The sequence below is a fragment of the Lycium ferocissimum genome, chromosome 12, assembly GCF_029784015.1.
Source record: "Lycium ferocissimum isolate CSIRO_LF1 chromosome 12, AGI_CSIRO_Lferr_CH_V1, whole genome shotgun sequence".
Taxonomy (NCBI): domain Eukaryota; kingdom Viridiplantae; phylum Streptophyta; class Magnoliopsida; order Solanales; family Solanaceae; genus Lycium; species Lycium ferocissimum.
Window position 1 is genome coordinate 22,028,659 of NC_081353.1, and position 72,089 is coordinate 22,100,747.

The window sequence follows — 72,089 nt, forward strand, 5'->3', positions numbered from 1 at the left end:
TGAATTCCTAGGCTGTCTAATCCTCACTCCATCTCTTTGATTATTGATTTCACTTGAGGTTTGAATTTGAAGACTTGTTGATCTACATTAGTGGGACTAGGAGGACCTATGATTATATTTGAACACTGGGATTTGTCTTCATGATTTGTGCTCTTTTAATTGGTTCTTGGTCACAGTTTTGGATATCATGTACATTGTAAATCCCATAGAGGTTGAGCATAGGAAAGCCTATACAAAGACTAAAAGATGTATTCTAAAAGACAAAGTGTGGAGTCTGTTTCTTGCTTGTTTGCCTTCCACTTGATTAATTCTGTGGTCCAAATACATGCTCTCTATATTCTGATCATGCCCTATCATATCTTGATGTAACATTCTGAATCTAAATTGAATATCATGCACCTCATAGCCTTCAACAGGATTTGATACCAAGTATTCAACCTTAAACCCCCTTTGTTGTGACTCATATGACCACATTGATCAATATTTTGGACCCGGGAAATTATCATGTGCCTTGTATACCCTGTTCACCCCTTGGCTTGGCATTTTTTTCTGGTGTGTCACCCCTGCTTGTCCATGCTATTTTTGAACTGCTGTCCTGCTCTGGTTTGGTGTTTGTTTCAGCCTTACTTGACACTTATAGTACCTAGTTCTGCTTGCCTATGCCTGACTGGACATCAACTTAACTTTACTCTGCTTACTCTTGCACTGCTTGGTATCTCTTTAGACCCTGTTTGCTTCTTTTAGTTAAACTTTTAGTTTGAAGCTAAATACAATCCTATATGATTTACTTTGACTAGTTATTTGATTAATACCCTAGATCTAGGACTTGCATAAGATGTTAAAATTGAGTAGAAATCCCAGCTTTTGGTTTGAGAAGTTAAGTGAGACCTTGGTTATTCTTGATTTGTTTTTCTGGGAATTTCTGGGCAAGTTATAACTGGTATATGATCAGAATATAATGTTTTAAATTTAAGGTTGATGGAATATTTAGTGTGTACCAGGTATATGTGAAGGGTATTCCCCCCCTCGCCCCCTCCCCCCCCCCCCCCCCCCCCCTTGAAAGGTTTTGATCTTCACATCTAATGGTATATTAGTGTATATCATGTATATCTTAGTCCTGATACTTAGAGAAATTGGGGGAAGTCAGCTGGTATATTTGTGGTATACTATGTATACCACCACTTGACACTTAGAATTTTTTTTTATAAAAGAGAATGGCTTGGGCCTATTATCTGCGTCCCCAGATTTGACTTATTATCCTTACTGTTTTGGGTCTATTTCATATTTGGACCATTTTGGATATCTGATGTCGTTATTGTTAACGGGCTAGGCCCAATAAGTTTTAATTTTATTTTTTGGCTATGTAATAGTTGTAGACTTTGATTGTTCAAGTTTAATTTGTGGATGTATTCTAATATTGTGTATACCCGTTTGTATCCTTGTCCACCCAAATCCGTTGGTGGGCCCCAATGGGGTCCACTAACGTATCTAGATCGAGTCAACCCCAAACTTGAAGAAAAATAGAGCATACATTGGGAATTAAGACGAACTCGAGTGTATAAACATTTTCTTTTGGGCTTGGTCGGCCCAAATTCTCTATCTCTTTTAAATTAGGCATTTTAGTTATTATTTGTAGTTATTGTGTCAATTGGGACCCTTATGAGATTGTCGTATTTTAAAGTCGCCAAAATAAGTTTACTACAAAATTAAGACTAATTTTGAGACCTCAACATAAGTTGGGACTGATTGGATTAAGAGGACTAAAAATTGCCGAGTTTTGTGGAATTTGGGACTAAAACGAACATTTACGAGACTTATGGACTTATGACATATGGACTGATTTGAACCAATACTCAACACTGATAGGAGTAATTGTGATTATTTAGACTTAGGCCTAAAAATAAAAATTGACTAAAACTTAGAAAAGGATAGAAATAAAATGGACTATATATGTAGAATATTATGGACTATAATAGTATACCTAACCTATTTTCCTAAAACTACTTTCCTATACTCTAACTATTGTTTCAAAACTGTTTTTTGGGTGGACTTACGTAGGGTCCTACTTAGGCTAAGAGCCTTCGGGTATTTATTAGCCTAAGTGTTCTAGTCCGACACCCTAAACGCCCAATTTTGGACAAAATTCTACCACTTTTGATTCTTGAAACGCGGTATTTTTGCATAAATGGCTAATTTCTATTTGCGGAAATATAAAAAAAAAAACTCTTTTTATTACAACCAATTTATATCTATATTGACATATTATTAGAACCTGTAGGTAAACCGCAATTGAGTGGATCTTTAATACCGGGGTGCCTAACACCTTCCCCGGGGGATCACCAGAACCCTTACCTAGACTCTGTGTAGATTAGGTTTCTTTTAAAATAATCATAAAATAATTGTTTTAAATGAACCCTTTTCGACTTGCTTTTTCCTAATTTCCTAAAAATTAGTTGGCGACTCTAAAAATAAGTCCATTTAGAGTATCATTACATAGAAGCATATTTGTTCCTTTTTCCCGGTACGATTGACCACCGTACTTCCCCGAGACACTTTGCTTTTTAAACGAGGCAAGTGCAAATGTGAATCGAAAAAAATAGAACCGCTACAGTCGGACTTGGGGACAAAATTATGTCAGAATTCCACTATTCCCGGTACTCTATGCATCCTGGCTCCACAAAGACGTATCATGACCTCAAGGATTTTTATTGGTGGAACGATATGAAGAAAGATATTGTGAGCTTTGTAGCTCAATACCCCACTTGCCCGCAGGTGAAGATCGAATACCAGAAACCTAGAGGCTTAATACAGGAAATGGAGATCCCGGCTTGGAAATGGGAAGTCATTAATATGGATTTCATTATGGGATTGCCTCTTTCTTATCGCAAGTTTGATTCTATTTGGGTGATAATAGATAGGTTGACCATATCGGCCCATTTCTTTCCAGTCAAGACCACCTACACTGCAGAAGATTATGCTAAGTTGTACATTAAGGAGATTGTGCGTCTTCATGGAATTCCTATGTCTATTTTCTAACAGAGGCGCTCAGTTTACGGTAAATTTCTGGAAATATTTTTAGAAAAGTCATGGCACTTAAGTAAATCTTAGCACAGCCTTCCATCCGCAGACAGACGAACAAGCTGAGTCAACTATTCAGACTTTGAAAAATATGTTAGGGCCTGTGTACTGGATTTCCAAGGAAGCTGGGATGATCATGTTACACCTCAGAAATTTTCGCGTCGTTTGCACTGTGAGTCAACTAATGTAAGCTCGGAGAGGTCATGGAGTCCTTATTAGATTAAGGAATACTTTTAATAAGTGCTAACCAAGGGTCTAAAGCTTCAGGGATCAAGCGAATCGAAGAAGTTAAGTTTGTCAAAATTTTGGAAAGCTTAACAGAATTTTGGACTGGAAATTCTGGTCCAACTTGAGGGAGGTGTATCTCCTAGAATATGAGGAGTTATGGAATTCATAAAAATTGTAAATTGAGGTTTATTAAGTCTAGTTTCCAATGAAACAAACCGTTTGTCGATACGACATCAGAGTAGAAAGTTATGAGCGTTTCGAGATGGGTTGCCAGAGGCCTCGCGTTCGCGAAAGCCAATCTTAGAGTCGGTGGAACCGACTTTAAAGGGGTATAAATACCCCCATCAACCCTATTTTTTCATCATTCAACACTTCCAAGAGCTCTAGAAACCTCCAAACACATCCCCTAAACACTTATAGCCCATTAGATCAAGAATTCAACAAGAATACGCTAAACTAGTCTGTAGAAAGTGATTGTTCTTGCTTCTACTTGATGTTGTGGTGAGTTTGGTCTTGAAGCAAGTTGTGTATATGTTCTTCATCTTGACATTGATATTGAGTTATTTTTGGAGGACTTTAATGGTTTGAAGTAAAGGAAACCATGGCATAAAGGTCGTAATTTGATATGTTGATGTTGTTGGCTTATGGACTGATTTTCGAAGGAAGTTTCGGACGGATTTGTATATGTTTGTCATGTAGTATCATGATTTTGTTATTTTTGATGTTGTTAATGATGTTTGGGAGTTGTTTTGGAATTTGGAGGAAGTAAATAATATAGGGGAAATGCTATCCGATTTTCGTTGGCTCATTTATTTGTCTAGTTTGATTTTATGAGAGTTTCAATGGCTTGTCCTTGGTATGAATTATCTTGAATGTAGATTTACAAGTTCGGGAAGATAAGCGTTAAGTAGTTAAGGAGACGACAAGGTGTGTTAAGGCTGTCCTTTTCTTTCTTAAGGCATGATTACATTGTTTTGAGCTTACACAAAGGATGTCCATGACGATTCCTATCTTAGAAATATTAGAAGCATATGTTCTTGATGTTCTTATGATATTGTTGATCCTTATCTCATGATGATTGGTTATTGATCTCATATTATGGTTATTGATGGTATTATTGATATTTATCTCATATTATGATTATTGTTCCTACAAGGTGAGATATGTCCATGATAATAGTCTCATAATGATAATCGGAGATTTACCGACCTTACCTCACTCCGATAGAGTTATAGCTTTTCTTTGGGCTCTCATGCATGCTTTACATATATGTATGTATTTTCTCACACTGAGTCGCGCTATAGTCGGCCGGGTACAATACCTAGTATGCACACTACTGCAGTGGGTATGTTATGATGTTACCCCAGACGCGGGATGATTATGATATGATGATGACACCGAGTCCCAACAGGGCCGGGTACGGTATTATATATATATGTATAAATATTTTTTTTTAAAAGCTAAGTATGCGGGACATCCGCCTTAAGAGGCATTCAGAGGTACAAGTTGATCTTTCTTATCTTATGTTATCTCCATATTTTCATTATGCCATTATTCATGCCTTACATACTCATTATATTATTCGTACTGATGTCCTTTTGTTTGGGGACGCTGCGTGCATGCCCGTAGGTAGACAGGGAGACGGTTCAGACTCATAGGCTTCCTTCTCAGCGGATGTACTGCGGTACTCCACTTGTTCCGGAGTGGCAGTCCAGTTGGTATGATCCTTTTGTATACAGATCGGTACGGCGGGGTCCTGTCCCATCCTTATTATGCTATGCACTCCAATAAAGGCTCGTAGACAGATATGCACAGTTAGATGTCCTACGGTCATTTCGATTTTTATCTCTGTCGTATAATTACTATGGATAGCCTTACCGGCATATGTACTTGGGATTAGCTTGATGACGTATGTATATTATCTTTTGGGCTTGTCTCCCATACAGTTATGATATTTATGAGTTACCATAATGGCCCACTCAGGTATGGATATAAGACGCATGTATGTACATGTTGTGGTGCTCGGTAGGTTAGCTCCGGGTGCCCATCATGGCCCTCGGGTTGGGTCGGGACAGATCATTTGCCTCTTATAGATTTTTCCTATAATAATAGCTATAACACCAGCATCAAATTGGCTCCGTATGAGGCTTTGTATGGTAAGAAGTGCAGATCTCCTGCTGGTTGGTTTGAAGTAGGAGAAGCAAGTTTGTTTCGACCAGATCTTGTTCATCAGGCTATTGAAAAGATAAAGCTTATTCAAAAATAGTTACGTGCAGCTCAGAGTCACCAGAAATCTTATGCAGATGTAGGACGACGAGAATTGGAATTTCAGGTAGGTGATTGGGTGTTTCTGAAAATATCACCTATGAAGGGCGTAATGACGTTTGGTAAGAAAGGGAAACTTAGTCCCCGATACATCGGACCTTATAAGATCGTCCGTCGAGTAGGCCAAGTAGCTTATGAACTGGAGTTGCCATCAACACTACAAGCAGTCCATCCAGTCTTTCATGTACCATATTGAGGAAATGTATCGGAGACCGCTCTAGAATTGTACCTGTCATGGATATACAAGTTACGAAGAATCTATCCTACGAAGAAGAACCTATTGCCATCCTCGACAGACAGGTCCGCAGACGTAGAACCAAGGATGTGGCTTTGGTAAAGGTTCTGTTGAGAAGCAGGGATAAGGAAAAGATGACATGGGAAGCTGAGGCGGAAATGAAATCCAAATTTCCTCACTTGTTCCCAGTTAAAGGTACTCATAAATAAACATTCCTTCATCCCCCTCAATGACGTTACCTGAAACAAGTATGCTCATATCTAAATGTAACTTTTGCTCTATAATGTACATGATACTATCCTAGAAGGAATTTTACAGGATTCCGTCTTATTAACAAATGACTTGCAAGGTAAAAGTTACGTTTAAAATTTTCAAGGGGCAATGTAAAGGGGAAATATTATTATATTATGATATGATTATGCGTTGTCGAATATAGTATCTTGTATGGCATATGGATTGGGTTTACTGTATGCAGGCGTTAGTGGTACCCAATTTTCAGAGGAAACTATACCGAAATTTCCATAGAAATGTGCATAAATAAGTTTACCTCATGTTCTCTAAAACATTCGAGGACGAATGTTCTTAGTAGGGGGGGGGGAGAATGTTACATCTCGCCTTCCGAAAAGCTAGCATGTCTCGTACCTTGTATTATATACTCGTAAAATAATGGTATCTTTGAATTACAGGAGGTGCAAGCTATGACGAACTCTTGTCAAGGGATTAAAACTATTGTTTGAGATGTTATTTCATGTATACAAAGGTCTAAGTTCACGGACAACATAATCTAAGTATTAAAAAGGACTAGAGGTCAAGTGAATCAACGACGGAAAAAGGCACCGGGCAGTGCAATTCAATTCGACGAGCTAGTCGACGAACCGTTGACTGATCGACAGACCGTCGATCTTCACCGTCGAGCTGCCTTCAGAGAATCAGAGACTGTCGTCACTCGACGGTTACAAGTCGATGGACCATCGAACAATAACAGTACCATTGAGCTTGCCGTCGATTGTGAGGTAGTGGAAAATTATTTACGTACTATAAATAGAAGGGGCCACGACTTGGAGCCATATTTTTCATCCAATACCATATATTTCTAGACCTTTCAAGTTCTCTCGACCCTTCCAAATTCTCCATAAACATCTTAAACTATTTAAGTAAAGATCAAACTTAGAAATCGTTAACAAGTCTATGGAAGGAGCTTGTTCTTACTTCTAGTTGAAGTCGTGGTCAATAAGTTTTAGAGTGAATTGTGTGAAGTGAAGTTCTTCAAGATACAAGGTATGGTTCTCACTTTATTTCTTATGTTGAGTTGATAAAAACACCTATCAAGACCCAAATGTGAAAATAGTTGTGAAAGAAAGATATTAAAGTATGGTTTGATAGTTGTTGGCTATGAATGGAATTCGAAAAGAAGTTTGTGTAAAATGGAGTCCAATTTAAATTTAATCTCTTGATTATGCTATTGTTGAAATTATTATCGGAAGTTGGGAGTTGTTTGGAAGATTAGCGGAAGTAGAAGACGTAGAGGAAATACTGCCGGAATTCCCTTAACGCCAAGTAGTCTCAAAGATACATTATATATATTGTAGCGGTTCTATTTTTTCCGATTCGTATTTGCACTTGCCTCATTTAAAAAGGAAAGCGTCCCGGGGAAGTACGGTAGTCAATCGTACCGGGAAAAAGAAAAAAATATACTTCTACGTGGATGGTGCTCTAAATGGACTTTATTTTAGAGTCGCCACCTAATTTTTAGAAAACTAAGAAAACTAGTTCGAAAAGGGTTTATTCAAAACGGTTAAATTTTTAAAGAATCATAATCTAACTAAAGTTCGGGTAAGGGTTCTGGTGATCCCCCGGGGAAGGTTTTAGGCACCCCGGTATTAAGGATCCATAGAATACGATTGACCTACGGGTTCTAATAGTATGTTACACCTCGAAGATTCTGAATTATTGCCTTGTGAGTAGACTAATGTGAGCTTAAGGTGAATATGAAACCCTTACGAGATTAAGGAGAGTATTAGATAGCTTAAAGTGCGTACCATAAGATTTCGAAGTCACATGAACATGTGAGACTAAGTTTGTTGAAGTAAGTGAAATGTAAGTCATGTTTGGAAGAATTTTCGCGATAGTTTATTCGATACGTATGTAGTGATGTCTTGAGGGGCTGCTATAGGACCTCTTAGATGATTAATGAAGTTGTACATAAGTACCAAGAAGGTTCGACAAGGATTGGAAGTCAAACGAATCGACGAGGATGAGTTTCGGGAGTTTACAGTTTGTACGGCCCGTAGAATGCATCCAGAGAACGGTGACTTTCTTGTAGAATTACACGGTCCAATTGTACGGACCGTATAATTTATACGGCCCATACAATTGGCCGTATAATCGGGTCGGGTCAAATTTTTCTTTTTATATACAAGGACGACCCTTGCTCCTTTTTCATTTCCCACACTTCCTCCAAGCTCTCCAAAGCTTCAAAACCCTTCTCTAAGCATATTACACCCAAATCCAAGAGAAAACAAAGATCTTGTAGCAAGAATTAAGTTGTCCATGTGTTGGAAGGCTCACTAGGGGTAGTAGACTCCAAGAACAACTTGGGTATTGAAGCTAGGGTTTTCATACAAGTTGATAACTTGCTCCAAAGCTCATTATTATGAGATAAAAGGTTAGTTTTCATGATTATTTCATGTTATCAAGAATGCTTAGTTGGTGAACAACTTGGGTAGAAGGAGAAAGTAGAATATGAGGTCTAAATATAGTTTTCATGATGTTTTTGAGTAGTAAGCCAACTTGAATCATGATTCTTAGTATGATATGGATATAATATTGTTATAAAAGGTAATAATAATGATGAGGAAGCATTGTATGAAAATGTGCTAAGGGTTGGTGTGAAGTTGTTAGTATAAGTTGAATATGAGAATGAATTTTGAAGACTTAATGGAACGTGATTACTTGATTATGATGTTGTGGATGTTATTATGGTTGTTTGGGAGTTGTTTTATAATATGGTGGAAGTCGATGAAATAGAGGAAATGCTGCCCAATTTTCGTTAACTCATAAATTACTCTTGTTTGAATTTAAGAGTATCTTTAAGGCTTAACCAAGGTATGAATCCTTCTAAATGTAGATTTCTCAAGCTTCGACGGTGAACGTTAAGTAATTAAGAAGACAAAGAGGTATGTAAGGATAACCCTTCTTTCATTAAGGCATGATCCCTTCACTATATACCTTTAAATGAGTTCCATAACGTCTTCCAAAATGACTTCATCCCTAGAATTACTAAAGCTCATGATTCTTGGTATTCTCACAATACCATTACCTTCATTATATGATAGTTGATCCTCTAAGAAAGAATATAGTGAAAAAAATTATGATGATGATGTTGATAATTATGTATTACTGTTATGTAACACCGAGCTTATGTGGCCGGGTATGACATCTACCGCGCGCGCACCACTGCAGTTGAGTACGGATAACACTGAGCCTTGGTACGGCCAGGTATGTATAACACCGACTACTGCGCGCGCACCACTGCAGTTGGGTATGGATAACACTGAGCCTTGGTAGGGCCAGGTATGTATAACACCGAACCTCTATGGTCGGGTATGGTACTATTATACAAGTAAACATTAGAAATAGAAGGTTCCTATTAGAAAAAGAGTAAGGAAACATGATGATTGTCGCTAGAGGTATAAATGGCCCTATCCTCCGATGATTCTTCTATGTTATTTCTCATGCTTCCATTATGCTATTGATTATGCTTTACATACTCAGTACATTATTCGTACTGACATCCTTTTGTTTGTGGACGCTGCGTCATGCCCGCAGGTGGACAGGGAGATAGACTTGATCCTTAGGCTGCATATCCAGTGATTGCTTAGAGGAGCTCCATTTGATCCGGAGCTGCAGCTGTGGGTACTATTCTTTTGTGTATATATGGGCATGGCGGGGCCCTGTCCCGTCTTTATGATGATGTTCCATACTCTTCTTAGAGGCTCGTAGACAGTCATGTATAGTAGATGTCTTTTACCTTGTCGGCTCATACTTTTGGTATATTATTTTTTTTAAGCCTCGTCGGCTTGTGTATATGCATATGGGCATAGTTTTTGATGTTGATATAAAAGTGTTTTAGCCGTTGAAAGTGGTAATATTGAGGCATAGAGTTTGTTGATAAGCCATGTGGCTCACGTAGATACGAATGTGTTTGTACGATGAGAGGTGCCCGGTGGGTTAGCCCCGGGTGCCCGTCATGGCCCTCCAGTTGGGTCGTGACATAGTATGCCTTTGTAGATATAAATTGTTTGTGACAAAAAACTGCTTTTGTTTATATTTTCGCAGATCAAGGTGTGTCATTTATGCAAAAATACTCACTTTTCAAGAAATGAAAATGGTAGTGTTTTGTAAAAAATTGGGCATTTTGGGTTTCCAACTAGAACAACTAGGTTAAAACCTGAAGGCGTTAACCTAAGTGGAACATTAGTAAGCCCACCCGAGTTTAGAAAAAGGTTTTTTAGTTTTAAGTTTTATAAAAAAAAAATCATTTTTTGGCATACTATTATTATCCATATTTTATATTTTTTAGGTTTTTATCCTTTTAGTCCATGTTAATCCAAAAAATAGTTTAAGTCCAATTTTGTCCAAAATGTCCATATGCACGGTCCACAATAATTTTTTGCCTCTAGTTCCGCAAAATTAATGAAGTCTATTATTTTGTCCCAAAAATCATTTTTATATGCTAATAATTGTAAAAATCAGTTTTATATTTAGAAAACGATTTTTTGGCAACTCTAATACATGACAATTTTAAGGGTTCTAATAAATCACATTTAATCAATTTTCACAAATAAATAATAAAGAGATAGGGAGTTGGGCCGACCAAACCCAACAGAAAAATGCATAAGTAAATATTTCCGCTCCAAATTATGCTCCAAGCCTTAGTCCTTCCATGATAGGGCTTGACTCGGTCTAGAAATGTTAGTGGACCTCGAAAGACCCACCAACAAATTTGGGAGGTCACAAAAGATAGGTGTACAAAACATTAGTAATAGGCCGAGGTCAATTATCTAATTTACAAAGTCAAAATGAATTACAATGCTTTTAAGCCAAGCCCATAATTAGCATACTTATAAATAAAAGGATAATTTATGCAAAAGGCTCAATAGTTGCTATGAATTAGTAACAAACTCACAAGAACTAATTTTTTTTTTTTTTTTTTTTGAGTAGGTTTCATAACTAAAAATGTTAAATTTGACATTACATAATTTTAGCACAAAATTAAACATATTAGTTTTAGCCAAATAATATCCGACCCCCCTCCCCCCCGCACCCAAAAATGTAACCCGTGTCTTGGCAGAATTAATGTAACTTAACAATTTAAGGATTTATTCCATACTTAAAACAACTTATTACATTCCATTTACTAAGGACATCAATTAATAATCCCTATAAATAAGCAAAAAGGCAAAAGCAGAGAGGATAGCTTCCTTATATAGTTCATCAAAAAAACTTCATATATATACGCACACACACACACACACACAAGTATACAAACAATCTATGTTCAGAAAAAGAATGTACACATATTTTAAAAAAAATATATAAAAAAATAAATATTAGATGTATGTTAAATTAGTAACCGTGTATTTTATGTTTATATATCTAGAAAATATATGACATGTTTTTTTATATCCCAAGTATATATTGCTGTAATTAAATTTTAAGCGGTGAGTATATCACAAATATGTTATATATGAGCATATAATTTTTTTTAAGCTTTTCATAATTATGATATATTTTCTGGTATAAATGTTCAATATCATAAACATACCAGGAATATACCATAAATTTTGTCAATAATTTTGTGTATTAATTAAGCATAATCATGCATATTCTCAAAGATCTTACTTATATTGTACTTATACCATCAAAATAAAATCAAAACATGCATTTTATGATGGTTTATCATCCAACCCCTAATTTAGTGGTATTAGCATTTGTGGAAAATAGGGAAGAGAGAGAGAAAATATTATTCTAGCATTTAATCCGAATTTTGTTTGGAAAGAGAGAAAAGAGGAAAAAAAAACTTCCAGCATTCAATTCCTAATTTAGTGAAAGAAAGAGAGTAAAATTCATCCCTTCATTTAGGACATTACTCATGTTTAATTATTGGCTAAATCTGTTATATAATATGTTATTTTTGAAATATTTAAAAGGTTCTAATATTAATGCAAATAACTTTTATAAAATGAATTGCAACGTAAAATTCTCTCTCTCCTTTTTTTTTTTTTTTTGTATATCAAAAGCTAACAATATTAAATAAATCATACTAAACCTACCAACACAATGTCAAAATTCTAACTTAAGCTACTCTTTTTCTTATTTTTTTTTATCAATTTAACTAACCTAAAATCACTTAACATTGTCTAAATCAAACTTCTAATTTATTTTCATTTTTCAAATAGTAATAAATCCATAGGATACTCACTTAATCATGTAAATAAAGTTAGGCTAGCACATAATCCTTTTCAACTACACAAGCATCATAAATAACATATAATCATAACTAAAAATGAAATAAAGAATGGAAAGCCGCCCTCCACTGGATAACAATGCTTTCATCTCCTACCACTTTATTTTATACTCTATCCAGAATATGAGAAATTTGGCTTTTTTTGATTTAAATAGAGATAGTCCTAGATCAAAATATTAGGAATCAAAGCAAGGAAAGTAACATTGATGGAATGGGGGATCGCACTTCAGCGAAGAAATAAGGTGACCAGCTGGAAGTTTTTGAAATCCTAACAATATTTTCTATATAAAAAGAATCCGGAAAGCCTTTGATGGGGCAACCTAAAGATCAAAAGGAGGGATTGTGTCCACCAAATTCAAGCACCAACACTTCACAAAACTTTGAAAACCCCTTTGTCTTTTTAAAATTTTTAGATGATATCTGTATTCTTTTATGTATATATATCTATTGTATTTATATTTTGTGTATTTTTAGTAAGAGTGTGTATAGGCTACTAAGTTTTTGAATATCTAAACCAAACTTTAGTTTTTTTTTTTTTTTTCTTTTGCTACTTTTCGAACTCCCTTTCTTTGTTTTCTTCTTTTTCTCCCTTGTGTGTGGTGAAAACGGTGAAGGTAAAAATGGAGTGAAAGAAGGTGGTGATATGTTTTTTTTACTGCTATGGGTCCCTCCTTTTTTTTTTTTTTTTTTTTTTCATCCGTGATCATTTTCTAGGAAGATGATGATGGATATTTTTGGTTTTCTATTGTGTGGTCCCCATCTCGAAAAATAGAAAGATGAAATTTCCCCCTTTTTTTCTCTCTTAAAAAAATGTGACTTCTCCCATTTTTAATGTCCATCCATTCTATTTGTAGGCAAGCCAATTTAGAATTCTATGAAAAAAAAATAGACCATGTGGCCATAGCTTTTTCCCCCAAAATCCTTATTCAAATTTTCAAAAATCATCCAACTAAGCATTTAGAATTCTATGGACAAAAATAGGCCACTTAGCCGTTCCCCCCCCCCCCCCCCCCCCCCCCCCCAAAATCTTTATTCAAATTTTCAAAAATCATCCAAATAAGAATTTAGAATTCTATGGACAAAAATAGGCCACTTGGCTGTGGTTTCCCCCCCCCCCCCCCAAAAAAAGACCTTATCCAAACAGTACCAACAAAGGTACAAATGGATAAAATCCCCTACAACGACCCGCTTTGTCGTTACCTTGATTATTCCGTTTTTGCCTTCGTTGACCCGTTCCCTAGTCTCGTTAGAACTATTTTGACCTGAGGAGATAGTTGGCATGACTTCCTAAGCATCGTTGTGGGCCTTAGAATGTTTTCTAGAAAAATTGGGCTTTAAGTGAAAATGAGTTGACTCAAAATTGACTTTTGAGTAAACAGACCTTTTTTGGGAATTCATCGATTTTGAGATGTCCGGATGGTCATTTAGAACTTGTGTGCATATTCATATCGGTTCCCAATGCACTCGGGTGCATTTTGGGACCTGGGTTGGAAAGTTAGTTTTGAGGTATCGAGGGTTGACTCGGTCAACGAGACCTCTGATGGGAATTCTGAGGCTATGAGTGCGTTCGTAGTGCATTTCTATGTATATCTGCATATTTGGTTTGTATGTTTCAGGTCTCGGGTGAATGCCGGATTTCCGGATGAAATTGTGGAAGTTGGGAAAAATTCAGGTGTCTGGTGTCCGCTGGGACGGCACCGCTATAGCGGTGGGATAGCCGCTGCAGTGGCAGTATGTATTTTGGCCAGGACCACCATAGCGGTCTGCACATCCGTTGGGGCGGTATCGCTGGGGTGGCCATATGACCGCTGTAGCAGTCTTGACTGAGACTGACCTTATTTATAAGTTTAAAACCCCAAAACCCTAGTCATTATTCTATCCCGACTTGAGATCTTTGTGGAGGCGAATTGGAGGGTTTTAGAGTGATTTCTTCCCTAAGGTAACATTCGTACCTTATTGTGATTCCATTAACCTCTCTTAATCATCTAGCATAACCTAGAATTCATAGAATCTAATGGGTCTTCAATGGGTTCTTGAGTTAAGCTCTAAATCATTTTTGATTCCTAGAATCTTCCTAAATAGTAAGATTAATGTTGAATATGCTTGAATATGTTGGGAACAAACTAGCTAGATTCATAATTTCCATAAAAAGCTTACGTTAAGAGAGGGGTTTTTATGGGTTTTTCCTTCTAATGAGTTCTTGGCTTTGAAATCTTATATTATTATTTGGTTTAGCTTCATTAAGCATGGAATTGATGGATAATAACTATAGTAACTTGAATCTTCCATTTCTAAGGCTGAATTTGTGAATTAAAGGCTAGGGCTTATACCCAAATTTGGGAGTTTTCTATATAATCCGAATTTGAGTAATTGTTAACTAAATTAGTTGATTATTAATGGGGATTGAACATCTAGAATACTAATTCCATAGTGAGAGCTTTAGATTATTATTTTTACTTTATTAGTTTATGAACCCTAGTTTATGGGTTAGAATTTGGGGATTTAATAAGAGTTAAGTTTATTAAATTCCATCTTCTTGTTTCTAATTCCGCATTCGAATATGGTAGACTTTGATTATCTTGAGGCTCAACGTAAAGGAAGGGCACAAGTTTGACTCGAGATTGCTGCTCGGCCTGCTAGGTAGTTTACGGCTTACCTTTGTGGTGAGACTTCGACTAGCGAAGCGTATATTTAGATAATATTGTCGGAGATTCATGTAAACCTTCGGGTATGAAGTTTGGGTTGGATGTTGCCTTAGGGTTTGGTATTGCTTGTGACTTGTTTGATCGGGCTTGTGGCCTGTAGACTCCATAGGACCTTGTTTGGTATATTGTGTATAAATTGATGGATTGTTTGTGAATTGGGAGTCAAACGGAAGGATGAAATTCGGGATATTGATACTAGTACTTAGTGTACGCCTTGTTATTGGTATAGCAATCTTGGGATATTTGGCCTTGATTGTCATGGAAATTGGATATTCATTATGATTACTGTGTGGATCATTACTGATGATATTGGTGCGCTTTGACAACACGGTTGTGTATCATTTGTGATATTGGTGCACTATGTTTGGCACGGCTTGTACTTGATATTATTCACGGATTGTACTTGCATGGTTCCATATTCATACTCATATTCGTAACATATAGATTATTGAGGCATCCTAGGCTTGTGACACGGGATGACAGGTTATACTAGGCTGTGTGATATGGAATGATCGAGATGGAGATACTTACACTAAATTGTTAGGCTTTGTGATTGGTACTGATCATAGAAATGAGAAGGAAATATTGATGACTATGATATTGTGAGACTTGATTATTAGTAGAATTGAGAGTTGTGACTCCATTGTGGTTTATATTGTTGCCTTGATGATGATATTACTTGTGTGCCCCTATGTGGCACGGTTGGTTGACATGATTCATTGATATTGTACTTGCATCACATTCATACTGCATACATTATTGCATGGGATATTGAGTCATTTCTGGGTTGTGTGCGGAGTGACTGATATTTTTTGAGACATATTGGATGCTGAGTCATCTCTGAGCTGTGTGTGGAGTGATTGATATGGAACACTAATATTATGAGACTTTCGGATATTTGGTCCTCTGAGCTGTGTGCGGAGTGACGGTGCTTGGACTTCGTGGGTCCCCCATGGGTTATGCTGCCGAGGCGGTGAGGTATTCCGCCGTCGGAGTATAAGAGTACAGGCATTGCATTGCATCGCATTGCAGTCATACCTCATATTACATTGGTTTGATTATACTTCTTGGTTGATTATGACTTGGTTATGGTGTTGGTTATACTTCTTGGTTGTTTGTGAGTTAGACTACATTGATTGGATCGTACTAGTAGACTTGTTTGATATATGTGAATGCTTGGAACAATTGAGATTAGTTGCTATAACATAAGGTTGGATATGAACAGTGATTACGTGGAAAAGAATGACTTGTATTCTATCGTTTACTTGTTTTCTTTTACCTTATTGTCTTTATATATGTCAACTAGTCTTAGTCGGCCTATGATACCTACCAGTACCGTTGTTTTGTACTGACCTAGGCTTGCTGCATTCTTTTATGGATGCAGAGTATTAGACAGGTTCACTTTTTTCCCTCGTGGCTGATCGGCGAGACTGCTGTAGAGTCATTCCAGGGTGAGTACGATGGCGGCTGCTGCCCGAAAGTTCTTTTCCTTACTTACTTGTCTTACTCTATTTCGAGACAGTTGTATTATGAGACTTTTTCATCTTCAGACTTGTAGTATTTAGTCGGTGCTCTTGTATGACGGACAGGATACTTTGGGGTGGTTTATGATTATTCGCATTTATTATATATACAAATGACAGGCTTCGTTGCTTTATTTTCTTCCGCTATATAGATATACTGGATTTGTGAATGTTGAATTAAGGGTTCGCCTACCGAAGTAGGATAGGTAGGTCCCCACGTGACCTTGTGAAATTGGGTCATGACATCCCCTCCTTATTTTTTTATAAAAATGTAGCATAGTTTTTTATATAGTTTTAGGTTAATTAGTCTAATATGCCCCTCGTAAAATAATATTTCGACGAAATAAAAATCATAATACGTTGTTTTAAAACACGAGCTTCAAAACAAGCCCAATATTGATATACTTCCGAGTAATATTTAAAAATGTGAAAATGCGGTAAAAAATGAGCCGTAATTCATACGTCGTTTTAATTAACAATTTTCCCGAGTTAGACGGAGTGGGATATGTATCTTCTTTTCAAATCATATTTGTGAAAGTACATAACTCGTAATTTCTTGTAATCGTTAATTTTTATGGAATAATAATTATTCGTCAACTTTTACAATTTTCTCGAGATTTTTAAATTTTTAATTTTTTTAAGGGCATCCTTACTCTGTCTTAGACTTGAAAAATTTGAAAATTAAAATACGCGTTTTATGTGGTGAAAATTAGGTGTTAACAGCTGTCCCTCTGGAGTTCGAGGATGGCAAGGCCATGCTTGAGCTACGAATTTTGATAAACCTAATTTTTATTGAATAATAGAAATTATAGCTGTCTTTGCGCAAAATTTTGAAAGTATGGCCGGACCCTGATTTTTGGGCTTCCTACATATCTCAGGTTACACGAGAATGCAGGCCGTTTGTAGTTCTGACTCTTTAGGACTAACACATAAAGAAACTTTTAAACTATCTTAGGGTGTCCTAAAATAAACATAGGAATATGGCCGATTCTCGAAATTTGAGTAGCCTACATATCCCTGATTTTGGGAATCAGGACAACTGTAGTTCGACTCGATAGCCCGAAAAGGAATATCCCTTTATGAGGGAATCCCTTTGACTATTTCCGGTTGGGAATCCGAACCGGAGGCGATTTTTTGAAAAAGATTTATTAGTGTTGATGCTTGAAATGATTTTCCAAGCCCTGGTGTAGAAAGCTTGACTCTCATACATGATTTTTGATCGGTTGCCAAAGAAAAGTTCCACGTTTGCTCCGCATGTCTTGAGTCTAGCTCTTTTGCTCCTATCTCGGTAGCTTTTAGCCATCTCCAAGTGCCGAGTCCTACGTGTTAGTGATTTGAATTTTTTTTATCTTTATCGTAAATGTCATACCTGTGCGGCATTCTTGCCATCTGCTTTAAAGGTTAACTCCGTCAGTTTCTGTCATTTATCCGGCTCTCGGCGAACGTTCATCCGTCTTTTCTTCTTTTCCTGTAAGTGTGTGCTTTTGTGCATGTATATTTTTTAAATAACTTTGAATAATGATCACGATACTTTAGTTGGCTCTTTTCTCATTATTTTCAGATATTCTCATTATTCAATGATAACTTTTGTTGGGATCTGGATCGGGCTATACCGCATTTTGCTAAACCATCACACCCTAGTCCGGTTGTCGTTTTCGTAAGCAGGATGGTACTAATGAAAACCATGTTTTCAAGTGTGGGGTCATTTTTGTTTCTTATGACATCCGCCACCCCTGAAAATTTGGACTCACATCATTTTCACATACTGCGGTGACTGTCGCAAATCTAGTGTCGACTGCATCGTTATCCTCATACGAAGTCTGCGGTATACCAGTTCGGGACTACATCACTTATAGTAAAAAATACTCAAATGTAGACTGAACATCAGAGTGCAGTATCATATTCCTTTCATGATGACTGCTAATCTCTCTGTCCAGAATTACAACATTTAGTCGAATATTCAAGTTAACTACCGACTCAAGTGCGGAGCCTTTTCTCATGACTACCACTATCCCTGAACCAGGATTACGTTAACTTGAAATAAACTGCAGTAGCGACCGCAAATATTGATGTAGGAATCACATTCGTATTTCAACGATTGTGGACATCAACCTCGGAATTATGCTACCTATTTTTGGCTATATATATGGATGACGACTCTGCCCCTTCGGCATGTAGTCATTTAATCCATATCGTCATCTTGAGGAATGAAGCTTACCTCGGTGGCAAGACTGACACCTTCCTTTTTTTGACTCCAGGGAAGAATACCCACCCGTCGACAGGGTTCACATCTTCCGAAAGGACTAGACTCTAGTGTGAATACGACATTTCAATGCCGATATTAACGCATCGTCTTCAAATCACAGATTGTCAGGATGAAAATTGTGGCCACCCTTCAGGTCAAAATGAATCCATCTTTGCTGACATTCTGTGTCGAGGATCTTAAATTTGATGTTAGAATTATGTCACTTGATTCAGGTGAGGACTGTGCTTACCAAATTTAAGACGTTTAATCAGTCATTGTATCAAGGCAAGCCATGCGACGTCTAGACGGGGTCTCAATACCTTGATACAATACTGTTTAGTGGAGAACATACTTCGACAAATCGTGATTATATCTTTTTGTAATCTTAAAATTTTCCTTTTGTAAAAATCTTCGTGCTCTGCAAAACGAACAAACTTGTTAGTGTAAAAAAACTTTACTTAGGGAGGATTTCATTACCCTTTCTCGGATGCTTTTGCTTTATCACATCTCTTCAAGTTTTTGTCTTCGTTTTTCTTCGTCATCATTATTCCCTTTTCGGATACTTCTCGCTTTTATTGCTTTGTTTTTGAATTTTTCGTCTTTGCTTTTGTTTTTGTTGTTTTGCCTTTGGTTTTTTTCTTTTTTTTGTTTTTCTAGCTCCATTTCCTATCTCAATCACTTAACAAACAAGTTAGCGGAAAAAACTCTATTTAAATAGCTTTGTTACCCTTTCCGGTGTGTTCCCTCATTGAATTGCAGCTTCTGTTGTTCTTCCTTTAAATTTTGTTCCTCTCGACATTTTGTTTGAATGAATGGCCCTCTTTGCAATTTGAAAGAATAGCCCTCTTGGTTGTATGTGTCATCTCCTCAGCATGTTTAAACTGCAAAATCTTAGAAACCTTATCAGTAGATAATGCGGTATAAATGTTCACTTAAGGTGGATGAATAAGTATGTCCCTTCCTAAGGTGGACAAATTATACGTCCCTTTCTGAGGTGGATAAACAGTTATACGTCCCTTTCTATGGTGGACGAGCGAGTATTGTCCCTTTCTAACGTGGACGAGCGAGTATTGTCCCTTTCTAAGGTGGACAAGCAAATATTGTCCCTTTTTAAGGTGGACGAGCAAAATATTGTCTTGGTAAAAATAAATTGAGATACCGAGAACCATGTGTTTGACATGGTTTATATCTTATTGTCGATGTGCGTGGCCAAAATGCTCTACTTTGCTTTCTTTGAAGCCTTTGTTATGTGGCGATCATCTAGATGCCTTTCTGAATTTTGAATTGTATTGCCAAAGTCCGTTCTGATGGTCCTGCCACTTGTACTCAAAGCAAATGATTAGTAGATACGTTGTCGCTTTGCTAGCGACCGTAATTAAAACAATTCTTAAGAAAGAAACTTGGGGAAAGGGCTAATGGTATATGCGAACCACTGAGCATCTTTTGCTCGTTGTAGAGGCAGGCCGCGCTTTCCATACTTTTTCTTCGTGGTGGTCCTTGACACACTTTGTAGGATCTCTGCTTTTCCCGAAGAGCTTGGTATCCTTTTCAACAAATTGCTCCTATTTGCGGTCAAGGGAAGTCGTTAATGACTTGATGGTAACTTTCTGCAAAACTTGAAGCAAAAAGGCATTAAACTAGTCAAAAGAAACGACAATGTATTCATAAAGCAGAAGAAGAGAGTTCAAAGTGTAGCCGTTCGGCTTTTGCCATTCGAGAGGCATTATTTGATTTTTCTTATCGTTGTTGCGAATTTGATGTCCACTTTCGTCCGTCATTTTTGGGCATGTCCTCGATGTTTGACGGCGTTACCTGCAAAACCCTTATACTAAAGTTAGTAAGGTATGACAAATAAAGTTGGATATGAAACCGTTTGACATGGCGACTCTTGTCTGGTTGATGCCTTTGATAGTATCATGTCGCTTGGCAACGGCGTTATTCTGAGTCCGAAAAATGGAAATTTTGAGGTTTCCTCAAAATTTCTGCCCCAGTGTAGAAGTGTATTCGCTAAGTCTTAAACTTGCCGTACTGAAAGAATTTTTGAGAGGATCTCAAAAATTCTGCCCTAGTTAAAGCTGCGTCGGCGACCTATCATGTCGAGATTTGAGATCTCCCAAAAAGATCTCAAAATTTCTGCCCCAGTTTCTATCTAGGGATATCTACGATTTTCGTTTTGTGCGACCAAACTGGAAAACCGCCTATGTAATCCCATTTTGGAAATTATGTCATAAACATAATTGGTGGTAATGTTTTTATGACGTCATCTTGAATTTTTGAGACCAGCATATCGTCCTATGACAATCCACTTTAGAGATAGGCAATGTCTACTTAATAGGTAAGTGTCACGTTTTAAGGGCGGACGACTCTGTTTGTCTCATTTTTAGAGTAAACGACCCTGCTTGTCACGTTTTTAGGGTAAACGACCCTGCTTGTCACATTTTTAGGTCGAACAACCCCTTTTGTCACGAAGATAAGTTTGTTTCTATTCTACCATTCTGGCATAGTTATAACCCCTCGATTTTGATTTATAGTTATAACCTTCTTGGTATTGCTTGAGAACGGCTTTCTCGACGTTCTTCGTAGCCTTCTTGACTTCTTTGTCGTCATCTCGACCCCCGAGGACTGTGGTTCTCTAGGTTAGATGGTTGTTTTTCCCTTTTTGGCTCTTTTATGCTGTCTTTACGACAATATGTCTATCTTATAGCCCTTCTTGGTGGCATCACCCTTGTGGCGCTTCGTCCATCTGTAGCTTTTTTTGCTTGATTTTGTTTATAGCCCTTTCGGCTCAATTGTGTTGCCCTTGCGGCGTTTTGTCCTTTTATAGCCCCTTTGGCTCAATTGACTCATTTCCTTTGACATTGAGGACGATCACTACTTTGATGTCTCTTAGCCTTATAGCAATCACCTGTACTTAAAGAAGATGATTAGTAGCTACGTGGTTTCTTTACCAGTGACTTTAGTCAAGATAATCTAAAAAAGGACTTTAGAAAGATATACGAAACCATTGAGCAATTGCTTGCTTTTGTAGGGGTAGGCCTTGCTCTCTGTTGTCTTTTTCGATCTTCGACCGTACTTTGTAGCCAGATGTGGAGCTCCTAATTTTTGGCATTCCTCCTAAGCAAGTTGTCCCGTTTTGGGGTCGATGGGAGTCATTGATGACTTGAAGTTGACTCTGCAAAATTTTAAAGCAAAGTCGTTAAAAGTAGCCTTTAAAAATTGGGAGAAGAGTTAGAGATGCCGCCGTTCGGCCTGGGCCATTAAATAGGCTTTTGAGATTTTCGGCCGTCTTTGAAGGCTTGATGTTTTTTTTGCTTGTTTTGTGATGATTACTCTCGGGCAAGTGACATTGTTGACCTTTAGTCTTGATATTCCAGTCTTTGGCAGTGTTGTTGCATGATCCCTGCGAGATTCGACTTTATTGTCAGTAGAATCATAGTATTGTTTTGATAAGGATAACGCAAAAGATTAGTGACAAAGCCGTCTTGGCTTATGTGGATTGGTGAGGATCCAGCCAGCGTCTCATAATCTTTATTCTCGAGTTCAACTTAGCATAATATCGTCGCAATATTCTAAGAGCAAGCGTCAGTGGACATAACGAAGTGAAAGGAATCCAATTTAAAGGCCGAGTTAGAAATGAAGCTGTTTTTGGTTTATAGAGTTGAGGCAATGGTAGGCTCAATAACTCCTTTGGTTGGACTTGACGTCGATTTGAGGCTCGTTGTTTTGTAACTTCCTTGTCCCTGTGCTCAAAGAAAATTTCTTTATAGTAAAAGTAATTGACTCGTGTTGACCTCACCGAGTGTGTCATGATAGACTGAAGGAAATGGGAATGTGATCCCCAGGATAAGTATTGAGTGAGTCAAAGGCTAAATAACCGATATAGGACATCACGTAAGGCACGTTCCATTTTTTTTTAATTTCTATAAAAGGATGAATCGTTCGTTCGAAAGAAGCTACTTACGTTCTTATTTTGGATTCTCATAAGGGAAGGAGTTGGTCATTTGATTGGGCAACTCTAATGAATGAAGATATCAGAATTGTCGAACTGTTTTGAACCAGTCGCCCCGGCTTCCAGTCCTAGGGTACTTAGTTCAAGATGTTTGCACTTGAAAATTTGAATAGCTTGACTGATTCAAAGACATACCCCAGATCTACTCGGAGAGTCCATATTTTGAAACAGTGGAAGAATGAAGTTTTTGAAGACTGGATCAAAGATGTACCCCGATTCCTTATCGGGGTTTGTCGTTTGAAACAGTAGGGAGACCGCACCCTTATATAGGATTTCCGATGTATCTTGCTGGAACAAGAATCAGGTCTAACATAGTCTGGAATTTAAAACTGACGTATCTGGCTTGTCTATCTGAATAAGCGCAGGCTTATCATTTTTGGATGTCGGACATTTTAGCATAGCGCATGGGTGGTCTAAAAATGGTCGTAATCTAGAATTTTTTAAGGAGTTGTGATTTGGATTTTGTAATATCATGATAGTGTAGCGCATGGCTGAGCTTAAAAAAAGCTGTGATTTGAATTTTGTGAGATCATGATAGCGTAGCACATGGATAGGCCAAAACTGATCACGACTTAACTTTTCGTTATCGAAACCTCTCGACGGTCCCCATGAGTCAATCAAAAGAGAAGAAAAACTCAAGAGGTAAACGTGTTAGTTCATTAATCATAATAAGACATGTAACATCTATTTTACTTGAAACATATTGTCCAAACTTCGGCTCACATAGAGACTTTTGGAGATGACCCGGATGGATAGGATTTTGCTCATTCAACTGATTTTTGTGTGACTTTGTTAATCATTGTATGTGACAGTGATCTTTGAGGATGACACGATCAACGAGTATTGGATGATGACTCGACCATTTTGGACTTGAAGTGTTTGGACTTTGAAAGGGCAAAGTATGACCTTAACGAACTTTTGGGTCTGATAAGAATGATTTTTAGGAATGAAGTAGTTATCAGAAATTTGCTACAGTTGGGCTATTTGTCTTAAAACTTTAGAGTTTGCGAGGACCGAGGGGTGCGACTCTTAGCAATATTGAGTGTAAAAAATATACTTTTGAAACTGGCGTGGTTCACGTGGATTGGATGATGATCAAACGACATTTTAGAAGTTTTAGAAAACTTGACTTTTAATGTGGTGTTTCGAGATTTTACTTTGGGGTGCGTTTCGACGACATTCTAAGATTTTGAGAACCTAACTATGAACTATTCGTGTTTGAAGCAAAATAGATGTCTTTATATGCGTAAATCAAAAATAGGCATGGCAAAGCAGAGTATATAGCATGTAGCATGTAAACAATATATATCATGTAGTCAATATATCAACAAAAGTATACTATCGTTTGAAGGATGCAGGTACCGTTAAGACGTTCCGTTTGCCCCAATATATACAACATTGATAAATATCGAATGGGGATACATAATAGGGGAACGGGGTATACAGAATATCAGTCCCGCACAGGGGTACAACTCCTAAACTAAAAAGTAAAAACCCAAACCCAAGGGCAAATGGTTCATATAACGGCATGTACATCCTTCAATTTTTCACATAGTTGGATGCGGGCGGTCTTCCTGTCCGATTCAGGTAGGTCTGAGATGCCAAAACTGGTCTATGGTTTGTATACGCTACACCCGTAGGGATTTGACTTCGCTCTATACTAGTTATTCTAGAGTATTTTTTCAAGCAAAGGACATGGGTTACCTGAGTGGACAAGCTGGGGGTGGGCTCTCTAAGGCTGTGAGATGACCGCATGCCCACTCGACCTTAGAAACCTCCAAGAATATAGCAAAGGGTTTTTTAGTGAAGGAATAACCGCAGCTCATCTTGCATCGTCACCCTTGAAATAATGTAAAATAAAATGCCAGGAGTGGCGGAGTATGCATGCATGAATGACACTTATATTTTGCGAAAGTTTAAACACATAAACAATTTATATCATACAAACACACAAATTATTTGAACCCTTATGGTTAGAACCTTAAATTGTCACCAGCAGAGTTGCCATCTGTAGCGGTTCTATTTTTTCCTATTCGTATTTGCACTTGCCTTATTTAAAAAGGTAAGTGTCACAGGGAAGTACGGTTGTCAATCGTACCGGGAAAAAAGAAAAAATATACTTCTACGTGGATGGTTCTCTAACTGGACTTTATTTTAGAATCGCCACCTAATTTTTAGGAAATTAGGAAAACCAGTTCGAAAAGGGTTCATTCAAAACGGTTAAATTTTAAAAGAATCCTAATCTAACCAAAGTTCGGGTAAGGTTAGCCCCGGGGAAGGTGTTAGGCACTTCGGTATTAAGGATCCGTAATATACGGTTGACCTACGGGTTCTAATAGTATGCCTTTGTAGATATAAATTGTTGGTGATTAAAAAAATCCCTTTTGTTTATATTTCCGCAAAACAAGATGTGTCATTTATGCAAAAATACTCACTTTTCGAGAAATGAAAATGGTAGTGTTTTGCCCAAAATTGGGCGTTTTGGATTTCATACTAGAACAACTAGGTTAAAATCTAAAGGCGTTAACCTATGTAGAACACTACGTAAGCCCACCCGAGTTTAGAAAAAAAATAGTTTTAAGTTTTATAAAAAAAATCATTTTTTGCATACTATTATTATCCATATTTTAACCATATTTTATATTTTTTAGATTTTTATCCTTTTAGTCCAAGTTAATTCAAAAAATAGTTTAAGTCCAATTTTGTCCAAAATGTCCATATGCACCGCCCACAATCATTTTTTGTCTCTAGTTTTGCAAAATTAATCAAGTCTATTATTTTGTCCCAAAAATCATTTTCTATATGCTAATAATTGTAAAAATCAGTTTTATATTTAGAAAACGGTTCTAACACATGACAATTTTTAAGGGTTCCAATAAATCACATTTAATTAATTTTGACAAATAAATAGTAAAGAGATAGGGAGTTGGGCCGACCAAACCCAACAGAAAAATGTATAAGTAAATATTTTCGTTCCAAATTATGCTCCAATGCCTTAGTCCTTCCATGATAGGGGTTGACTCGATCTAGAAATGTTAGTGGCCTCGAAAGACCCAACAAATTTGGGAGGTCACAAAAGATAGGTGTACAAAACATTAGTAATAGGCCGAGGTCAATTATCTAATTTACAAAATCAAAATGAATTACGATGCTTTTAAGATAGCCCATAATTATCATACTTATAAATAAAAGGACAATTTATGCAAAAGGCTCAGTAGTTGCTATGAATTAGTAACAAACTCACAAGAATTAAGTTTTTTTTTTTTTTTTTTTTTTTGGAGTAAGTTTCATAACTAGAAAATGTTAAATTTGACATTACACAATTTTAGCACAAAATTAAACATATCAATTTTAGCCAAATAATATACTAATCACCCCTCCCCTCCCCCCCCCCCCCCCCCAAAAAAAAAAAAAAAAAACGTAACCCGTATCTTGGCAGAATTAATGTAAATTAATAGATTTAAGGATTTATTCCATAATTAAAACAAGTTATTACATTCCATTTAATAAGGACACCAATTAATAATCCCTATAAATAAGTAAAAAGGCAAATGCAGAGAGGATAACTTCCTTATATAGTTCATCAAAAAAACTTCCTATATATATATATATATATATACAACACAAGCATACAAACAATCTATTTTCAGAAAAAGAATGTACGCATCTTTTTTTTTTTTTTAAATATATTAAAAAAATATTAGATGTATGTTAAATTAGTAATAGTGTATTTTATGTTTATATAACTAGAAAATATATGACACGTTTTTTATATCCCAAGTATATATTGCTATAATTAAATTTTAAGTGGTAAATATATCACAAATATGTTATATATGAGCATATAATTTTTTTTTTTAAGCTTTTCATAATTATGACATATTTTTTGGTATAAATGTTTAATATCATAAGCATACCGGGAATATACCATAATTTTGTGTATTAATTAAGCATAATCATGCATATTCTCAAAGATCTTACTTACATTGTACGTATACCATCAAAATAAAATAAAAACATACTTTTTATGATGTTTTGTCATCCAACCCCTAATTTAGTGGTATTAGCATTTGTGGAAAATAGGGAAGAGAGAGAGAGAGAAAAAAATATTATTCTAGCATTTAATCCGAATTTAGTTTGGGAAGAGAGAAAATAGAAAAAAAGAACTTCTAGCATTCAATTCCTAATTTAGTGGGAGAAAGAGAGTAAAATTCATCTCTTCATTTGAGACATTACTTATGTATAATTATTGGCTAAATCTGTTATATAATATGTTATTTTTGAAATATTTAAAAAGTTCTAATATTAATGCAAATAACTTTTATAAAATGAATTGCAACGTAAAATTCTATTTTTTTTGTTTTTTTTTAATCAAAAGCTAACAATATTGAATAAATCATACTAATCCTACCGACACAATGTCAAAATATAAATTAAGCTACTCTTTTTCTTGTTTTTTTTTTTCAATTTAACTAACCTAAAATCACTTAAAATTGTCTAAATCAAACTTCTAATTTATTTTCATTTTTCAAATCGTAATAAATCCATAGGATACTCACTTAATCATGTAAATAAAGTTAGGCTAGCACATAATCCTTTTCAACTGCACAAGCATCATAAATAACATATAATCATAACTAAAAATAAAATAAAGGAAGGAATAAGACGTTACCTTTTGATGGGGCAACCTAAAGATCAAAAGGAGGGATTGAGTCCACCAAATTAAGACATGACACTTCACAAATCTTTAAAAACCCCTTTGTCTTTTTAATTTTTTTGGATGATATCCATATTCTTCTATGTATATATATCTATTGTATTTATATTTTGTGTATTTTAAGTAAGAGTGTGCATAGGCTACTAAATTTTTGAATATATAAATCAAACTTTAGTTTTTTTTTTTTTTTTTCGAACTCCCTTTCTTTGGTTTCCTTTTTTTCTCCCTTGTGTATGGTTTCAATAATGGGTTTTTAGGTGGTGAAAATGGTGAAGGTAAAAATAGAGTGAAAGAAGGTGGTGATATGTTTTTTTCTTTTTTATTGCTATGGGTCCCTCATTTTTTTTTTCGTCCGTGATCATTTTCTAGGAAGATGATGATGGGTATTTTTTATTTTCTATTGTGTGGTCCCCATCCCCCAAAATAGAAAGATGAAATTTCCCCCTTTTTTCTCTCTCAGAAAAACGTGACCTCCTATTTTTAATGTCCATTCCCTTCTTTTAAAAATCATCCAAGTATTTAGAATTCTATGGACAAAAATAAGCCATTGGCCGTAGCTTTTTCCCCCAAAACCCTTATTCAAATTTTTAAAAATCATCCAACTAAGCATTTAGAATTGTATGGACAAAAATAAGCCACTTGGGCGTACATTCCCCTCCCCCGAAAAGACCTTATTCAAATAGTACCAACAAAGGTACAAATGGATAAAATCCCTTCCTTATTTTTTTTTATAAAAATGTAGCATAGTTTTTTATATAGTTTTAGGTTAATTAGTCTAATACGCCCTTCGTAAAATAATATTTTGATGAAATAAAAATCATAATACGTTGTTTTAAAACACGAGCTTCAAAACTAGCCCAATATTGATATACTTCCGAGTAATATTTAAAAATGTGAAAATGCGGTAAAAAATGAGCCATAATTCATACGTCGTTTTAATTAACAATTTTTCCGAGTTAGACGGAGTGGGATATGTATCTTCTTCTCAAATCATGTTTGTGAAAGTAAATAACTCGTAATTTCTTGTAATCGTTAATTTTTATGGAATAATAATTATTCGTCAACTTTTACAATGTTCTCGGGATTTTTAATTTTTTAATTTTTTTTAAGGGCATCCTTACTCCGTCTTGAACTCGGAATATTTAAAAATTAAAATACGCATTTTATGAGGTAAAAATTAGGTGTCAACATATATGCGTTGGTATACATGATCAATTAAGGCATAACCAAGGCCATATATCGCCATGTAGGGGCAAGGGACGAGCGGACTTCAGAATAAGGAATTTCTTCAAGTAGCGGATCGGTGATCTAAGGTATGTAAAGTGTTCATTTCCCTCTTCCTTTGGCACGAATCCAACTAGAATTTGGCTATGAACGTTCCATAATAAATTTACTCTATTATAATATCTTATACTTCATTTATACTATCCTAGCTATGTTAGTAGACTCTTGTCTCGATTATTTGGCCTCATTAAAAGGTTCTTGATGTTGATTTGATTTCCATAATGTTATTTGGAGGTTATCGACCTTACGTTACTCCGAAAGGCTCATGTGTTACTTTTATGAGTCATACATGCATTTATATATATATATATATATATATATATATATATATATATATATTATATATATATATACCGAGCCGCGCTATAGTCGGCCGGGAAAGACTCTTATTGTGCAACCACTGATCAGTTGGGTATTCACACTGAGTCTCATTGGGCCGAGTACGCTTCACACCGTGTCCTAAAAAGGCCGGGTACGTTATGATGATGATGCTATATATATATATATATATATATATATATATATATATATATATATATACACATATGATTTTCAAACTCATGCACGCATGTCACATGTCCTCAGAGTTTCAGGTTGCTTCTATCCACTCACACTTGTATCTTGATTATGTTGTTGTATTCTTTACTTACATACTTAGTACTATTATCCGTCTTGACGTCCCATCCTACGGGACAACGCATTTCGGTTCAGATCTCGATAGATTTCTTGGAAACGACCACGGTAGGACTTCCCGGCTTCAGCGGGTGTCAGCAAGTGCCACTACTCTGGACTTGCTATCTTTGGTATACTTATGTTATTATGATATATGTTTATATGCTATGGTATGTCGGGGCCCTGTCCCGACCTTTATGCTTTTACATGCACACTCTTAGAGGCTTATAGACATAGTAGGGTATGTAGATAATATGTCCGGCCTTGTCGGCCTTGATTTGGATTGTGATATTCTCTTGATAGCCTTGCCGGCTTCATGACACTTATAACATTGTTGCACCAGGCCTCGTTTGTGTGTGTGTGTGTCTATATATAGTATGTATGTATATGTTGGACCATTGCATATTTATGTATTTGGGCCTTTTTTCTGCATGCAGGTGTCTTTTTAGTCATGTCAGAGTCACATTATATCGAATAATGGTTATATGATAATTATGGTAACCGTTACGCCAAGTGGTATCTGATCTATAGGTCGGTTCCTATCATGCTCCTCGTCGAAGTGTGACAGTACTACTGGAGGAAAGGGGAAATGGAGATCTAGCTTGGAAGTAGATGGGTGTGGAACAAAGTAAGTGCACTTAAACACTGTTTCATTAGTTGGTTAGCAACTTATGATAGGTTGCTAACAAAACAAAGACTCCAAAAATTTGGAGTAGTAGATGATTCCAACTGTCCATTATGTGGTGATGCAGAAGAGAATAGAGCACCTTTATTCTTTAAGTGTAAGTTCTCAATAGCTTGTCTAGAAGATCTAATGCAATGGATGGGAATCGGGGTCCAAAACATAGACTTTTTGGGCATTTGGAGGAGGCTGACTCGGAAGGGGTAGGAATTGCAGAGACTTCATCACAGCAGTGTTAGTGGCAATGATATATCGCATATGGAAGGCTAGAAATGCAACAATGTAGCAACTGAAAACTCCACAGCCAAGGATGATCGTGTACATAAGAGAAAAGCACATGAAGAAGAAGAAGGATAGTAGACAGGGTACGAGATCGATAAAAGTTTCTACCAAAATATATAGAGAGATTACATAGATTATTTTTTCTGTTTCTGGTTCTTATTGCGTTAGACTAGAGATTGAGGGTATGCCTGAAGTCTCATAGATTGAATAGCCTAAATAGGAATGATGGAAAGTTTTGTTGGGTGATCAATAAAGCTTTCTTTTCACTAATATATATATATATATATATATATATATATATATATATATATATATATATATATATATATATATATATATATATATATATATATATATATATATATATATATATATATATATATATATATATAACTTCAACTTGAAAATGGAAATAGAGAAATGACATTTGAAATTCTGTTTAAGGAGTATTTCAAGTGAAAGAATGGTAAAATCACAAAACTTCAACCTTTTGTCCAAGTAAAATTCATATATAAATCAACTTTCAGATACCATTTTTAACTGCAACTTCAAAAACTTACTTTCTCCGTCTCAATTTATCTGGCGTCATTTCCTTTTTAGTCTGTCCTAAAAATAATGTAACCTTTCTATATTTAGAAACAATTTAACTTTAAGAGATGATTTAAAACTACACAAATATCTAAGACTTATTTTGGACCAAATAATTCAAAAGTCTTCCTTTCTTTCTTAAACTCTGTGCCTAGTCAAATGGTGCCACATAAATTGAAACGGAAGGAGTATTTTTTTCTTTTAAAATTCAACCCAATATTGTCCAAACCTCTCTGTTTGGCCCTAAATATATAATATTTCAATATATATATATTTTCCTATCGGTATTTGAAAATACTGAATGTCTAATTTTAAAATACTAGTGAACTATATAGGAAAACATGCTTGATGTGATGAGTATCTCAACTGAAATAGTAATTATTATGACAGACATTCCTTCAACTTTGTTTTCAAGTGAAATCCACGCCCAAACACAAAAAAATATTCTTTTTCAACTTCAACTTTAAATACATTTTACTAAACTTCAAGAAAATATTGTCCAAATGTTTACTAATAAAGTCCCTTTAATTTGACCATATTTTTATTTTTTGGCTTCTCAGAGATGCAAAGGGTCAAGGCTTGCATGAGCTTCAGTAGGACATGGAGAGGTTTGTATTTCAACAGCGGTCACTGTTCCAGACAATGCATAAGTCGAGAAGAGGCTCTAGGTGGAGCTTGCCAAGCACTTGCTTGTGTCTGCTACTGCTGTGGCTAAGAAAATCACAAGGCCAATTATTGTCACCTAGTAGCAACAATAATACTTTTTAGGAGCTGTTCAATTGAAACCTTATAATGCGATCGCATTTTTTGGACCGATTACTATTTTTGTTTCTGTATTTCTGATTTATTCACTAGGTGTTGGTTCTAAATGATAGTCATAAGAGATAGGCATTCGGACATCCTTTCAGAAAAATATATAAATATTTTCAATGTTCAAAGGACTCGACATCAGGATCTATATATCTACAATATATGATTCTACATTAATAAAAGTTGCAACGAAATATTTGGTATGCGATTTTTATTTTCGTTTTATGAACTTGTTTATTATTATTTTGTTTTGTTTTGTTGTATTCATGTTTTATTCATAGTTGCAAGGTTAAGAACACTCAAATCGTTACCCAATTTGAAAATAGTCCCGGTCCAAATTATATATAATGTATTGAATTTTAAAATGAAGTACCATCAAACCTTTCTATCACAATTATCTTTTACAACAACATTTCTTTAAAACAACCATCTTTTTTGTGAAACTGATTTTTGTTATATTATATGTTTCCTATAACAAATTTTTCTATAACAATAACGATACTGTTATAGAAAGGTATGACTGTATTAACATAGAAGGAGTTGTCTTGTAGATATACTAAAAGCAAGGGCTCACACCAAAAGGAACGTCGCTACTCAATAGTGAGGAGAGTCAGGGTCGTCAAACTTAAAGTCCACAACACTAGGATCCGAAATACATTTAAGAAAAATGTGAATAATTAAATCACACAACTCAATGAGAGATAACACAACTATATCTAATGGGGATGGGATAAGCTAGTTCAGTGTTTTGTCACCTGAGTATTTATTTTTCGAAATGATGCAAATTAATCTCGATGAACTATAGGATTTCCTCATTCTACTCTTAAGTAGTTTTGTGCAGCCTAACAACTATTTTATTTCTCTAAAAGTTTCTCTTTGCATTATAAGAAGAGTGTTGTATTCTTGAAACTGAAAGCTTGAGTTATGCGTGTACAAAGAGGCCTTTATATAGGCAGAGTAATTAGTTGTATATTTAACTTCTACCTGCCTAACTAACTTTAGGACTAATGCCATCATTTAACGTAACTAACTAATCCTAACAGCTCATATAACTAATTCTAATAACTAGAATGACAGTTGTACCCTTGAACATAATATCAAGTAACACTCCCTTCAAGCTAGGAGGGGTGAAGATGTTGAACATCCCAAGCTTGCTTTTCAAGTGCTCATGATATTGAACTCTAGATAGCCCCATCGTGTCATGAGCCTGATCTTTGTAGGAATGTACTGAGTGGTGACAAATTTTTTTTTAGATTTTTTCTCTTATAAAAAGGCAGGCTATATCAATATGTTTGGTTCTTTCATGATTGGATAGCTGCCACATGAAGATTTTCACCGGCTGAGAAATGCTTGTTCAAATTTCTTTGAATAATCCAAGTATTTGGTTTAGTCATGCTGTTGTGGTTGCAAGGCTCATATATTCTGCTTCTGCAAAACTCCTGGACACTGTGATTTGTTTTTTTTTTTTTTTTTTTTTTTTTTTTTTGACTTCAAAGAATTTAGTGAATCACCTAGTTTAATATACAATCTTGTGATAGATCTCCTTGTAAGAGGACATATGCTGCCCAGTTAGCATCACAATAGACAGTGACATTAGTTTTGCAGTTACTAGGTAGAAGTATGTGTTTCCCTAGTTGGCTTTTGATGTACTTTACAACCCTTAATGCAGCCTCCATGTGGGACATTTAGGTTCCTGAGAAACTAGTTTAAAATTTGCACCCCAAAAGCTTGTGATAGATCTCCTTGTGAAAGGACATATGCCGCCCAGTTAGCATCACAATAGACAGTGACATTAGTTTTGCAGTTGCTAGGTAGAAGTATGTCTTTCCCTAGTTGGCTTTTGATGTACTTTACAACCCTTAATGCAGCCTCCATGTGGGACATTTTAGGTTCTTGAGAAACTAGTTTAATCTTTGCACCCCAAAAGGTTATATCAGGCATAGTGACTATTAAATACAAGAACTTTCCTATCAGCCTCTAATAAGCTTCTTGATTAGCTGGAGGATCATTTTCTGTTTAGTAGTTTTACCAATGTGAGTGTCATAATGCATAGAAGTAAGTTTGATGTTGGTGTCAATAGGAGTACATATTGGCTCAGCTGCAGATAGTCCTGCTTCTGAAATAGGTTTTAATTCGTACTTTCTTTGGTGCATTGTGATTCCTACTTTGATTTTGCAAACTCAATTCCAAAAAAGTATTTTAGCTCCCCTAGGTCTTTCATCTTGAAGGCATTCTGTAGTATGGTTTTTGTTTCTTCAATCATCTTTATATTGTTTCCGGTTATTAGTATATCATCCACACACACAAGGACAATAATGATTCTTTGACTTCATTTCCTGAAGAATAGTGAGTGATCATATTGACTTTTTCTGAATTGAAAGTTGACCAATGCTTCACCTAGCTTTGCATTCCACTGTCTAGGAGCTTTTTTAAGTCCATATAACGATTTAAACAGTCTCCCTTGACTGTTGAATCCTTAAGGCATGTCCATGTATATTCCATCATGCAAATCCCCCTGTAAAAAGTCATTATACACATCCATTTGATGTATATGTCATATTTGAGCAGCTTCTAAGGAAAGTACACTTCTCACTATTTACACTTCTCACTGTTTGATATTCATCCTCTAGTCATCCCTTATTTGGTCACTCTTCCTAATTATTATACGGTAAAAGTAACTTGTACTGGCTCAGTTCAATTCCTTTCTTCTACTCTTCCTGGTGTTCTTTATATACCTAGTTTTCAATGCAATCTTGTGTCTATTTCAAAGTTTATTTACCAACTAGATTGCATTGTTCTATTCACCAAGATTTCTTGTATTATACAGGCCCAATCAATAAAGAGGCCATAGGTGCTTGATAAGCTGGAGAATTGGCTCTACAAGCTTTTGCAATCTTCTTCAACCTCTATCTCTTCTCCAATGTGTTTTTCTTCCCCTTGTAATATTACAGAACAGTTCCCTTCTACTGTTGTTTCCAGTTGTTCAGAGAATAAGTCTGTTTCGATTAATGCTTCTGATAACCTTTGTAATTCTATTCATGTTGCCCTACTATTCTTACTCTTCTTGTAATATTCCTTTTGATTTGAATAAAGAAAATTTATGGCATAACAGATTGGGGTACATGCCTTTTTTGAGAATGAAGGGCATTTTCCATAGACGTTGTAAGTTCTTCCCTAAGCAGCCTTTCATTTGTACAATATGTCCTTTAGCAAGACAATCTAAGCTCCCTTTTCCTGACAGCTCCATTAAATCTTCCTCTCCTTTCAACTTTTCCATATAGCTACTTGGGGCCCACACAATAGCCCCACTTACAATGGGTGCATATATTCGTTGACCATAGTTGATGATTTTACCTGAGCTACTTGGATCCATCTTATGGGGTCCAAATGCAATGCTTTCTGTCAGGACCCAATTTCACTAAGTCATGCGGGCATCTACCTTTCCCACCTCGGTAGGTAAATCCTTAACCCAACAATCATAAAAACATAAGTAAAGCGGAAGAAGGTAGAGTAACGTAAGTCTTACGATAATAATATGAGAAAATGCGGAAGTAAATGAAATACATCCTAGTCTCTGATCGGGTCATACAAGAGGATCTAACTAAATACTACAAGTTTGAATAATAGTAACAATACATCAATAGTCTCAAAACCATGTCTTAGAACGGGAAATAAAGACATACTAAAAGGAAGAGTCTTCAGGCAGTGAATGCCCTCATGCTCACCTTGAAAGACTCGAATCAACAATCCTCGAATATCAGCCACGAGGAGTAGAGGTCGATCCCATTTGGAACTCTGCATTTATAAAAGAATGTAGCAAGTGCAGGTCAGTACAAACAACAAGTACTGGTAGGTATCATAGGTCGACTAATACTAGCTAACGTATATAAGACAACAAAGCAAGATAAACACATAAACCAACAAGTACAAGTCAACACAAATCCATATCCACGGTACAAGTCATCACTTATATTATAGCATCTAAACCCAGCTGTGACAAGTCTCGGTATAATCAATCCGAACTAGTATATCACAATAGTATCACAACAAGTCATGACCTATGTTATAGCATCTAAGCCCAACTATGCCAAGTCTCAGTATAATCAATCTGAACCAATATATCACAATAATATCACAACGTATCACCAGAAACCAAAAGGTATAATGCAATGCAATAATGTATGTAACATGAATTTAATGCAAATGCACCTTTGTACAACATGTCCCAGACCGAATAACTCCACATCTCGATGATCATGAAACATGAGGGACCCGCGAAGTCCATGTACCACTCTCACGATCCTGGTAAAGACCTCGAGCATCGGACACTCAATCATTCCTGGCAATAAACATTGGGAAACGTACACTCATCACTCTTTTACGCTCTCTGGCAAAGACCTCAGAGGCTACACACTTATCATCATCAGTACCATAACCATGCATATATCAATGTTTCATGGAAATGTGTATGAATACGATCCAATGTAATATCAACAACCAATTCAATCCGAAACAGTACCATACATGGCACATACGTAATATCAATAGTAAGGCTACACAATAAGCCACAATGGAATCACCATCCTCATCTCATTGTCAATCAAGTAATGTATCGCAATATCATGGTCATGATATATCACTAGTCACAAATACCTAATGTCACAATGTGGCAACGAGCAAACAAGTAAATAGATCAAGATAAATAAACAACATAACGGTGTGGCTAGCCCCCAAATCATACAATGAGGCCCAACCTAAGACAATATCAAACCCAACTTCATACCCAAAGGCTTACATGCATTCTCCAATGATATAATCTAAACAACGCTTCGCTAGTCGAAGTCTCACCATAAGGTAAACCATAACCTACCTGGAGAGCCGAACATCAAAATATCCATTAATCAAACCTTGGTATTTCCCTTCCTTTGAGCCTCGAGATTATGGAAGTCTAAACATATCTGAATCATGAAATTAGAACCAAGAAGAACATCATTCAAACCCTACTTCTATTCAAGACCTAAATTCCCAACCTATGGAATGGGGTTTATGAACAAGAAAGATGAAATTGGGAATCTATAGGTCTCAACATGAAATTAATGTTCTAGGTGATCAATTCCCATCAATTACAAGCTAGAAGAACCAACAATTTACTTAAATCCAGATTCTAGGCAAAACCCCCAAATTTAGGTATAAACCCTAAGTTCCAATTCCATAATTTAGCCACTAATTAGGAAGGAATCATGCAATAATAGATTCTAATCATGAATTCCATGCTTAATGAAATTAACCCAATCAATAATCAAGATTTAATAGCCTAACATGAAGAACCCATTGAACCCTCTTTTAATCCTCAAGCTCTTAATGGAACTAGCATGATAATGGATTCCTAAGGTGATAATGTAATCATGGAATGAAAAGGAAAGAAAAGGGACTTACCACAATGATTTCCTCTCACGACCCAATCAACATGATAGGCATTCGGAGCTAACCTACTGAGCACCTCTTGATATACAACTCATAATCATATCTAGGTGGACCACAAAGATAACTCATAAATATCATAATCTGTAAGGGCATGAGTCAAAGAAATAAATGCACATCTATTCCTTCGCCATCACACTATGCTCATATATGCAAGACGACAGGGCTGCCAAAAATGGTATACAAAATATGAACCGATGAGGTTATAGAACATCTAACTATATACATCTGTCTACGAGCCTCTACATAGAATGCATAACATCATAAAGACGGGACAGGAACAACCTCGCCATGCCCATATATGTACACAAAAGAATAATACCGGCTAGACCGCGGCTCAGGCACGAATGGAGTGCTCGTCATTAATCGGCCCGACGGCAAACGGCCTAAGGTGCAGTCCGTCTCCTGTCTACACAACGGCATAAACGCAGCGTCCAAAACAAAAGAACATCAGTACGAATAATGTACCGAGTATGTAAGGCATGAATAACAAAATAATGAAGGTATGAAGATAACATAAGATAAAGAGATCAATTTGTACTTCTGAATGCCTCTTAAGGCTGATATCATGCATGCTTAGCTTTTAAAAAAACATTTTCATACATACATATATATAGTATCTTGCCCGTCCATTCAGGCTCGGTGTTATCATCATATCTTCATCATTCCGCGTTCGGGGTAACATCATAACCTGCCCACTGCAGTGGTGTGCACATCTACGTGCTTGCCCGGCCGACTATAGCGAGGCGCGGTGTGAGAAAATACTATATATAAAGCATGCATGAGAGCCCAAATGAAAGATATAACTCTATCAGAGTGACATACGGTCGGTAAACCTCCGATTTTTATTATGGAACTATAATCGTTATCATATCTCACCTTGAAAGATCAATAACCATAAGATGAGATCAACATCAATGAATAAAATCAATAATCATATGAGGAATATCAATATTCATGGGACAATTATCAACAATATCATAAGAACCTCAAGAACTATAAGCTTTAGTATTTCTAGAAATGGAGTTATCATGGAAGACATTTGTATATATGTTTGTATCAACGTGATCATGCCATAAGACGGAAAGGGTTAGCCTTAACATACCTTTTTGTCTCCTTAACTACTTAACGTTTTTCCTCCCAAGTTTGAAAATCTACATTCAAGAGGATTCATACTAGAGTTAAGTCTTGAAAACACTCATAAGTTCAAACTAGAGTAATCAGTGAGCTAGCGGAATTTGGGCAGCACTCCCCCTATTTTATCTACTTCCACCAAATTTCAAAACAACTCCCAAACAACAATAATAACATCAAAAATACCATAATCAAAAGATTTCATTCAAACTAAACTTAAATAAATTCCCTTTCAAATTCAACTCATAACCATCAACTTCAATTCAATACCTTGTGACTTCTCTACTATGATTCTTTTCCTTCCCAAGACTTGTTAAACCTTTAATTCAACTCAATCATATAAATAATATGAATAAAATACCTTGTAGTAGAATAAATTCACCTCACTCAACTTCTTCCAAGACCAAGTTCATCAGACATTGAGTAAAGGCAAGAATAATCATCTTCCATGGATTATCTTTAATGTTTGATCTTATCTTTTGATGGTGTGGAAGGTTTTGGAATTTTAGAGAACCTTCAAGAACACACTAATAATATGGGGAGAGAAGTGTGGAATATGGATATGAAAAATGGGATCTTTTGGATATTAAAAATTCCTTAAAACCGCCCCACCGCTCCGTGTTGCGGGAGAGATGCGGCCTAGCAAGTTGGGACTTGCAGCCGTGTAGTCCCTCCACAATATGGGGAGGTTCTGGGCATTAAAGTCCCCTAAAATTGGGAGTTTATGGCCCATATGCTGCATAACAAACTCAATACGTGGCATAGCGCAACAAACTCCAATTTTCTTGAAAATGCGTTCTTTTCGATTCGTTTGACCTCCAATCCTTATGGTACCTTCTTGATACTTATGCAAACCTTTATTAAGCATATAGGGAGCCCTATAACTCCCTCTCAAGATAATTCTAAACAATGTATAGCACAAATTATGCGAAATCTTCCCAAATACATGACACCAATTCTAACCTTCAATGAACTTACTTCTGCCGATTCATATAACTTCGAAACCTTAAGGTACATACTCAAAATTATTAGATATACTCCTTAACCTTGTAAGGGCTTCAGTTACACTTTGATCTTTTGTTATTTTACTTATAATGCAAACAACGCGAAATTTTCCAAGGTGTAACATCCTTCCCCTCTTAGGAACATTCGTCCTCGAATGTTAGACTATTTGGGATCTTACAAAAATTTTGGCAGAGTTTCCCCTGTAACTATACCACTAACATCCTGTCAAAACAACCCAAAATATACAACGCCTCACAGGATCACAACAACAATAATAATAATGGTCCAACACGACCAAGAAATTATAAAAAGAAAGCATTACGCACCTGAAGACAATGGTTTCTCTGTCTGAACCTCCTCTGGGAGTGGAAACAAGTGTGGATACCTGGACCTCATATCTTCTTCAGCTTCCCAAGTCATTTATTCCATATTCCTACTCCTCTAAAGGATCTTTATTAAAGCTACATCTTTAGTCCTCAATCTCCGAACCTGCCTATCCAAGATAGCAATGGGAACATCTTCGTAAGATAATTGCTCAGTAACCAGAACATCATCGATGGGTAGAACTCTGGAAGGGTCTCCAATACATTTGTGAAACATTGACACAAGGAAAATTGGATGGACTGACTCTAAATCTGAAGGTAAATCTAACTCGTAGGCCATCTGGCCCACTATTCGTACAATCCTATAAGGCCCAATATACCGGGGACTAAGCTTACCCTTTTTACTAAGTCTCATGATGCCTATCATAGGTGACAGCTTCAAGAATACCCAGTAATCAACTTGAAATTCTAAGTCTCGTCGACGACTATCTGCATAAGACGTCTAACGACTCTGGGCTGTCAATAATCGGTTCCTGAATAAGCTTGACCTTTCCCGCATCTTGCTGGATCAATTCTGGCCCTACTAACTTAGTCTTCCCTACTTCGAATCATCCAATTGGTAATCTACACTTTCACCGGTATAAAGCCTCATACGAGGCTATCTGAATACTGGAATGATAACTATTGTTATGCGCGAACTCAATGAGCGGCAAATGATCATCCCAGTTACCTCTGAAGTCCATTACATATGCTCATAGCATATCCTCGAGAGTCTGAATAGTACATTCGGCTTGTCCATGGTAGTCTGGGGTGAAATGCTTTCTTTAAGACTCACTTTGAGTCCCAGACCTTCTAGAAGGACTTCCAGAAATTAGCTGTAAAATGCGCACCTCTGTTGGAGATAATGGATACCAGCATACCATGGAGTCGTGCTATTCCCTTACATAAAGCTTTGCATAATCTTCAGCTGAGTATGTAGTCTTGACAGGTAGAAAATGAGCTAACTTTGTAAGTCTATCAACAATCACCCATATGGAATCAAACTTACACTGAGAATGAGGCAAGCCTGTAATGAAATCAATATTAATTACTTCCCATTTCCAAGTCGGAATTTCAATAGCTTGCAATAGTCCACTGGGCTTCTGATGCTCAATCTTTACCTGTTGGCAATTGGGACATTGAGCTAAAAACTTCGCTATGTCTTTCTTCATTCCATCCCACCAATAAACTTCCTTAATATCATGGTACATCTTTGTCGCTCCCGGATGAACAGAATAACGGGAACAATGGGCTTCCCCCAAAATCTGGTGATGTAACCTTGCAACATCAGGAACACATAGTCTGCCTTGATATTTAAGAACTCCATCTGTAGAAATCTCGAATGGTGACTTTTTCTTCTGAGGAGATTTATCTCTATAATGAATTAACATGGGATCCTCATATTGGCGCTCTTTCTCCACAACTACTAAACACGAGACAGCTGAATCCTAAATAATAACTCCTGCATCGCCCGAGTCCAATAATCGAACTCCTAGGCTAGCTAATTACTGAAGCTCACGAGCTAACTCCCTTTTCTTCGACTGGACATCACTTAAGCTACCCATGGATCTACGGCTAAGGGAATCGGCTACTACATTCGCCTTTCCAGGATGATACGAAATACTAACATCATAATCTTTCAATAGCTCCAACCATTGCCTTTGACGTAAATTTAACTCCTTACCTTGAAAATATACCGGAGACCCTTATGGTCTGTATAGATGTCAACATGGACACCATAAAAATAATTCCTCCACATCTTCAATGCATGAATCACCGCAGCTAACTCTAGGTCATGGGTCAGGTAGTTTTTCTCGTGTTTCTGCAACTACCTTGAAGCATAAGCAATAACTTTACCGTGCTTCATCAATACACAACCTAGACCAACACCTGAAGCTTCACAATAGATAACATAGCCCTCCGATCTATCGGGAAGTGTCAGAATAGGGGTCGAAGTCAATCTATTCTCCAACTCCTGAAAACTACGCTCACAAGCATCTGTCCATTGAAACTTAGCCGGTTTTTGAGTCAACTTGGTCAATAGTGCAGAAATAGAAGAAAAAACTTCTACAAATCTTCTATAATAACCTGAAAAACCCAGGAAATTATGAACTTCAGTAAGTGTTGTAGGTCTCGGCTAAGTCTTCACAGCTTCAATCTTCTGGGTATCCACCCGAACACCAACAAATGAAATAATGTGCCCTAGAAAAGTCGTAGAATTCAACCAGAACTCACATATTGAGAACTTTGCATATAACTTTCGAGCCTGAAGAACTTTAAGGATAGCACATAAAGGATCTGCATGCTCTGTCTCGGATAGAGAATATACCAGGATATCATCGATAAACACAATCACAAATGAATCTAGAAAAGGCCTAAATACACTGTTCATCAAATTCATAAATACCACTGGTGCATTACTCAATCCGAACGACATTACCCGAAGCTCAAAATGACCATATCTAGTTCTGAAGGCTGTCTTCGGAATGTTCTTCTCTCTAACTCTCACCTGGTGGTACCTTGATCTCAAATCTATCTTTGAGAACCATTTGGCACCCTGCAACTGATCAAATAAATCTTCAATCCTTGGAAGTGGATACTTGTTCTTTATCGTCACCTTATTCAGCTTTCTGTAATCGATACACATTCGCAGGGAGCAATCTTTCTTCCTCACAAATAACACTGGTGCTCCCCACGACGACATACTAGGCTTGATAAAACCTTTCTCAAGCAAATCCTTCAATTCCCTCAGTTCTGCAGGTGCCATTCTATAAGGAGTAATAGATATTGGCTTAGTATCTGGTAACACATCAATGGAAAAATCAATCTCCCGTCCTGCTGGAAGACTTGGAAGCTCGTCCGAAAATATATCTGGAAACTCATTAACTACTGGAACAGACTGAAGAGTCGGCAACTTTACTTCTGTATCTTGAACCCGAGCTAAATGATAGATACAACCTTTAGCAATCATCTTCCTTGCCTTGAGATAGGAAATAAACCTACCTCTCGGAGACGCTGTATTACCCTTCCACTCTAGAACTGGTTCTCCCAAAAACTGGAAACGAACCATTTTCGTTCTATAATGAACATTGGTATAACAAGAAACCAACTAATCCATACCCATAATAACATCAAAATCTATAATATCTAACTCAATCAAATCTGCCATAGTACAACAATCACAGACTATAACCATACAATTCCTATATACCGGTCTAGCTATCACTAGGTCACTAATGGGTGTAGACAACCGAAAGGTTTAATCGACTCAAGTTTCACCCCAATCCGACCAGCAATATAAAGAGTAACATATGAAAATGTAGAACCTGGATCAATCAATGCATACACGTCATGAGAAGATACTGATAATATACTTGTAACAACATCAGGCGAAGACTCAAGATCCTGTCGACCAGCAATACATAAATACAGTTCTGAGGACCGCTCGAACTGGATGCTCCCCCTCTATCTCTACCACGGCCTGTTGATGTCTGTGAGCTTTGCCCAGAGGGCGTACAGATGATGAAGAACCAGCTGCTGATCCTGTAGGCTGAACCATACCTTTACCACCTCTCGATAGGCAGTCACACATCATATAGCCTGGCTGACCGCAAGTATCTTAACCTAGGCGGCATTATCCCGAATGTAGCTTACCACACTAAGTACATCGTGGTAAATGTGTGCTCATCTGTCTTGAATTACCCTATACTAGGAACTCGAGGCTCTGAAACTCTGACCTGGTCCGGAATAAATAGGTCGATCAAATCTCTGACCTCCAAATCGCAGAAGTGAACTAGCCGCTGAATGGCCTGAGTGCCTAGAATCTACGCGCCTTCCGAGCTCACCTAACGCATCCGAGGATTGACTCTTACTATAACCCCTATCATGCTCACGCTCACCCCTCTGCTGCTGCTGGCGCTCCTTAAGATTCTGGACATGGGCCAATATATGATAAATATCCATACATTCCTGAAGTAAGGCCGTCAAGTAATCATCAATCAAATGTGGTCCTAAACTGCTCACAAACCGATGGACACGATCTCCCATATCAGCTACCATAGCTGAAGCATACCTAGCCAATGAATTAAAACGAAGACTATACTCCTTAGCACTCATGTTCCCCTGTCTGAGGTTCAGGAACCTATTCGCTCTGGCCGGTCGATTCTTCGGCAGCAAATAATTTTAGAGAAAAGCGTCTACAAACTCCTGCCACATGGGTGGAGTTGAATTTACCCCTCTAGAAGACATCTAAGTATTATACCAATGAACAGCCACATCTCATAATCTGTAAGAGGCCAACGCTTTCGACTCAATATCTGAAGCATGCATCACCCACAATGTCCTCAACATCCCATCTATAAGTTTTGTGGGTCCTCATCTGGTTTTGACCTAAAGAATTCTGGAGGGTCTAAGTTGATGAAATCACGAACTCTGGCACTAAAAACTCTATCACCGTGACTGGTACCGCCCACTGGGCCTAAGAAACTGCTAACTAGGTCAACAAATGAATAGCCTCTCTCATTTCCTGGGCTGAGGCTTTCGGTGGAGGAACTAAGTCCGGAGCCGGAGCCGGTCCGAGGCGGCGGGCATGGGAGGATCGAGATGGAACCTCATCCTGGGACTCGCCCTTTTCTACATCTGTAAGCGGTACTCGTCCATCTCTCCTACACACGCCACTGATTTGCCTTTTTGGGCCGCTGTAGCTTTTCTCTTCACAGGCATTGCTGAAATCATAACACAAGGTCAGGAAAAAAGGGAATCCTTATAACATGGCTATATCGCACGATCTAAGATGAGAAAGAAAGGTCAATTTTTCCTAAATGCCCCGCAGCCTCCTATTTATAAGTGTGGCGAGCTTTACACCCATAAACAAGACTCTACGGGACACGGCTCGTAGACAAATCCTAGGACGAACTGCTCTGATATCACTTTTGACACGACCCAACTAGAGAGCCATGAGGGGCACCCGGAGCTAACCTACCGAGCACCTCTTGATATACAACTCATAATCGTATCTAGGTGGACCACAAAGATAACTCATAAATATAATAATCTGTAAAGGCATGAGTCCAAGAAATAAATGCATATCTATTCATTCGCCATCACATTATGCCTATATATGCAAGCCGACAAGGGTGCCAAAAATGATATACAAAATATTAACCGATGAGGTTATAGAACATCTAACTATATATATCTATCTACGAGCCTCTACATGGAGTGCATAACATCATAAAGATGAGACAGGACCCCGCCATGCCTATATATATACACAAAAGAATAATTACCAGCTGGACCGCAGCTCCAGAACGAATGGAGTGCTCCTGTACAATCGCTGATGAAGCAACCTAAGGGTCTGGTCCGTCTCCCTATCCACCTGCGGGCATGAACGCAACATCCACAACAAAAAGGACGTCAGTACGAATAATGTACCTAGTATATAGGACATGAGTAACAAAATAATAAATGTATAAAGATAACATAAGATAAACAGATCAATATGTACCTCTAAATGCTTCTTAAGGTAGATGTCATACATGCTTAGCTTCTAAAAAAATATTTTCATACATACATATATATAGTATCCTTCCCGGCCATTTAGGCTCAGTGTTATCATCATATCATCATCATCCCGTGTCTAGGGCATCCTGCGTCCAGGGCATCTCGCGTTTGGGGTAACATCATAACCTGCCCACTGCAGTGGTATGCACATCTACGTGCCTGCTCAGCCGACTATACTGTGGCGCGGTGTGAGAAAATGCATACATATATATAAAGCACGCATGAGAGCCCAAATGAAAGCTATAACTCTATCAGAGTGACGTAAGGTCAGTAAACCTCCAATTTTCATTATGAAACTATCATCGCTATCATATTTCACCTTGAAAGAACAATAACCATAAGATGAGATCAACATCAATGAATAAAATCAATAATCATATGAGGAAGATCAATATTCATAGGAAAATTATCAACAATATCATAAGAACCTCAAGAACTATAAGCTTTAGTATTTCTAGAAATAGAGTTATTATGGAAGACATTTGTATATTTGTACGTATCAACGTGAACATGCCATAAGAAGGAAAGAGTTAGCCTTAACATACCTTTTCGTCTCCTTAACTACTTAACATTTTTCCTCCCAATTTCGCAAATCTACATTCAAGAGGATTCATACTAGAGTTATATCGCGACCCATTTTAGCCTAGGTCTTGCGGGCACCTGCCTTTCCCACCTCGGCAGGAGAACCCTTAACTCAACATTCACAATAAAAGAAAATAGCGAAAGAAAGTAAAATAACGTAAGTCTCACGATATAATATAATGTTAACAAGTGCGGAAGTAAAGTAAATCCACCCCGGTATCTGGTCTGGTCATACAAGAGCATCTAAATCCGAATACTAAAGGTCTAAAAAACAATACATAAGTAGTCTCAAATAATGTCTCTGAATGGAAAGCAAGACATAAGTAACAGAAGAGTCTTCGAGGTTAGCAGACGCCATGCTCACCCTGGAAAACTCAAGTGGAAGCTGAAGAGTCGATCAGCCACGAGTCAGAGAAGTAGATCTATCCTGATACTCTGCATTCATAAAAAAATGCAGCAAGTGCAGGTCAGTACAAACAATAGTACTGGTAGGCATCATCGGCCGACTAAGCATAGTTAACACAACTCAGAAAATAACGCAGATAAACAAGTAAACCAATCATGCATGACATAATATAATCGTAACCAAGTATCCATCAACACCTATGTAAGCATCTAAACCTCAATATAATAAGTCTGAGTATATCCGATCCTAAAAGAATCACCATAATAGAATTATCACAGCCCAATCATCAACGACACAATCGTCACAATAGAATCATCACGACATCTCACTCAAGTCATAAAGCAATGCAGTGCAATAATGGTATGGATGTGATGCCATGCCATGCTATGCAAATAAGGTGTACACATACACTCCGGACGGATATATCAACATCTCGGTAGCACAACCCAGCGTGACTCGCGAAATCTAATTGCCACCCGTCCCGAATCTTTGCCAAATAGACAAACGGGACTCTGGCTAATTGCTCACAGGGGGAGACTCACCGGCACCACCCTAGGGGACCTGCGGAGCCCACAAACTACAGCGATCGAGGGATAACATCGGAATAGGCCATGCAACAACATTGCCTGAATTTAACCATCGGACATCGGCCTCCTCACAATCACTCAAAAGAGTCTGTCAAATATTAGTTTCATAAATCAACAATTCCGGAATTGAATCGTGGACATCGGCCTCCTCACAATCACTTAAGTGAAAGAGTTTGTCAAGTATCAGTTTCATATAAACAACGATTCCGGAATGAATCTTCGGACATCAGCCTTTTCACAATCACTGAAGGTAAAAAGTTTATCAAATATCAGTTTCGCTCAATCAACGATACCGGATCATCACCGAATATCGGCCATGCATGATAAATATGGGAGAATGCGTGCAATGCATAGGTCAATCACCAACAGTTGAGGTCAATATCACAAATACCACAATAGTTATGCCAACAACGTATCACATCACAATACCAATAGTGGGTATGCCAACATATATCAATAACTCAAGTACCAATAGTGGCTACGCCAACAATATATCCGAGTACAATTACCAACAACGGGTATGTCAATCCTATCCGAATTAGGACAATAAGCAGAATTCGATATCTACCAACTACACATGGCATCAAACCAACACAATTGAACAATCAACACGCACAACGGGGTGGCTAGTCCCAACACACATCAGGGCCCAACCTAAGGCAATATCCATCCCAACTCCACACTCGAAGGTTCACATGTACGTCTTCAACATTATAATCTATATATGTGATTCGCTATACGAAGTCTCACCAAAGGTAAACTATAAAATACCTGGACTGCCGAACTGCAACACCAATAAGTCGCTCTTTTGCTTTGCCCTTCCTCTGAAGCTCAGAACTGAAGTAATCTAAGCATAATTGAACTCTATATTAGAAATCATGAAGAATGATACTAATATTGCTATGATATCATCTTGGTCCATTTTAACCCTAGAAATTGGGGAAACGGGCCCACAAAGGTACAACGGGAAATTCACGAGTAAAATACCAAATTGAATCCTAGGTAATCACAACCCAATCATTAATTGTTCATTTAGCTCAAGAATTGTCCCAAATCTGATTTCAAGTAAAAACACCCAAATTGAGTATGAACCCTAATTCTCCAAATCCGAAATTCAACATTAAAAGTGGAAGATATGGGCTTATTAAGCTTAGATTCATCACATTTTAGCATTGACATCATCAATTTATCAAGTATAATCTTAGGGAAAAGTCTCCCAAAATCCCCTCCAAATTCCACCTCTAAGGGAATGTTAAAGGGAAGGGAAGAATCTAACATGATTGTGATTAAAAAGAAGTAAAGGGTTAGACAAAGTTTTACCTCCAAGAATTCCTTTAATCTCCAAGAACAAGCTCAAAGCTCTAATACCGAGATATGAAATGATGAGGGTCTAGGACTTACTTAAGACTCAATTAATGGATTTAACTGCCCATCACATTCTGGGCATCGTGATCGCCCCGGCGGCGCCGCCATTGGCTGACGACCGCTTTGCGGTCAAGCCTAAATGGCTATACCGGCGGCGGGTTCACGCCCCCACGGTGCGTTCGTTGCGGTGCTGGTGCCGCCAAATCGGGTAACAGACACCAGAAACTTAGCCCAATATTTTCCTTCGATTCGATTTTTTGACTAACTTCCGAGACCAATTTCTATCATACCAGATATCTAGTCCCACATAAAAACGCGCTACGAACGCTCCTATAGCCTCAAAATTTTCAACGGAGGTCTCGTTGACCGAGTCAACCACCGATGCCTTAATTCCCATTTCCCACCCAACATCCCGAATGCATCCGAATGCATTGGGAACCGAACCAAACACACAGACAAGTTCTAAATGACTATCCGGACCTCTCGAAATTGACAGAATTTTGAAAAGGTTCGTTTGCCCAAAATTCAACTTTGGGTCAACCATTTTCACTTTTAAGCCTATATTTTCACCAAAGTTACCTGACTCCATCCTAGACACCTTGAAAAGTGTGTCAATGGTCCTCTCGGGTCAAAAGTGAGCCAATCAATGCTTGGGAACTGGCGAAAGTCCTAAAAGAACTATAACGACCAAACGAGTCAGTACAAGTTAAGTCTTGAAAACATTCATAAGTTCAAACTAGAGTAATTAGTGAGCTAGCGGAATTTGGGTAGCACTTCCCCTCTTTTATCTACTTCCACCAAATTCCAAAACAACTCCCAAACAACAATAATAACATCAAAAATACCATAATCAAAACATTTCATTCAAACTAAACTTAAATTAATCCAAAATTCCCTTTCAAATTCAACTAATAGCTATCAACTTCAATTCAATACCTTTTTGACTTCTCTACTACGATTCTTTTCCTTCCCAAGAATTGTTAAACCTTTAAGTCAACTCAATCATATAAATAAGATGAAGAACATACCTTTTAATAGAAGAACTTCACCTCACTCGATCAACTTCTTCGAAGACCAAGTTCATCATAACATTGAGTAGAGGCAAGAATAATCATCTTCCATGGATTATCTTGGGGTTTTAATGTTTGATCTTATCTTTTGATGGTGTGAAAGGTTTTGCAATATGAGAGAACCTTCAAGAACACACTAATAATATGGGGACAGAAGTCTGGAAAGTGGATATGAAAAATGGGATCTTCTGGATATTGAAAAGGCCTTAAAACTGCCTCACCGCCCCATGTTGCGGGGGAGATGCGGCCCAGCAAGTTGGGACTTGCGGCCGCATACTCCCTTCACAATATGGGGAGGTACTGGGCAGTAAGGTCCCCTAAAATTGGGAGTGTGCGGCCCATATGATACACAACAAACTCAATATGCGGCCGCAAACTGCCACAAACTCTAAATTCGCGAAATGCGTTCTTTTCGATTCGTTTGACCTCCAATCCTTATGATACCTTCTTGACACTTATGTAGACCTTCATTAACCATCTAAGGAGCCCTATAGCTCCCTCTCAAGATAATTCTAAACAATGTATAGCACAAATAATGCAAAATCTTCCCAAACACATGACACCAATTCTAACCTTCAACAAACTTACTTCCGCCGATTCATTTAACTCCAAAACCTTAACCATACTCAAAATTATTAGATATCCTCCCTAAACTTGTAAGGGATTCATGTCGACTTTGAGCTTACGTTATTTTACTTATAATGCAAACGACGCGTAATTTTTCAAGGTGTAACATTTTCCCCCAAGAATTTCCGTGAAATGCTCCTAATAGCTCAGTTTTCGGAATGGTAATGAATGAGGAACTTCAAGCTTTTAACACTCATTTAATGAATCTATTTGCCCGATACCCGTTCTTGCGACAACGAGATCGTTGCAGCGGTCCCGCTTTAGCGCTCCTTTAGAGCGCTACGGCGGTCAACTAGCGAATGCACTAGGCCGCTTTTACGGCATGGCCACCACTATTAAGGTGCCGCTGTTGCGGTACTAGTGCTGCTGTTCCGGTACTAGTGCCGCTACAGCGGGGCACCAGACACTAGAAACCCCAAAGTTTTCCAATCTAAACTCAAAATTCCTACTATCGCCCGAAGCCATTTGTTCACCTACCATATATGTAGACACACATAAAAACACGCTACGAACGTACTCGTGGCCTCGAAATTCCCAACGGAGGTCTCATTGACCGAGTCAACCTTCGATACCTCAAAACTAACTTTCCAACTCAAGTCCAAAAATGCACCCGAGTGCACTGGGAACCGAACCGAATATACGCACAAGTTCTAAATGACCATCCGGACTTCTCAGAATCGATGAATTTTTGAAAATTGTCCAGTTACCCAAAAGTCAACTTTGAGTCAACTCTTTTTTGCTTTAAGTCCAAACTTCCTACAAAGACACCCAAATCATATCCAAAGACCTCGAGAAGCGTGTCAATGGTCCCCTCAGGTCAAACATGAGCTAAACAAGCTCGGGAAAGATCGAAAGTACTGAAAAGACTATAACGACCAAATGGGTCGTTACATCAGATACCAATTAAATCATCACTCGTCCTCGAGCGACGAAGGCAAAAGAATGGAGAAGCACCGGAATCGACAAACAGTCGAGGATATCGACTGCACGCATGTCGAACTCGCCTCCCAAGTGGCCCTCCTCGACGGACGATGCTTCCATTGCACCTTCGCGAGCAATCTCCTTAGACCTCAACTTTTGAACCTGCCAATCCAAAATTGCAATAGGCTCCTCCTCATAAGTCAAATTCTCATCATGCAATACCGAGTACCAACGAACAATATAAGGACCGTCCGCATGATACTTATTCAAAGATAGACATATGAAAAACTGGATGAACACCTGTCAAGCCTGGTGGTAAGGCCAACTCATAAGAAACATCGCCCACATGATCAAGAATCTCAAATAGCCCACTATACCTTGGACTCAACTTACCTCTCTTCTCAAATCATAACACCCTTCATGGGTGAAATCTTTAATAAAACCTGATCACCAATGGCGAACTCTAAATCTCGGACCTTCCGGCCCGTATACATCTTCTGTCGACTCTGAGCTGCCAAAAGCTTGGGCTAAATGATCTTCGCCTTCTCAAGAGACTCTCTCAATAGATCCGTACCCCAAGGTCGAACCTCAAATGCATCACTAACCAATCGAAGATCAAAATCTTCTACCATACAAAGCCTCAAAAGGCGCCATGTCGATACTCGAGTGATAACTATTGTTATACACAGACTCTGCCAACGGCAAATACAGATCCCAATGACCACCAAAGTCTATAATACAAGCCCTAAACATATCCTCAAGCACCTTAATAGTCCACTCGGATTGCCCATCGGTCTGAGGGTGGAAAGCTGCACTAAGATCCACTGGGGTACCCAACTCATCATAAAAAGCTTTCCAGAAATAGGAAGTGCAGATAGTACCCCGATTAGATATGATAGAAATGGGAACCCCATGCAACCTCATAATGTCACAAATGTACAACTTGGCCAACTTCTACTCAGAATAAGAAACACAACTGGAATGAAATCAGCGGACTTAGTTAATCGATCAACTATCACCCAAATCGAATCAAACTTACCCAGGGTTTTCGGAAGACCCATAACTAAATCCATGGTAATCCAATCCCACTTCTCCTCGGGAATGAGCATCCTCTAAAGTACACCACCGGGTCGCTGGTGCTCATACTTAACTAGGTGAGAATTACCATACTTAGCCACAAAATCGGCTATATCCCTCTTCATACAACGCCAAAGTAGTGTTGCCTTAAATCATGATACATCTTAGTCTCCCCCAGATGAATGGAATATCGAGAGCTATAGGCCTTGGTCAAAATTAAATGAATCAAGTCGCCAACACTTTACACAAGCTAATACTCTGCCTGGGGCTGAAATATCAAGACGAACGAAACTGTTAGCCAGAGTCTAAACCTCCATGGCCAACAGACGCTCGAAAATAATCAAACGGGTTAAACTCCCCATACATATTGCCTTGTAACTCAAGCAACAAAGAACAACATTGGCTTTCCCTGGATGATAAAGAATAGAGATGTCATAGTCCTTCAAGAGCTCCATCCATTAGTGCTGCCTAGAATTAAGATCTCTCTGGGTAAACACGTGTTGAAGGCTACGATGATCGGTGAAAACCTCACAATGGACACCATACAAGTAATGCCTCCAGATCTTCAAAGCGAAGACCACAGCCAACAACTCCAAATCATGAGTAGGGTAATTCCTCTCATAGATCTTCAACTGCCGGGAAGCATAGGCTATGACTCTACCCTCCTACATCAAAGTAACACCCAAACCCACACGGAATGCATCATAATAAACTGAGAAATCCTTACCCTTCATGGGTAATGCTAGAATCGGGGCTTAAGTCAAAAGGGTCTTGAGCTTTTAAAAGCTCTCCTCACAATCATCGAACCACTTGAAGGGAACATCCTTCTAAGTCGATCTGGTCAATGATGAAGTAATAGAAGAAAAACCCTAATCAGCGATAGTAGCTGGCCAAACCCACGAAACTATGGATCTTGGTCACGGTAGTGGGCCTCGCCCAATCCCTCACAGCCTCAATCTTCTGAGGATCAACCATGATCCCGTCCTTAGACACAACGTGGCCCAAGAGCGCCACAAAATTCAACCAAAACTCGCACTTCAAAAACTTAGCAAACAAGCTATTCTTCTTTAACAACCCAAGTACAGTGCGAAGATGGCTCTCATGCTCCTCTCTACTCTTAGAATACACCAAGATATCATCAATAAATATAATCACAAAGGAGTCATGGAATGGCCTAAAAATGCCATTTATCAAATTTATGAACGCAGTCGGGGCATTGGTAAGCCCAAATGACATCACCAGAAACTCATAATGCCCATATCTCATCTAAAAAGCTATCGTCGGAATATCGTAAGCCCTGATCTTCAGCTGATGGTAGCCTGAACGCAAGTCAATTTTCGAGAACACTGAAGCACCCTGAAGCTCGTCAGATAAGTCATCAATATGAGGCATATGACACTTGTTCCGAATAGTAACCTTGTTCAGCTGGTAATAATCGATGCACATCCTCAGAGATCTATCTATCTTCTTCCCGAACAACACCGGAGCACTCCAAGGGGAGATACTCGGTCTAATGAACCCCTTGCTCAATAAATCCTACAATAGCTACTTAAGCTTTCTCAACTTGGTAGGTGTCATCCGACACGGCGGAATAGAAATAGAGCAAGTGGCTGGATTCAAGTTAATCCAAAAGTCAATATCGCGATCAGGTGGCATACCCGACAGGTCGGACGGGAATATCTCCGCAAACTCACTCACAGTGGGAATGGACTCAAGGGGTAGAGATGCAGCAGTAGTATCGCGCACATGAGCCAGAAAAGCTAAACACCCCTTGTTGACTAATTTCTTCGCCCGAAGAAAAGAAATAACCTTTTTCCGAGAGGGACTAGGAGTACCCCTCCACTCAAGTCTAGGAATGCCCGGCGTGGCTAAAGTGACTGTCTTGGCATGACAGTCCAAGATCGTATGATAAGGAGAAAGCCAGGTCATTCATAAAATAATATCAAAATCCACCATATCAAGTATCATAAATTCTACCCACATGTCATAACTTATAAAAGTAACCAAGCACGGCCGATAGACTCGATCAACCACAACAGAATATCCGACTTAAGTAGACACATGAATAGGTACCGCTATGCTATCACAAGTCAAGTCCCAACTAACAGCATGATATGCAGACACATACGAATAAGTAAATCCAGGATCAAATAATACAGATGCTGCTCTATGTCGAACAGAAACGGTACCTACAATGACAGCATCTGAGGCCTCCGCCTCAGGTCCACCTGGGAACGAATAACACTGGGCCCTACCATGACTATATTGTGATCCACCTCTCAAACTCTGGGACCCACCCCTCGAAATCTAAAGACCACCGCGGCCTGACTGAGCGTCGCCTCTCGAAGAAGCACCACCTCAACTACCTGAAAACAGCGGAGTCCTCTAGGTTGATAACTCTGCCTGGATCGTGGACACTCTCAAGCCATATGGCCAAGTGCTCCACACGTATAATAAGACTTAGAAGGCGGAGAGATCGATAGACCGAAACTGAAGACCCAGCTGGAGAAACTCTGTCTGTTGGTCGGAAATGAGCTCTCGGATGCTTCTACCCGGATGGCTCACTAGAGAAGCTTTGCAAAGCGACCGCACAGGGCGGCCGTGATGTGGTCGATACTGATTAGAAGACTGTCCGGCGCCTCTCGAGCTGGAACCACTATAACCCCCAAACTGTCACTGCCTCTTCTCACCAGGCCCTCCAAATGCGCTAGCCTTGGCAGCCTCAACTAAAGATGCATGCTCAACAATATACAGGAAGGAAGCACCTACGGCCTCAAGCTGAAGGCATGGAATCTGAAGAGTAGTAGCGAGCCCACCAACAAATCATCGAATCCGATCGGGCTCAGTAGGAATCAAGGATGCTGAATAATGGGACAAATACAAATAACGAGTCACATAAGCATCAACGGACAATCCCCTCTGCTGAAAGTGGAGGAACTTATCTCTAAGTACCTCTCTGAAAGTCCGGGGCACATATTTCTCAAGGAAGGCCTGATGAAACTGTGTCTAAGTAAATGGAGGAGAACCCTCTAGTCTGCAAGAAATGAAGTACCTCCACTAGGTCTTCGCGTCTCCGCGAAACTGGTATGACACATAATCGACCCCATGGGTCTCAACAATCCCCATCCTGTGCAACAACTCGTGCATGTCCAATATAAACTCACATGCATACTCTCCAAAAGTACCAGCAAATCTCGGCGGCTCCATCTTTCGAAATCTCGCTACGAGCTTCTGATCATTCAAGGTCATAGTAAGGCCTACCATGGGTCTTTGATCATCTCCTAGTGGTCGCACTCGCATCCATCCGGCGAGCTATAGTCAGAAAGTGTGATACGCCGCACGGACCGGTTCTACTTAAGGGGGTCTGCGCCCCAACTCTAGTCTGTGATCCTCCACTCAGAGAAGTAATACTAATGGCAGCCTGCTAGGCATCCAAGTGAAGTAGAACAAGATCCACAGTATCCTACATTATCTGCTCGTTGGCCTCTGGGTGTACCCGTGTTAGAGCCTCATCATCCTCGACAGCCGAGTCTTGAATCTGCTGAACCTCAGGCTCTGGAGACGGAGATCTCTCACGCTGCTGTCCTGTCGCAGGAGCCCTGCCCCTAGCTGGAGCAGCCCAGTGGCCTCTAACTCGACCGTGCCCTCTAACTGTCGCTCATCCCCTAGTGCCAACTATAGTTGCGGGCTCCGGCACCTGATCTCGGGCTATCATGGCTCGAGTCCTTTTAATCTGTGAGAGAAGAGATAAGAATCAGATATCAATTCAATTGTTCCAGATACTAATTAGAATAAAGTAGTACGAAAGAATAAAAGAAACTTAAGTTTTATAAATGTCCTATAGACTCTCGCAGATAAGTATGGAGCTCGTGGTACCGATCCACGAGACTCTACTAGACACGCTCTTGTATTGTGGACCGGGTAACCTAGGGCTCTGATACCTACTTATCACGATCCAATTTCACTATGTCATGCGGGCACCTACCTTTTCCACTTCGATAGGCGAACCCCTAACCCAACAATCATAAAAACATAACTAAAGCGGAAAAAGATAGAGTAACATAAGTCTTACAATAATAATATCAGAAAATGCGGAAGTAAATGAAATACACCCCAGTATCTGGTCTGGTCATACAAAAGGATCTAACTAAATACTACAAGGCTGAATAATAATAATAATACATCAATAGTCTCAAAATCATGTCTTATAACGGGAAATAAAGACATAATAAAAGGAACATTCTTCGGGCAGCGAACATCCTCGTGCTCACCCTGAAAGACTCGAATCAGCAATCCTCGAATATCAGCTATGAGGAGTAGAGGTCTATCCCACCTAGAAGACTTCATTCATAAAAGAACGCGGTAAGTGCGGCCGATTACAAACAACAAGCACTGGTAGGTATCATATGCCGACTAAGACTAGCTAGCGTATATAAGACGACAAAGCAAGATAAACACATAAACCAACAAGTACAAGTGAACACAAATCCATATCCACGATAAAAGTCATCACCTACGTTATAGCAACTAAACCCAACTGTGCCAAGTCTCGATACAATCAATCCGAACCAATATATCACAATAGTATCACAACAAGTCATGTCCTATGTTATAGCTGTCACACCCCGACGAGGAGCATGACGGGTACCGGCCCATAGGTCGGATACCACCCGGAGTAACAGATACCATGACTATCACATAACATGACTCGAGGGACACTTGCACGCAAAATAGGCCCAAATACAGAAATATGCAATAATCCAACATATAAATATATACATAAGCTAGCTGAGAAGGCTCCTACATCATCATGAGTTTCATAAGCCGACAAGGCTAGGAGGAGAATATCAAACCAAAATATGGCCGACATAACATGTACATATCCCACTGTGTCTATGAGCTCTAAAAGTGTGCATACAATAGCATAAAGGTCGAGACAAGGCCCCGACATACACATAGCATATGAACATATATCATGATAACATAAGTATACCAAACGATAGCAGGTCCAGAGTAGTGGCACTTGCTGACACCCGCTGAATCTAGAAGTCCTACTGTAGCTGTGGTCCTCTGTTACCCGTGTCAGGACCTGCAGCACTAAATGCAGCATCCCGTGTAATGGGACGTCAGTACAGATAAAAGTACTGAATATGTAAGGCAAGAAACGATAACATAAGGAAGACATAGATATAAAAGAATAAAAGTAATCTGAACCAACTAAGGTCAATATGCAATGCATGAGTTTGAAAATCATATGCAAGTATATACCTATATATATAAATAGTATCAGCGTCATAACGTCCCCGGCCTTTACAGGACTCGGTGTGTAATGTACTCAGCCCTTATCGGACTCGGTGTAAAACGTACTCGGCCCTCACGGGACTCAGTGTGAAACGTACCCGACCCTTTTGGGACTCGGTATGAAACATACCCGGCCCTTTCAGAGTGATGTAAGGTCGTAACCTTCGAATATATTATGGAACCCATATAGAAGCCAAGAAACAACTCAGTAAGAATAATCATAATGATATTATGAGAATCATTTATGAAACATATCCAAGTATTTAGGAATCAATCAACATCTCAATAAGGAACGTTTATATAGGCGTTGGAACAAGAATAGAGTTGAGTCATTACGCTATGCACACTAGTAGACTTTTAGGATTCGTTCCAAAGGAAATGGAGATAGAAACACACTTACATACCTTAAATCGCCGATCAGCTAATTGATGGAATTCCTTATTCAGAATCCCACTCGTCCTTTGCCCCTACATAAAGATATATGACCTTAGTTAGGCCTTAATTTTTCATACACCAATGCATATGTGATGTATCTTTGAGACTATTTAATTTGGGGTTAAGGGAATTCGAGCAGTATTTCCTCTGTTTTTACTACATTCCCATGATCTCAACAACAAAAACCAACATAAAAGGAATTTTATCTAATTCAATATCCATATAATTCCATTAACGACATCCCACAAGAGGGTTATGCCATCTTTCGCCCAATTAGGCTTAACACGCGATAATCTGACAATTATAACTTTGAGTTAACTTAACTTATTGGTAATAGAGAAGGAATCTTTACCTCATTGGACCTAGTTGACTCTTAGTACCCCATTTGGATCCAAGGTTTCCACCTTACCATGGTGATACCAAGATGGAATTGAAGTCTAAGAGGTTATACGCACTTCCCGAGCTTAATTGACACTAGATTTCAACAAGTATAGTAAAGATTGATGTAGAAACTTTAGGAGAATATATGTATCTATGGTGAAGCTTCCAGACCTTGAAATATAATGAAAATAATAAGGGAGGGGCTATTTATACTTGTGAAATTCGGTGGGCACCGACTCAACTCGACATGCACATCGACGGACCGTCAACATGTCAACGGTTCGTCAATGTGCAACTGTCGAATTGCAAGAAAATTTTTACAACTTTGTACGAGACTTATCTTCTACGGTACATCTCATATTTGCGATCTATCAATTGCATTGGAAAGAAGACTCTCTGAAATTCAATTTAAATATATTATGCATTCCATAACTCCTTATATACAAGGAGATATACCTCCCCAAAATTGGACTAAAATTTCTATCCAGAATTCTTCCAAATCTTTCCCAAGTTTTGACAAAATTAGTTTCTTTGAGTCGCTTGATCCCGAAGCCTTTGGATACATGTTTAACACTTGTTAAAAGACTTCCTTGACCTCTTGAGAGTTCCATAGCCTCTCCGGGCTTACATCAAGGAATCCGTAACGTACTTAGTTTCTCGAAGGGCGAGATGTAACGTTCTCCCCCCCCCCCCTTAGGATCATTCGTCCTCGAATATTAGGGTACGCGAGGCGTATTCATGTATTTTGAATTCCGCAAAAATTTTGGCAGAGTCTTTCCTGTATTTTTGGGCACTACCAATACCTGCACCCCGCAAATCCCAATCGACATACCATATAGGATGTCGTATTTTACAACATAGAATCATACAAAAACATAATAACATTTCCCATTACATTTCCTCTCAAAAAGTTTAAATATGATTTGTACCTTGTAAGTCATTTGTTGTGTTACACCTTGGAAAATTTTACGTTGTTTGCATTATGAGTAAATTAACGTAAACTCAAAGTGAACATGAGGCCCTTACGAGCTTAAAGAGGATATCTAATAATTTTAAGTGTGTACCATAAGGTTTTGGAGTCAAATGAATCGATGTAAGCATGCTCGTTGAAGGATTAGAGTTGGTGTCAGATTTTTTGGGAAGAATTCATATCATTTGAGTTAAACATTGTTTATCATTACCTTGAGAGGGAATCATAGGGCTCCTTAGTTGGTTAATGAAGTTTTATGCAAGTGCCAAGAAGGTTTCATAAGGATTGGAGGTCAAACGAATAAAAAAGAACACATTTTCGCGAAAATCGGAGTTTGTGGACCAGTATGCGGCTGCAAATTGAGTTTACTGTGCAGCAAACTGGCTGCAAACTTACCAATTTGGCTGGGATTACTTCCTAACATTTCCCCGAAGGAGAGTATGGGAGATGCGGCCACATACTCAGTATGTTGTGCCGTATCTCCACTGCAAATTGAAGCGGGAGAACGGTTTTAAATCCTTTTTGAGTCCCAAAAGATCCCATTTTTCATATCTACCTCCCACACTTATCTGCCCACATTATAAGAGAGTTCTTGAAGGTTCTAAAACATTCTACAACCTTCCACACCATTAAAAAAGAGGATCAAACATCAAAACACCAAGAAAATCCATGGAAGGTGATTACCCTTGTTTCTCCTCAAGGTTGTGATGAACTTGGTCATGAAAGAAGTTGAGTAAGGTGAAGTTCTTATATTATAAGGTCTATTCTTTATCATATTTATATGATTGAGTTTATTTAAAGGTTTAGAAAGTCTTGGAGAGGAAAAAATCATAGTAGAGAAGTCATAAAGTGTTGAGTTGAAGTTGATGACAATGAGGCGCACTTGAAAGGAGATTTTGGATTGATTTAAGATTAATTTGAATATAATTCCTTGAATATGGTATTGTTGTTATTATTATTGTTGTTTGGGATTTTTTTTGTAATTCGGTGCAAGTCAATAAAATAGGGGAAGTGCTGCCCAAATTCCGCTAGCTCATTAATCACTCTAGTTTGAACTTATGAGTGTTTTCACGACTTAACTCTAGGACAAATCCTCTTGAATGTAGATTTGCAAGCTCGGGCAGAGAACGTTAAGTAGTTAAGGATATGTAAAAGTATGTTAAGGCTAACCCTTTCCTTCTTAAGGCATGATTTCCTTGTTGTGGCCTAAACATGATATCCATAATGTCCCTATTCCTAAAAATGCTAGAAGCTCATGATTCTCAAGGTTCTCATGATATCATTGATTTTGTGCATTGTTATTGATCCCATCTTATGATAGTTTACCCTCTAATGAGAGGTATAGTGGTAATGATGATTCCATAATGGTAATCGGAGATTCACCGACCTTATATCACTCCGATAGAGTTCTAATGTTTCTTTTGGATTCTCATGCATGCTTTATATATATACACCAAGCCGATAGTCGACCGGGTACGCGCTTATTATTGTGCACACACAACGCGGTTGGGTACGGATAACCTTTGAGCCTTGTTATGGCCGGTGTGAGTGACAACGAGCCTATATATGGTCGGGTACGGTATCATTATGTATGCCTATATGATAACGTTTTCTCTAAAGAAAGGTTAAGTATGTATGACAACCACCTTTAGAGGTATAAATTGATCTCTTCATCTTATGTTATTCGCATTCTTTCATTATGCTATTACTCATGCCTTACATACTCGTTACATTATTCGTGCGCGTCCTTTTTGTGTGTGGATCTTCGCATTCATGCCCTTGCGAGTGGAAAGGAGACGGACCAGACCCCTAGGCTGCTTCATCAGTGATTATACAAGAGAGCTCTATTTGTTCTAGAGCTACAGTTCAGCTGGTACTATTCTTTTATGTACATATGGGCATGGCGGGGTCATGTCCCGTCTTTATGATTATATGCACTCTATGTAGAGGCTCGTAGATAGATGTACATAGTTAGATGTTCTGTAACTGGTTCATATTTTTGTATGTCATTTTTGGTAGCCTTGTCAGCTTGTACATATGGGGCATAGTTGAAGATATGTATATAGACGTTCATTTATTTTGAGGACTCATGCCCTTATATATTATGATATTCGTGTTCTTTCTTCTGTGGTCCACCTAGATATGATTATGATAAGTATGTTAACAAGTGATCGGTAGGTTAGCTCCGATTCCCTTCATGGCCCTCCGATTGGATCGTGAAAAAAGTGGTATTAGAGCAGTTCATCCTAGGGTGTGTCTACGAGCCGTGTCCAGTAGAGTCTTGTTTATGGTTGTGAAGCGCACCACACTTATAAGCACACACCCATAAACAGGAGGCTACAAGGCATTTAAGAATGATTGATCTTTCTTTCTCATCTTAGATCGTGCGATAGAGCCATGTTATAAGGACTCTCCTTTCTCTGATAGTGTGTTATGATTTCAGCAATGCCTGTGAAGAGAAAAGCTACAGGGGCCCAGAAGGGCAAGTCAACGGCAGGTAGGAGGACTGAACGGGTACCGCCTATAGAGGTAGAGGAGGGTGAGTCTCAGAATGAGGATCTATCTTGGTTCTCTCACACTCTGCTAGCTCTAGAAGAACAAAGAGGAGCTCCAGCTCTAGCACCCCCAGTTCCTCCACCGGATGCCTCAGCCTAGGAGATGAGAAAGGCTATTCTGTTGTTGACCTAGTTAGTAGACACTCAGGCCCAGCGGCAGGGTACGGGACATGGTGATAGGGCTGTCAGTGCCAGAGTCCATGATTTTATTAATTTGGACCCTCTAGAGTTCTTTGGGTCAAAACCGTATGAGGACCCGCAGAACTTCATAGATGGGATGTTGAGAACATTGCAGGTAATGTATGATTTGGATGTTGAGTCGGTAGAGTTGGCCTCTTATAGATTAAGGGATATTGCTATACATTGGTATACTATTTGGATGTTTTCTAGGGGGGTTAACGCGCCTCCAGCTGTATGGAAAGAGTTTGTGGATGCTTTCCTTCAGTATTATTTGCCGCCAGAGGTTCGACGGGCCGGAGCTGATAGGTTCCTAAATCTCAGACAGGGGAACATGAGTGCCCGGAAGTATAACTTTTAATTTAATTCTTTGGCTAGGTATGCTCCAGCTATGGTGGCTGACATGGGAGATCGTGTTCACCGGTTTGTGAGTGGTTTGGGGCCATATTTTATTGATGATTGTTTGATGACCTCACTTTAGGAAGGTATGGATATTTTTTGTATTCAGGACCACACCCAGAATCTTGAGAAGCGGCAACAGCATCGGAGGAGTGAGCGTGAGCATGATAGGGGTTATAGTAAGAAGGCCAGATCCTCCAGCACTATTAGCGAGTTCAGAGGGGGTCAGAGGCAGCAGTATTTGAGGTACTCAGGTTACTCAGCTACTAGTGCACCTCCACAGTTTCCTGGACCTAGGTTTGATAGACCCGCTCGTTTTGAGCCAGCTCAGAGTTCCAGAGCTCCCAGTTCTCAAATCAGGAGTGGTTCCAATTAGATGAGACCGCCCTTACCACGATGTACTCAGTATGGTAGAATGCATTGGGGATAGTGCCAGTTGGGTTTAGATGTTTGTTATGCCTTCGGTCAGCTAGGCCATATTATGCGTGACTGTCCATCGAGAGGTGATAGAGGTATGGTCCAGCCTACAGGATCAGCAGCTGGTTATTCATCATTTCTACGCCCTCCGGGGCAAAGTTCACAGATACTAGTAGGCCGTGGTAGAGGTAGAGGAGGAGCATCCAGATCGAGTGGTCCTCAGCACCGTATTTATGCACTAGCTCGACGACAGAATCTTGAGTCTTCCCCCGATGTTGTCACAGGTATATTATCAATATCTTCTCATGACGTATATGCATTGATTGATCCAAGTTCTAAATTATCATATATTACTCCTTATATTGTCATTCGGATTGGGGTGAAACCTAAGTCAATTAAACCTTTTGAAGCTCGTTGGTGACCCAGTGATAGCTAGTCGGGTATATAGAAATTGTGTGGTTATAGTCTGTGATTGTCATACCATGGAAGATTTGATTGAGTTGAATATGGTAGATTTTGATCATCATAGGTATGGATTGGTTGGCTTTCTGTTATGCCAATGTTGATTGTAGGGCAAAAATGGTTCGTTTCCAGTTTTCAGGAGAGCCAGTTCTAGAATGGAAGGGTAATACAGCATCTTCGAGAGGTAGGTTTATTTCCTATCTCAAGGCAAGGAAGATGATTGCTAAGGGGTATATTTATCATCTAGTTCGGGTTCAGGATAAGGAAACAAAGCCACCAACTCTTCAATCTATTCCAGTAGTGAATGAGTTTTCAGATGTATTTTTAGATGAGCTTCCAGGCCTTCCACCAGAGCAAGAGATTGATTTAACCATTGATGTGATACCTTATACTAAGCCAATATCTATTTCTCCTTGCAGAATGGCACCTGCCGAATTGAGGGAGTTGAAGGAGCAGTTGAAGGATTTGCTTGAGAAAGGCTTTATAAGGCCTAGTTCATTGCCGTGGGGAACACCAGTGTTATTTGTTAGGAAGAAAGATAGCTCCTTGCGAATGTGTATCGATTACCGATAGTTGAATAAGGTAACGATAAAGAACAAATATCCACTTCTAAGGATTGATGATTTATTTGATCAGTTGCAGGGTGCCAAATGGTTCTCAAAGATAGATCTGAGATTAGGGTACCACCAGGTAAGAGTTAGAGAGAAGGAAATTCCAAAGACGGCCTTTAGAAATAGATATGGTCATTTTGAGTTTCGAATAATGTCGTTCGGGTTGACTAATGCACCGGCGGTGTTCATGGATTTGATGAACACTGTATTCAGGCCTTTTCGAGATTCATTTGTGATTATGTTTATTGATGATATCCTGTTATATTCTCGATCTGAGGCAGAGCATGTAGATCATTTACGTGCTATCCTTAGAGTTCTTCAAGCTCGAAAGCTATATGCAAAGTTCTCAAAATGTGAGTTCTGGTTGAATTCTGTGATTTTTATGGGGCATATTATTCTAGCTGATGGTATTTGGGTGGATACCTAGAAGATTGAAGCTGTGAAGACTTGGCCGAGACCTACAACACCTACGGAGGTTCGTAGTTTTTTGGGCTTGGCAGGTTATAACAGAAGTTTTGTAGAATTTTTTTCTTCTATTTCTGCACTAATGATGAAGCTGACTCAGAAATCAGCTAAATTTCAATGGATGGATGCTTGTGACCGCAGTTTTCAGGAGCTAAAGAATAGATTGACTACGACCCCAGTTCTGACACTTCCAGAAGGATCAGAAGGCTATGTTATTTATTGTGATGCCTCAGGCATTGGGTTAGGTTGTGTGTTGATGCAGCATAGTAAAGTTATTGCCTATGCTTCAAGACAGTTGCAGAAACATGAGAAAAACTACCCGACCTATGATCTAGAGTTAGCTGCAGTGATTCATGCATTGAAGATGTGGAGGCATTATTTGTACGGTATTCATGCTGATATCTATATAGATCACAAGAGTCTCCAGTATATTTTCAAGAAGAAAGAGTTGAATTTGCGGCAAAGGCGATGGTTGGAGCTATTGAAAGATTATGAGGTTACTATCTTGTATCATCCGGGGAAAGAGAACGTAATAGCCGATGCCCTTAGCTGCAGATCCATGGGCAGCTTATGTGATGTTCATCCAGAAAAGAGGAAGTTAGTTTGTGAGCTTCAACAACTAGCTAGCCTAGGAGTTCGATTAATGGACTTAGGCAATACGAGAGTTACTATTAAGAATTCAGTTATTTCTTCATTAGTAGTTGAGGTGAAAGAGCGCCAGTATGAGAATCCCATGTTAGTCCATTATAGAGATACATTCCCTCAGAAGAAGAAATCACTATTTGAGATTTCTGCAAATGGAGTTCTCTGGTATCGAGGGAGATTATGTGTTCCTGATGTTGCAGAATTGCGCCGCCAGATTTTAGGGGAAACCCATTGTTCCCGTTATTCTGTTCATCTGGGAGCGACGAAGATGGATCATGATGTTAAGTCAATTTATTGGTGAGACGGAATGAAGAAAGATATAGCAGAATTCGCTGCTCAATGTCCTAACTGTTGTAACGGTTCGCATTTTCGCGGGTGGGATTAGCGCTCGAAAAATCTACTTCGAAATCGTTGGTGCTCTTTCGGACTTTGTTTTAAAAGAGTCATCACCTAATTTTTAGGAAATTAGGAAAATCAGTTTTGAAGGGTTTATTCATTCACCGTGAAAAATCCTTCTTAATCCAAAGTTCTAGGTAAGGATTCTAGTGATCCCCTAAGGAAGGTGTTAGGCACCCTAGTATTAAGGATCTGTACTATACGGTTGACCTTCGAATTCCAATGTGTGAGTATTTGCATAAACTGTTTATTTCCTGAAAAAAGTCTCTCATTTTGCATATCATATTTTAGAAAAAGAATTGAATATATTCCCTTTACATATAGGCTATTAGGTTCGGATAATATCCGGATATATTAGTTCCTTTCATATATAAGGATAATGTTAGTTTTTGTAAAGGTAAAAAGTCTTTTTAAAGGCTTGGGATAAATAAATTTATTCATGCCTGACTCACACATGGTTCGGGCTAATCCGTTTAATACGTTTTTTTAGAATGCCTTTATCTGAAACTTTACTTATTTAAAAATAGTTTACGTGGGTTTGATTTACAAGAGTTTGGTTTATATAATCAAAATTTATTTTTTGATCCTGGAGTTTATCTTAAAATCCAATTTGTTTATAATATAAGAATAAAATTTTTGTCATGGGCTTAGGCCCAAGTTTATGCTCTTTTTGCTACAAAAATTGATTACAGTCTGTTGGGCCTTGGCCCAAAATCTCTCATTTTTCTTCAGTTACTGGGCTAAGCCCAAAATATATTTGCACTTATCTTTTTTTCTGAAAAGATATGATCTTTTTTGGGTTGGGCCTTAGCCCAAAAACTCTATTATTTTGCTTGAATTATTTCCAGAAAAGAACGCGTATGTTTTGATATAATTATGCCATATGTTTTAGAAATTATTTTGCATTTTGGTTTGCAGTTTAAAAGGAAAGAACTCGCTTTTGAAAGCCTATCATTTACACACAGCTTTGAAGCCCATTTTTCTACCTAGACTAAAAATAGAACCTTTGAAAACTGAACCCATAACTGGAAAAAAAGTTTTTCTTAGTTTTGAAAAGATAAAGCCTGATTTGAGGAAAAATGATAGCAACACATTTTTTTTTTTGGTAAAGATGAAACTGATCCTTTTTATTCCCACTGGTCTAGCCATTTTATTCTCTTTTGGAAAATATTTACGTTAATCCGGGTTTCGAAAATGGCATTTGGGCCTAAGGTCGAACTAAATGGCATGTGCACCGTTCGCCTAAGATGCTTGGTCCAAATATAAAGAATTCCAATAATAATGTGAGTTTTTTTACAATCATATAAATACAACATTTCAACCCAAAAGGAAACTGTCAAACAAAAATTTAAGGAGAAAAAGAGATGTGTTAGGGGTGTACCAAACCCCTTAAGATAAAAAAAAAAAAACCCTAAACCCACTCTTCTCTCTTATGCCTCCACGCCAAAACCTAGCTTTTTTCGGCCATTAATGGCCACTTCGGCCTTGGAGCAGCCTCCTCCTGAGGTTCCTCCACCCCAACCAATACCCCAAACTAACCCCCCACTCGATTATTCAAAAATATTGCAGCCTGCATCCCTTAACGCTACAAAAAATGCAGCGACCAGTTCGAACAGTGGTGAAGCAGCCACTGTTCCATCAATTCCTTTAAAACCCATTGTTTATATACATGGGGAACCAACAATTCAATATTCCATGGAAGAAATTAATCGTATGATCATTCACGAGGAATTACAATATGCAGTTATTGGTAAGTTTACATATGGAGTGCCTGACATGCAATTTCTACGTACTTCATTTGCTAGGCAGTGTGAACTAAAAACTGATGCTACTATTGGTTTTCTCTGTAATTGACATATTTTGATCAGATGTAAGCTATTTGAAGACTACGTAACTCTAATGTCCAAACCTCTGTTTTAGCTTAAGGAGTCTCAATGGTCCTATCCGATGCGAACACTTAAATGGGATCCATGGTTTGATCCGGAGAAAGAAATGAGCATTGCAATTGCTTGGATTTCATTCCCAACTCTAGCACTGAATTATTTTGGTCAATCCCAATTTTTTCAATGGCTTCAGCTATAGGAAAGCTATTAACTCTAGATCTGGCTACCAAAAATAAGACACGACCTAGTTGCGCTCGTGTCCAAGTGGTGGTTGATTTGTTGAAGGAACATCCTAAGCGTGTGGCTATTCAAGCTGTTAATAGTTTCTTGGAGAAATTAAAACCAAGTGGGTAAAGATACAATATGATTTCATGCCGAAGTATTGTAAAGAGTGTAGTTTGCAAGGCTATGATGAGGCTACTTGTTGGAAGCTTCATTCCGAATTGCTACTTGATAATGAAGTTGATGAGGAAGCTGATGGTGGGGAAGAAGATCAAGGTGTAAGTACTGGTGACAAAGATAAGCAAGTTGTACCTGCTACCAATTATCAGGAAGGTGAAGGTAAAAAGGAACATCCGGTTCCAACTGCTAAAGACAAGAGAAAGCAAGTGGAAGTTGCAAATAATGTGCAGGACATCAGTAAAGGTAAAGATAATGCAAGGCAATCGAGTTATAAATATACAAATTATAGAAATAGAAATCATGTTATTAAGGTTTTGAATAGTGGAAAGGTGATTGGCAATGTTAAGAATCTTTATCGTTGGAAAAATAATAAGAATAATCAGGGGAATGTTGATGGCAATAAACAGAGGCAAGTAGCTTTGCCAACATTTCAAGAGAATGAGAAGAATAGTATGGGAAATAAGGCTGCTTCAGTTAAGCCTAATGTTGTTGAAACAAATAACAAGTTTGCAGCACTAGGGGATAGTGAAGAGAATCAGGAAGTTAAGGTGATTGATGGGGAAGCTAACAAACAACTGGTTTCTGCAGAACTAGTGTTGAAAAAGAATGATGTGCCTCTTCTGAATGGTTCTAGTGTTGTCGTCTCAGATGTTGATACTACAGTTGTGCCTGGTGTGGATAAGAACCTGCAAGAAGTTACTACAAGTGGTGAAGTTGATGGTGCTAATAATATGCAGAAGCAGTTGGTTGTAGTATCAGGAGGTGTTCCAGAAGTGCCAAAAATTATTGATGGATGAGAGAAACAAGAAAGTTCTTTTCCAAAAACTGTGGAGAAATCTGATGCTATAGCTAGTCAAGAGATAGCAGATGCGGCTAAATGTGTTGAGAAACCATTGAATATTAATGCTTCCGTATTTACCCCTGGAAAAAAGAGGCAATCACCTATTCATAAACAATGGGTGGTAACTCTGTCTCCAAAACAAACACCAGCTATAGCAAAATCTATTGAGGAACCGGTTACCACAAATCAATCATGTCAAGATATTCCTTCTAATACATTGGTCACTAACTCTGGTGCTGATGGTTTTGAAAGGAGATTATGGAGTGATCAGGTTAAAGATGACTTGGAGGAGGGTCAAATTAACAGTGGGGAAAAAGTGGATTATGAGCAGACCAGTGAATTATCAGAACCATCAGAGGATGCTATTAAGCTTATGTTTGGCATAGAGTTGAATGATGAATTTATTGATATTCAAGGAAATATGGTTGTAGAAGCTGATACTGAGGCACAATTGAGATATGAACAACAACTGGAATAGGTGCTCCAAGAGAGATCATGTAGCAATAATAGTCAACAATTAAAAATGTTGCATCAGTCCTATCTGGTGCATATCAAGAAAACAAGAGTGCTGATAAGAAACTTTCTAGTGAGCAAGGTGTGCAGCTTGACTCGACCAAGAGTAGTGCAAAGTCAAGTGCACACAAGCAACACCATGGCTTGAATGATGCAGCTACACAGAAGCAACAAGTGCAGCATAGTAGAAATAAAGAGATGGACAAAAGTTTAGATGCTTATGATCAGACTCTAGGTGGTGGTGACCTGCAAACAAAGCCACCTGATGTAGTGAAGTTAAACCAGGCCAATAATAACATGAAGCAACAGAATAGTAGTGCAACTCCAAAGGCAAGTTCTTACAATAAAAAGCAATCCAATACTAAGAAACATGATGGCACTTCGGAGTGGTAAAATAGATGGTAAAAATCGGTTGGTGCGGCTTAGTGCTAATTCACAAGTCTAGGCTTCAGGTGGAAATTTGCAAGCAGTAGCAGCAGCAGGAGGTATTAATCTTAAGGCAATTACACAACAACAACATCAAGGCATGCTTACAAAGTGTCAAAGTAATTTACAAGTGGCAATACCATCTAGTGAAGGTCATAGGATTGACATGGATGAGGAGTCGATTGTACAAAATTTCCACAATGCTGCAAGGGATGGGGATTTGTCTCCTGGACCGGTGGAAAGTGTAAAAAGACACAAAACTCATACAAGGAAGGGCAGTTGGGATGGTAAAATGACTGAAGAATTTGTCCCAAGGTTGCTGCCAATGAGACAAGCAAAGAAGACTGTGGCAGCTTCTACCACTTCAACAAAATCCACAAAATCTAAGAAGAAATGATAAAGTTCCAAGACTTTTTGGAAAGGCATGAAGAACAAGATAGGGTGGAAAATTCAATGAATATAGAAGATTTTACAAGTTCAGAGATTAAGGATTCTATCTTTATTCTTGTATTATTTTCTCATTATTTAAGAATTATCATGTGTAATATCATCACAAAGTGTGATATAAACTCTGTGATGATCATAGCTTATTTGATCATTTCTAGTTCATATTTCCTACATTCTTGTTAGTGTAGAGGTTCTTTGCCTCATATAATTAGTAAGGTAAGGCTTAGTCCCCCTTACTTGTACTCTCCCTTTGGGGGTTTTTTCCCCTGCTTTTTAGAAAATTTATAAAATTAGCCCTAGGCTCACCAGCCTAGTGGACTTTATTTTTAAAAAAAAAATCTTAAGATACCATTTTTATCCATGGTTGGGCCTTCACGCCATTCTTACCAATGGCTGGGCCATCAATAATATTAGCTTCCTTTTTTTGGACTTAACAGTTTTTGAAAGAATATTCATGTTGGGCTAGTTGGACTCTGGCCCAAGTGGTCATGCAGTAGGAGAAGGAGAAAAAGAGAAGAGGAATCGAATTAGTCTATGTTTGATGATCCTGATACTAGCATAGCCATACATATATACATATGCGTATACATCCCCATTTGATTACAAGTGCACAACTAAAGACTTGATCTATACTATTGCTTCACTAGAAACTCCAAATCACACCATGCTAATGGGAAAAGGTTGTCACCACCCTTATTCCCGACACCATACAAGTTCCAAGGGGTTTCATGAACCCCAAGCATGACCGGATATCGTGGAGTTGCTAGACCTATCCCAAAACCTCCTCAAACTCACAAAAACCTAGTATTGCCATAGTATACAATCGAGTCGCAAAGTTGTACACAAGTATCATCTTATGGGAAGAAACTTTATTTAAATACAACAATAGTAGGAACACACTACAACAAGGTTTTATGCAAGTTTCCACTTAAGATAGACAGGGGAAAAGATCAGCTATGTGCGTCAACAAAACCCAGAAGGAATGGCATAAACTTCAAAATCAATCTTCACATGTTCAGACTCTTTAAGTTCCTAGCAGAGACATTTATTGTCAACAACCTCAAACTAGTTCATTGCTTTAAAAAAAAAAAAAACATAGATCATCTTCTTGAAATGACCAATTCCATTATTCTTAACTTCCTAAGTGCTTCTAGACCTTTACACAGACCAATTTTCCTAACCCCCCCCCCCCCCTTCTCCAACCCTTTGGTAAGATGATGGTATTTAAGGAAAGCCAAAATTCTCTCAAGATAGGAGTACCCCCATGGTTCATAGGCTGATCATGACACCCCTCATTTGGGGGTAGATACTATGAGTCAAGCTAGGCTTGATTCTTCCCTGACCCCACTTTCAGGTGTCTTGAAAAGACCATCCTAAGCCAAGTGGTTCACACTGCCTTTAAGAGTATCCAATCATGTCCCCAAATATCAACATCAAACCAATTCCACCCTACACTATTCATTTTTTAGAAATACAGATGCAGTACTCAATTATTTTATCTCCATGACTTTATATATAATAGGATTCTGAATAATTCTAACAGCATAGGATCAAACCTCATCAGACAAAGCACACTTTTACCCTTTTAATCTGAGTTATACTATAATGCCCACTGAAGTCTAGGTGTCACAGTTTAAGTTCAAAAAATGAAGATTCTTACCAATCTTGCATTTAATAAATGTTTTTTCCTTAAATTCAGACCAAGATTAGTACATTCGCATGACCAAGTCCACACATAAATACATCACACCAGCTTTAAACACATTCATCATGGAGCAAACAGAAAAGCAAGCAGGTTGTACTTCTAAAAAAAAAGGGCATCAGACCCTAGTGAAGAATTTGCCTCTTTTAATACTTAGCAAATGGTAGTTTCAACCCCCCGCCCCAAATCATGACAAAGATGTAACAAACACTTACCCTTTTATTTTAACTCAGTTTTAAGCAACATGATGTCTCAAAAACTTTCTCCCAAGGCATGAAAAACCACCCTTGACCAATCCTCATGTCTCAATGAACCCTCACAGTCATGAGAACAAGGTCTAGAAAGACAAGGAAGCTTCAGGGTCCTGAAAGAGGAAAAGGATAGGGTGAGGTTATCACCTCCCCATCCTTTTCCTGATCCTTACTTCTAGTAAAAATGGATCAAAGGCCTCACTGGTCACTACCTCCAGTTCATGCCTAAGCTCACCTTTTACTCTCCTAAATCAACCCCAGCCCCCTTTACCTTATTCCCATACCCAATATCAATCACCAAAAACTTATGGACAAGTGT